The sequence below is a fragment of the Phalacrocorax carbo genome, chromosome 2, assembly GCF_963921805.1.
Source record: "Phalacrocorax carbo chromosome 2, bPhaCar2.1, whole genome shotgun sequence".
In the NCBI taxonomy this organism is placed as follows: Eukaryota; Metazoa; Chordata; class Aves; order Suliformes; family Phalacrocoracidae; genus Phalacrocorax; species Phalacrocorax carbo.
Genome location: NC_087514.1, coordinates 76811841 through 76864289, shown reverse-complemented (window position 1 = coordinate 76864289; position 52449 = coordinate 76811841). Strand labels below are relative to the sequence as shown.

Here is a 52449-nt window from a genome sequence, read left to right as displayed (position 1 = left end):
TGGGCACCCGCACCCTTTGTGCACCCTTTGTGCCCTGCGAGGAGGCAGGGCTAACAAAACGGGCTGCTGCCCCCCCCTCCCCGATCGCGCCTGAGCTGCAAACCAAAGCCCAAGCTGGGCAGCGGGCTCCAGGGGCAGATGCGGCTGCAGGACTGTACAGAACCTTACGGAAGGGTCAGCAACGACCCCGCTTATGGACCGGCGTTATTCAGACTCGTGTTGCCGCGGATGAAACTTCCCGCAGCAGCTCGTGTTTGCAAAGTATTTGTCTGAAGAACACGTTGAGAAGAAGTCGCCGATGGTGCAAAGCAGGGCACTGACGTGACCTGAGCGTGGAGGTGGGACCCCTCACAGCACACCTGGCATGACTAAAATGGGAGAAGCTTGGTTAACAGCAAGACAGACACTAGTCATAGTTTTGTTTCCATTTATTACTGCTGCCAGTTAAAGCCTACGTGTCTCTTTAATGGCCTTTGGAAACAGATTTTAAAGCAATTTGACAGCACACAAATTATAATAAAAGCGCACTGAACGTCTGATTGTTTTTCCATTTAGGTCATAGAGCCTCTACAAATGCTACATAGATATTATTACTGTTATCATCATTATTTAATCTGTCCCCACCACCCTGGGCTTCAGGGTTCTCAAGTTTCATTTCTCATTTGCTCCTGTATTTGAGCGCTTCAAGTTCACGCATGCCTCAAGGTTTAGACTGCTGTTGTAAGGCACCTGCAGTGCGAGTACCACTCCTCAAACATGGTAACGTTACAGGAGACAACAACAACAACAACAGCAACAACAGCAACAGCAACAACAAAACCAACAACCGTGAGCAGAATCTTACATATAAAGGCAAGAGAAAATTAGAAATTTCATAATTATAATGCAGTTGAGCATAATATATTAGCAAGGCTTTCACAAATACATACCCTTTCAATATTCCCCCCCCTCAGTAATAAAATATATTTATCATCTGCCATCATCATTAAGAATGTAGGTATTGTACTAGCACTCGACTAGATTAAAAAAAAAAAAATATGGTTACCGAAAAGTTACTTTCCTCCCTCCTTCTCTAGCGGCCACACCGTCTCCCTTGAGATACGGACATTCTCCTAACGCACAGTTCTGAGATTGTGTAATTACTTTTAGCATCAGACAGCGTCAGTTGGCACAGACTCCATTAGCTTTTGCACACGAGGCACAGTAAATCCAGGGTCACGTAGTAACTATTCATAAATACAGTATTTCTCACTTACAGATAGGTTGCAAAGCTGCAGAACAGAAACAGCAGTCACGTTCTTCTGTCAGAAATGTTCTTTTCAAGTATTTTGTTCTTGAGTTGATTACAAAGCCCAGATTCCTTTTCAGATGACCTAACATTAATACTCTACGTAGGAATTAGGAAGGTATGAGAGACCGAATAGTAAGGCGGCCTTCACCAACTACATATTCAAATCCTCCCAGAACGTCAGGAAAACCAGAACTGTGAATTTCAGATTTCTGTTTTGGGCTGGTCTTGGGGAAGTGTCGTTCCAGGGCTCTTGTCGCTGCCGTTCGTTGGAAGATTTACTTAGGTCTCTTCTTTGCAAACAAGAATGAAGTAACTTTTGCTGCTGTATTTCTAATACTTTAAATTAACCCTTATCCTAAATTCTTTGCCAAAAGGAGTTTTGGTGTCTGGACGACGGCCTCTTCTAAAAGTGACACCCACGTGCTGAAAAACGTTTACCTGGCTGTTAGTTTTGGCAGCACCTTCCCACAAGTGTCCAGAGGGACCCCTGTCTGATTCTGGGCTCTTGGGAATGTTTCACCTCCCCTGGGTTGGACGTGCATCCTGCCCGCGTCCCCGTGCTACAGCAGTTCGAGGCTCACGCTGGCGTGCACCATCCACCTCTGCTCTGGTTTCCATGGGGAGGCGCTCCCCAAAATCCTCTGATGTCAGCCTAGTGTTGCCTGACCGTACGCTTTTCTTTTCCAGTTCTTCTTAGTTAGATTTTTCATTTCAGTTATAGTCAGATAAGCCCAACGCAACTCCATTTCATTTCAGTGCAATTACCCTGGATTTACTCTATGATAGCTTTGATCAGGACCTGATCCATTTTTTTTTTTCCTGGACAGACCTGGTTATATATTTCACATGGAAAATACTGCTCTGTCTCACCAAGAAGGTGGAATTCCTCTCTGGCTCCTAGATTCTACTGTTTCCATAACATAAAAGCTGCAAAACCGTATCGGTGCGGACCCTATTTGCTGGGGATGAACACAGTTTCCCAAGTCATGAACTAACATAGAAATTTACATAGAAATAACTGTCTGGGATTTCTGCTTTCAGAACGGCAGAAGTACTTACTAAAGTCAGGTATTGTTTCGGACTTTCATTTCAGCTCTTTACCTGCCTTGGACAAGGTGACACATCAACGGTTTGTGTCAAGGACACGTCATTTGACTTTCTCTGAAGGCCAATTGTTTTCCAATACTTCCATGTTCTGTGCGTCACTGTTAATGGAAGAGAACCGCCGAGGGGGGCACCACAGCATATTTTGGGGGCTGGTGCTCTTAACTTCTATTTGCATTGTAATTTGCTACCTTGTGTGCTAGCTAATTTGAGAAGCAGAGAGTAACGTTTTAGCCATCCCATTTCTTAGCGCATTTGTCAAAGATTTATTACACCACGCAGTAAGCAGAATGGCAACCATAAAAAGAAATCACAACTCTATTTCACAGAACGTAGCTTACAGATTCTTTTCAAGTAATCGCTGCTTAGAGTAACATGGTTGAAAATATAGAACGCCAGGTAGCACAGGGCTTTTGACAAAACTCTTGGGAAGGAGCTTTTAAGAGGCCTCATTATGAATGATCAGAGTGAAAACCGAGAGCCAGCGCAACCTATTTGCCGAGGTTTGACAAAATGGCTGTTTGAAAAGCAAACCCTTTGGAAGAAAGCAGAGAGCCGCCGTAGGGAGGGTTTGCGTTCGCTCAGTGCTCCCTCCCCCCGGTGTGGCTGTGTAGTGAAGGAAGCCTTGAAGTCCCAACCTCATTTACAAAATTACTGCAGCAAGCGTGTCATGACACAATAGTGCCCCACACCATGACGCCACCACTTGTGCGTGCCTGTTTAGACAGGACGTGGACAGTGTCATGACCAGGTTACTGAACTTCCCCCAGCTTGGACTCTTTCTGAAGGCACGGTAATGCTAAATTGCTTGGTTGTAACACCTCAGTGTTTCATCTGTGAAGAAAGGAGTGGGTGCGCTAGAGGTTAATGGGGGCGACGGAGGGAGCACTAACCCTTCCACTTCCGTTGCCTGGTTCGGTACGTGCTCTTGATTACAGACTGGTAAGAAACGACGGCTCGAGCCGCCACGGCTGCGTGCCATGGCAAGAGGAAGCTACGGTACAGAGAAGGAATGACTAAGGTTACAACACAACTTGCCGGCAAGGGTTTTGCTGCTGCAGACGGGCTATATAACAACAGGTTTTGCACTCTTTTCCTTCATAACTTCACTTTCCCGCCTGCCCCTGAAATAAAACTTGGCAACACAGAGAAAGCCACTTAATTACCTCCTCCCCACTGCTGCTTCACTGCTGTTACTGCTGGTGGTAGTTTTGCTGCCATGTTTTCAGAAGATCGGTTGCCAGCTGTGAGATGTGCTGCCAGGCAAACCTGATGTGGGTGGATTCCACTGTGCGGGCACAAATAGCAAAACGTAGCACAAACTTCTCTCGCAGGTGGCACGGGACCAGATGGATCTTCTTGGCCTCATTTATGCTTTTAAGAAGAGCCTTGTTCAGTTCATTTGAGCCCTGAAATCGTTGTAAATCAACAGATATGGTGATGGATTTCAAAAGCCAGTTTGGAACATGTGAATCCCACCGAGCAGCCGAGCCCAAGTGCCACCAGTAACATGCAGCCGCTTTCTCCCCTCTCGGTCCTTTGCCGTCAAAGGATTACAAACATGACAGCACAAGAGACAGTTTTTCAGCCACAACGGGATTCATGGATTACCTGGGTTTTAGAGGCTGGGGTTTAGAACTGTGTTCACACTGGGCGTTTGTGATAGCTGACTGCTGGTTTTGTGCCCTAAGGTCGTGAGCGATGTAGCTTCAAGTAAAAGCATTCAGCCCCGTGCTGATCTTGAGCACTATAATTTTATTCTTTGGGGAACTATCTTAGCTATCGCACAGCCTTTACTCTTCTGCTACGCTGCTGGTAACCCAGAATTGCCAGAGATGCTAGGAGCTTCTGCGCTATAACCGCAGTGTTCCCTTACTGAACGCTGGCTGCGGTAAAAGAGCCACAAATGGACAAACCCGTCCATTCGGCAGCGGTTTTGTTACTGTAGTGGCATCGGCCTTCTTGACGACATCCAGATCAGCACACACGTTCTCTCAAATCTGCCCAGGTGTGGCTTGCCTGCTTTGCCTTTTCCATATGAAACCAAGGCATGACGGAGAGACAGTTTCCCGTTGGGACTGAGGAGAATTGTATTATTCTCCTGGTTTTGGATCCTAGTGGGGTTAGAGCTGAACCCAAGGCAAAACCTAGTTTGACTGAGGCCAAGTTGCCAGGGAATTTGCATGAGTGCCTGAAATTCATGGCTTAGCCTTAGCCTTGTAGGAGATATTCGGGCAACTTGGGTCAGTCACTGGTGACGACGGTGCCCTGCTTTCTTATCAGAGGTGATCCATCATTAAAATGAGGATCCTTGCCTTTAATACGAAATGCATAGCTAACTAACTCTTAGGCAACACAAGCAGTTATACGATGGTAAGTTAATGCCTTGGCAGGAGTGACGGGGGGGAGGAGAAAGATTTCTGTATCTTTCTTCTGTTCTGCTCTCACAGTTGCCCCGAGGGGCTGCTGTGACACGCGGGTGTCACGTCAAATTGAAGTTAGGAGTGCCTAATGCTCTCCCAGAGCTTAGAGGAGGCAGCGGCCAGCTCTGATTGAGTCTGTCGGCTTTGGTAAGACCATGTTCTCACCTCCTTGGAGAAATGACTAGCTTGACTGGTATTGAATTGCAGACATGACAAGGAGGCCAAAAACTAACCCTTTGGCAGGACACGTTTGATGAAATAGTTGCAACCTGAAAGTCATCGATTATTACTCCATCTGCTCAACAACGTGACAGGCCAAAAATTAAAAGCTGCAGCTAAGCACAAAAATAAAACCAGATTTCTCAAGAACAAAGGAAGAAGAACTATTTCATGCTTTTACAGCTGTGCAGCATTGCAGTTCAAGTCCCCTGTCCCTTCGTCCTACTGTAACTGCAGAGAAGTTGCAAGTATCCGAAGAGGCACTTCAATACCAGTTACAGAAATCACAGGAGGACTTTTGAAAGAGTGACGTAGAAAGCAAATAAAGCTGCAGAAATGCCTATAAAACGCTCTCTCTTCATTTAGAAGCTTCATTTAAAAGCTTTGCTTTCTTTTCTGGGGCAGGGAAGGCAAGCGATGCAAACGCTGCTGTTTCAACATTGGTTTTCAGCAGAATCACGCCTTTATCCAACAACTTGCCCAAAAGTTTCTCAGCTGGATGTCCAATAATTCCATGCTACTGTAAAACTGTCTTTCCCTGTACATCTAATTTCTTCCTCTGCATCATTGCGGGCAGGAGAACAGATGTAGGTGAACCACTGGTCTGATCAAAAGTGACAGCTCCTGTGTTGCTACGCTCTATTTCACCGGGGCTGCTCCTTTACAGTAGAAGTAGAGCCCCGACTAACAGCTGTCTCTGCAAAACTGGTGTTTGCTTGTTCCATGTGAGAGAGCAGACTACAACCAGCATCTTGTTACCGAGCAATAAAAGCCACAGAACCTATTCCTCAACAGCTTTCAGAAGCTGTTGTTAGGAAAGCAATTAGAGTCATGTTTCCACTTACTGGAACATCTCCATCCATATTCTGTATCTGTCTGATCCCCTAGCGACAGATCTCTTTTTTTATTATTTTATTGTAAACAACATAAATTCAGACAAAACCCTTTTGCTCTTCCAGGTGAATTCCCCATCACCTTGTTGTTAAAGATTCGTTAGCTCCCTCAGCCAGTTGCATCAAACGCAGGTAACTGGGGCAACCAACTGGCTGCAAAAAGTCTGTGAAAAGTAGCAGTACCACGCCTACCCAGAAGGAGACAAGATGTGCTTGTGAGGCTTCAGAAAGCCTACAATCTCATTTAGGTGTCCTGTGGACTGGAAAACACCAGTGCTGTGGTTATTATTACTATTGCTCGGTGTTCAGATTCAGGGTCACAAGCCAGCCCTTTACAGAGGCTGCCGTTGCAAGCTCCCCTATTAAATGAGTTCTTTACCTGAAAGAAGACACCGATCTCCCACCTTTAATGTCTGATTAAACAAGTTGAACCCTCCCAGCTACCTCAGCTCTTACGCTCTGAGCGCAGCGTCAGTTTTCTAGTTCCCGTCAGGCAAGGCCTCTGTGTCAGGGAACTTGGCGCTTACAGCGATTTTGGGGACTGAAAGGCCAGGAGGGGCAAAAGGGTCAAGTTCAGCAAAAAAAGGGCAGACCAGGGCCAAGGGTAGTTGGGAAGCTGGCCTCCTATGCAACCTCTTCTTAGTCATATCTTGCTCTAATTTGCCCAGTTGGACTGTTGGATTTCATAAAGGAAAAGGTAGTCTTTAAATAAAACAACAAAAGGGTGTTTACTGCTCTCATCTTCATCCATTATAGTCATTTCACATATACGTGCACACACACACACACATGTATATTAAGTGCACACACGTATAAAAGTGACTTGGAAAGAAATGTCTAATACACACACATACACTCACACGTCATGTACCAATGTCTAGGGAAATGGATTAAAACCATCATCTTCATCAAAGGCCATCAAGCACAGAACACAACAGTCATTTTGTATGACTGTGTAGCCATTTGTTTGCCTTGACTATATCTTCCCATACCCTAATATGCTTGAATTTCTCTTCAGCATTTGATTAATTTTTAAACAAAATTGTCCTAAGCTTCTTTCGTTAATCTGCTTTGATCTACAGGAACTCCCTTTACCTTCCTGAAAAAAAAATAATTAAGTGTATTAGCTACAAAGACTACATTCAATTGCAGGTTATTGTATTGCTATAAAACATGACAGGAGAAACAGGAGGTCTTAGCTGCCTTACCTTCAGCCGAAAGCAGACTAGTCCCAAGACAACCTCAGCGCAGATCTCAAACCTTTCATCCTGAAGGACTAAGTGTTCAAACTGATGCGACAGCCTGACGTGCTGAGGAGAGAAAGACAGTCCCTACATTGTATAAATTTGATTCGTTGGGAGAAAAGATGAGCTAAATTGTTTCCACCCCTACATGCTTTTCTCTGTTCCCTCTTCTGAGATGTGGTAACATTCACATATCGCCATCTGCTTATGTGAACTTACATCCCGTTTCTGGCTTCCAGAGACCGTACCCAGCCGTTACTGTATTCGTAGCTCAGCCTGTCTTAGGCAGTGCTAGCCTGTTCCTTAATGAAACCTTTTGGCACGGTTAACTGTCCTGATAACCTGTTAAGAGTAAATAGTTGTAGCAGCACTTCTTTTGGTTTTCTGCCACTGTCAGTTTTGGCTGGGAATGGCTAAAGGGTCCCAAAGTGATGGTGGAGAAAGGGGGAGATGCACAGACACACACAGAGAAAATGGTGACAGTTCCCGTGCAAAACAAGCTGGAAAGATACGCTTTTAGAATAGTTCACTTAGCATGAGACTCGCTGTGAAAAAGGGGAGAACTTGCTCCCTCTCCTGACCCGGGTGCTCAGGGTCAGCTGAAAAGAAAGGCGATGGCAGTATGATCAAGCAAATGGAGAGCACATCTCAGCCAAGCCGTTTAGAAGCTACTGGGGAAAAAAGAGTGACACTGGACACCAAGCCGGAGCAATTCTTTTGAGGCATAGGAAACCTGTGCGCTTCCAAAGTCAAACAAGTGGGGAAAACACCGGCAGGCGTATTAACAACCAGCTGGGAGGTCTTCACGTCGGTCAGTGACGCTTGCGTACTCATACTCCCAAGGAGAAAATGAATTCAAAAGCCCTTGGAAGAAAAGAACCTATGTCCTCATCGGGTCCCGCAGTACCTTGTCCAGCCCCCCCTCACCGGCTGTCATCACTTTAGGGCTCACGTACCTAAAAAAAAAGGAGTAAGGCAGCAGCAACCGGCTATTAGAACTGCAGTTTGCCTTCGTGCGATAGCCGCTGCACCAAAACTTATCAGCAACATCTAAAATGATGCTTAAAAGTTCCTTCTATTTTATGTGTTTATGATTGCGAGTCATTTTGTAAAAATAAACAACTAACTGCATGTCTTTTCCTTCCTTTGCCCCTTGCTTTTTTTCAAGTTCAGGGGCAGATATCAAACAAAACTGAGGCACCTCACTTTGGGCCAGGGTTAGACGTGGAAGGTTTCATCTCATAGGGACTTTTGCCAAAAGGGCAAGAACAAGGCAAAACAGAAATTGCAGAAAAGAAGAAAAGGAAACGCATTTTGCAATCTTAATCATAGCTTTGTGATGTCTGTGTATCTCTTAAAATAGAAAACCATTGTTTGTTTGCACTGAATCAAAACATGGATTGAAAACCGTCATATTGGGCATACTGGCACCCTCGGCAACCAGCCAGCCTTACCGTTGCTCCCACCTCCTCTCTGCTGCCTGTTACCTCCATTTCTCATCTCCCGCTAAAATGGGACTGAAAGCTCTTTGAGTCAGGAGTCAGATCAATAAAACGCCCAGTCCTTTCCAAGGCTCGTATAGAGGGCAGGAGCTACAGCTGTCAAAATTGACCGGAAGAAGCGTATGTGTACGTACAGATACCTGTAGGCATAAGTGCATGGGAACGTGTTGGAACGAGCTTTTAGTGTCTCCCCCTATCCTCAGGCTGTACAGCCTCAAGCGAGCTGACGTCTTTTACACAGCTCTGCAAAATTTCTCGCTGCGTATACCAGGTCTTGGAAATCAAAGCCATAAACCCCGCCATGTTCAATGAGATGAGAATTTCACAGCTGTTCAGCTGAATGTAATCACCAAGTGAATTTAATCAAAATTTACCTGGGTGAGAACTGAATAAAACCAAAATTTAAGATTTGGCTTACTGCGGGAAGTTTGTACAAGACAACCGCGGAGCCACGCTCTACCTTTTGGAGCAGGTATGTATGTCCGCTTTTTGCACCAGAGAAGTTTTCAGGAATTTGAAAGAAAGAAAAGCAAGGGGAAAGAGAGACTATTGAGCAAGTCCTAACAAGTAGCAATAGTTTGTGAAGCCACCGGGGGGCACCAAGTGTTTTAGATTATAGAGAACTGGCAAGGAGAGGAGGCGGAGGCTTCACTGACGTTTCACCTGTCAGAGCTTTGCTCACGCAGTTAGCCCAGGCCCTGCGCCCTGGAACCACGAGCTGTCATCCTGAAGTGGTTTTACAAAGACGGCTGCGACCAAACGTAATTCAACCCAATGAAGTTCAACATTACTAAGCCTGGAAGTCCAAGCTCTGTAAGACCGACGGGCTTTTAGGTATCACACCTGCCTCTCAGGGCGCCCAAGAGCTGTGCCCGCGCTCTGGATGTGGGCACGGCAGTGACGCACGGGGGGACACGTGCGGCCTTAGTGCTTCACCTTGTCAAGACAGGCAGGTAGACTGTGAAAATCAAATCCTGTTTGGAGAAGCACAGGCACTGAAACTAGGGACAGGAAAGGAGGGGAGGTAAAAACTGACAGGCTGTTCTCGGGTTTCTGCTGACCGTGTACGTACCAAGCCTGACCCTCCAAATGCTTTTGATTTTGACATTCGTGCCACGCTGTGTCCCTAGCGTCATTAACTTTAGGTTGATGTTCAGCTATTATTTAACCTTTGAAAATTATTGTCTTTAACGCTGTTATATAATCTAACAGAAAAAGGGGACACACACAAACCATCCCACGTACTGTTTCTAGCAATGCCGTTGGGACAATCCCTTCATCGTGTGGCTTCCCAAAGTGGAACCACATGGACTGCGTCAGTGGCCGGGGAAGTCTTCGTGCGTGTGAACGGAATGCCAGTCCTTCTCTGCACAGTGAAATTTAGCAGGCTGAAGAAAAGCAGCTTGTAAAGGATTTTTGTGCATCACTATCGACCTCAGGTAAGTAACCATTGCTCTTCTGCAGTGAGAAGGGAAAAAAGGAAGGGATCTGATTCCTTTGGCTATTCAGGATTAAGGGAAATGTCTGACATCATCACTAATGGGAGCAGTAAACTTGTGAGGCCTTAAGATGTGGTCCCTGTTTAAAAACTGTTTTTTTCTAGTTGATGACAGCATCTGTACTGGGATTTGCATGAACTCAGGAAGGAATTGAAACCCTGCGTCCCCAATCTTGCAGTGAGGCCCAGCCCTGCACGCGAAGAGGCGTGCCTTAGCTGCTATTGCATAGCGTGAACAGGAATGACATGCCCTACACGCAGGTACGTCGGCGTATGAAAAGTACATGGTGTACGACTGCACGCTACATCCCAAACGCAGGCATCCCCTTCGACAGGTTCCAGCCCAAGGAGCTCTTTCAAACCTCTGCTCTTCTGCCTGGCTCTGTGTGCCTGGCCCTTTCCTTCCCTGGGGCAACTCCTTATAGCACACGAGAGGGTAGGGGGGCGCGGGGAGAGAGAGAGAGACCTTCTTCCCGCTTCCCCAGCTCCAGCCACTCTGCTCTCCACCTGAAGGCTCTGTGTGCCTGCCTCTGCCGCTGTTCCCAGGTCCCTTCTCATTCTACCTGTGTGCACTCTACGACCCACTGTAATAAAGGCAGCTTCAGAAATAACTCTGGCAACTCCAGGGCTTCACCTAAAACACAGCTACCAGCCCCAAGTACACAAGGTACAGTGCCCGCTCTTCTCTTCAAGGGCTGCCTTTGCCAGCACTGGGAACATAAAAGCTATTATCTGCAAGATGCTACAACACAGTTAAAAGGAAGCAACTGTTCACAGAATCACAGAATCATAGGTTGGAAGGGACCTCAGGGATCATCTAGTCCAACCTTTCTAGGAAGAGCAGAGTCTAATGAAGATGGCCCAGCACCCTGTCCAGACTTTTCAAGGCCAAGCCCTGGGACAAGCGATTAGCTAAAGTGAAGTTAACAAGTGAAGTTAAGTTCCAAATTACTTTTTGTGCTGAAACCTCTCTGTAGGTCTGGAAATACAAACCAGTGTCAGGCTGGTTTGCTACTTCATTGCTACACTAGCAAAAGCAAAGTCATTGCAATAGATCTGGAACCAAGAATAATTCCTGAGAAGAGAGGAAAATGGGGAAGAGATGAAACACATTTGAAAATGCGGTTTTGCAGCTGCTGATACAAGCTGACCAACGTCTGCAAACTCGCAAGAGGTATCTTCAACTACTGCTAGAGGAGGGAGCAAACGAAATGCAGTTATTTCTTGAAATGTAAGTTCGACAGAGAAGTGCTGGAGATAGAATTGCCTTCTTTTCCTAGCTGCTTTGGAACCCACTGAATTTCATCATCACTTGTCTCGTGTTGGCGGGGCGGGGTGGGGTGGGCCGGGGTGGGGGTGAGGAGAAACTAACTTAGTGGTTCCCATCTGACAGATGTATACAGTGACCCAAATTCTGCACTCAATCAGCCCGCTTGCCCTTTCAAAGTTGCAAACATGAGGTTGTAACTTATTTTTCTCTGCACACCAGGCAACATTTTAGTCCTTAATGAAATATGAAACACGCACACTCAGTTCAAGAAGCCCTGCGAAATCTAGCTGTCTGCACCGCCTTTACAAACAAGGGAACGTATTAGAGTTGTACTTTGGAGTCAGTATCTTGAAGAAAAGAGTGATTTGCTTAGCCTTCCTGAACTGTGTGATCACAGAAAGCATAAAAAGGAAAGGTCTTCAGCTATGACTGTAGGAAGACGAGCGCTTTTTGGCTGGACGGTCAGGGAGATGCCTGGGAGTCAGGGAAAGCGGGAACTTGTTGAATGTAAATACTGACCCATGGAAATCAGCCTGATAAGAGGCCATGTAATTAATATGGGGTTTCCATCAGGAGGGCATGATTCAGGTTGCCGCAAGGATGACAGAGCATCAGGATCGCCAGTCTTGTCAAAAGTTTACTTCTGAAAGCCTCAATAAGGATAAAAACACAATTCAGGTATCTGTATAGTGAGTTGAAACTTACAGAGCGATAAAAATGAGAAGCAAAGAGGGTACCCTCCATCCCAGAACCTTTTCACGTCGGAAGAGACTTATTCACGCAGTGGTTTTACAACAGTGGAAAAAGCCTTTCTTAGGAAGTGATCTGTTTAGCACCACAACAGGAAGGCATGTGTGCCTGCCGAGGGTTTGGTTTACTAGCCCATGCTCCTAGCTAATGGATATTCTTGTAAATATTTAGAGCCAAGTCATGGATCTCCCCTCACTAGAAGTTTCCCTAAACTTCATAAAGATGAAAGGTGTGCTTGAGTTTGACTTTACTGCTGCAGAGGAGGTATGTATGTAATTCAGAGTGGTGCCAGGTGTGGTTTTTAGAGTTAAAAAACCCTCTTCTTTTTACACCAAGAGTAAACTTAGTACTTAGTACTTATTCATAACAATGTCAACAAACTGTAAATTGTACATGTCCTTTTTTTGAAAAAAAAAAAAGAAAAGAAAAGAAAAAAGGTGGATTTTAAACAGAAACCAAAGAAACCACAGAGGTAGACATGCCCAGTAGGTAACTGTATCATAAATGCAGCCCAGTGACCTTAATCATAATCTAAACATGCTATCAATGCATGCACATTAATAAAAAAAAAACCCACTCATGAATAAGCATGTATTTGCCCAATAAAACCTCCCACCAATAAACCAGTAAGCCCCCAATAAAAGGGCTCTGGCTTGGCTTAATTTCAGAGGGAACTATGGTCCCACACTGTAGAAATTCCAAATTCCTGGACTCGTCTTCCCTAAAGATTAACACAAAGCAGATGACGGTTTTGATCCTGCCGTGATCTGAAATTGTGATACGACGTGAGGCAAACAAGCAGCACCCCTACTGAGGCCAACTATCCAAAACGTGTTGTCTGTGCAGTCTGCTGTGTGCAGAATCACGGAGGGGCTGGTAAAAAACTGGCTGGATGGGTGAGCCCAGAGCGTGGTGGTGAATGGAGCTAAATTTAGTTAGTGGCCAGTCACGAGCAGCGTTCTCCAGGGCTCAGTGTTGGGGCAAGTCTTGTTTGAACCCTTTACCAATGATCTGGATGAAGGGACTGAGTCTGCAGATGACACCAAGCTGGGTGGGAGTGTCGATCTGCTTGAGGGTAGGAAGGCTCTGCAGAGGGTTCTGGACAGGCTGGATTGATGGACCAAGGCCAACAGTATGAGGTTTAACAAGGCCAAGTGCCGAGTCCTACGCTTGGGTGACAACAACCCCATGCAACTAGTCTTATGACTAGTGGCTGAGGGAACTGGGATTGTTTTATTCCGGAGAAGAGGAGGCTGAGGGGAGACCTTGTCGTTCTCTACAACTACCTGAAAGGAGGCTGTAGCGAGGCGGGGGCTGGTCTCGTTTCCCAAGTAGCAAGGGACAGGGAGAGAGGAAATGGCCTCAAGCTGTGTCAGGGGAGGTTTAGACTGGAGATTAGGAAAATTGTTTTACTGAAGGAGTGGTCAGGCACTGGAACAGGCTGCCCGGAGAGGTGGTGGAGTCACCATCCCAGGAGGTATTCAAGAAACGTGTAGATGTGGCACTTTGGGGCATGGCTTAGGATTCTTGGGCGTGTTGGGTTGACAGTTGGACTTGATGATCCTAGAGGTCTTTCCATCCTTAATGATTCTATCATTCTATGATCTTGAAGCATACACATTGCCCCATCCTACAGGCTGTTGCTAGAGGTGGGTCTAATGGTAACAGAAATGTCTACTTGCGGTTAATGCCCTGGTGTGATTGTTTAATACTCAACATTTTCAAATGAAAATTGGAAAAGGGGATCGGCGTCAGAATGGAAGGGTCACAAGGCAAATCAAATATCCTTTGTGCTTCCTGAATTCTCCCTGAAGGCTTTGGAACAATAAGTATCTTAGAAGCTGACATACACTGGGTTGCTTACAGTTGTGGGGCTAGCACCTACAATGACAGGCCCGTCACCCATTTCAAAACTACAGTGTTTCTATTGGTTCCAGGTTAAAACACAAGTGCATTTCAGAAAATGTATTATTCACTCTGTGAAGGAAAAAGATCTTTAGGACGATCCTTTCTACTGCTTAAACCTTGAGTTATTACACATGCAAGACGATGTCTGCTTTTAAAGGACTTTTTTCAAAAAACCAGAGTGGAAAGTTTCAGCTTGAGGAATGTTAAAGATTTAGCAAGCTGCATCCTTCCTGGCAAGAAACATAAGGTTTTGGGGTTTATGATAGCAAGAGAAAATAAAAGTCCTGGAAATATCAGTGTGTACAAGTTATGGTATTAATTACTACAGGGATGCTGTACTTACCCGGTAATCTGTTACGAGGCCTGGAAGTTAAAGAAAAAACGTTCACATTGCTTCATCACAACAGCCAAAACCTACAATCACACAAACGCTATTGGAAAAGCTCTGTCTTAGCTGTCCTTCCTGTTTGCTACAAACTTCAGCATCATCAGTGTCACAGGACCACTGAATACCTAGTAGGATACTTGGCAGCATGCTAAATGAAGGTGCTTGTAGTAAGCTTCATTCCTTGGCTAGTCCAAATATACCACTAACAAATTAAAGAGTTTTCAGGAGGAGAAACACAGTTTTCCTTTCTGCTGTACTTCAGATCCTGTGGAGATGATGGACTAAATACTGTGTTCATTGTCCTCTTGTAAGGAAAAGAAGGGGTTGATAACATGGCAGTCATTAATTTTGTTGAAACAGTGTGCAGAATCCCCAAGCTCACTTCATCCCTCATTCTCCGCTTCTAACAACCTTTTATACTCATTCATATATTTGTTGCTAAACCTTCAGCATGTCTGACAAGTAACTTGAAAACTCGATTCGGAGTTGACCTCTTCCTGCTTGGAGAATCGTGTTCTGCGGTTTTTTGTGGCTTTTCGTTTGATGTAGCGAAAGCCCCTGACTAAGCCAGACTGACCCAGCCACAAAGCAAGCAGTCCAGGGAGGCAAGCAGAGGGCGTTTTTAGTTACCTTTTAGGTGAGCACGCAGAGGCAAGATGCACCTCCCTTTTCTTTGAATGAGGTAATTACACTGATTTCACAGTACAGGAAATGGCAACATCAGGCTGGATTGCTTGCAGTAAGCCAGTGACAGAAAATAAACTGACCTAAAGTCTAAAGCACTTCTTTAGGAAGAGGCGGAAGAGGCTCATGCGTGGAGCATGAGCTTCACAGGAAGGTGTGTACTTGACTGGCAAGGGAAAGTGCTGCCTAAGTGCTCCTGGAATTCGGATCCGCAAGGTAGAACCGTAGCTTCTGGACTTGACCGCTTTACGTCACTTAGGTAATTCTCAGCCTTTGTATTTTCTGGGGGTGAAAAGGCTGTATTTCCTGTGTTACAAGCTCTGTTTCATTGTTCTCTCATCTATGCAGCCAAAAGATAAGAAAAACCATGGTCCTTCCTCCCTACAACATATAGCCCCTTGGCCCTTTAAGCTGTTACTCGGTTATTCTCCAGATGAACCCCCTGCCACAACAACCAACAATCATTAACCTGTTCCTGGGCTTCAGGAAACAAACGTGGCTGTCTCAGCTCGGTAACGAGGCAATTTGATAACATTCATACTCTTCTGCATTGTAGCAGCCATTTCTGTTTGAGAGCTGCAAGGCTGGTAGCAAAGACAGTAAAGCAACTGGTGCTAGATAAATAATCCCACGCTCCTGTAAGGGGCTACGCCTAATGATCCACAACAACGCCTTTCACAAGCTGTGAAGCAGAATGCGATCAATGACGAGTCCTTGCTTACAAGCCTTAGCCTTACATCTGTATTTAACCAGGAGGAACTGCATTGTGGGAGCATATGTGGCATTCACAATAGAGTGTAAAGCTGCCTTCTTCTAACACTGCCCTTAGGATTTGACCTATATCCTGGGCTGCCAGGCAAGCTAGTGTAATCTTCCTGGTGTAATGATGCAAATCACATAAAATTATAATTAATGACAAAATAAAGACTTTCCCCTTGGGGGCACACGTAATTGCCGTATGGGTATTAAGAGTAATTGCTCAGATAGATACATTTTTCTGCTCACTTAAATTCCTGAATGAGAGATGAGCAAATGCTACTTCATTTGCCTCGTAAACCGTGAGGGGAATTCTCAGACCTGAGTCGTACTCAGAAAATAGAGCCCTCTGTTAGGCAAGGCCTGTTCCAGGAGTGCTGACATCCCATAAATCACACAGGGGTCAACAGGGACTGTGACAGCCTCACACCTTTGCAAATTTAACTATTTGTATTGAAGGCATAAGTCTGGACTGGGATTAACAGTTTAACTGGAGACATTTGCATTTGACAAGCGTTGCCCAGCTCTTGGAAAACTGATATCAAATGGCAATAGAACACAGAAAAATTTAGCCTCGCTAGACTGCTAGTAACCAGCTGATCTCTTTGGAATCCTTATGTCCAGACCACATAACATACCATCACAGCTTCTCAAGGCAAGAGAAAGGCTGCACAACCTACTCTCCAGCTGCGGAGATAAGGCTTTCAGGTCAGCTAGGTGGCCTCACTGAAATCCCAGTACAAAAAGGTTGATACAATGCTTTACAAACGGCTTTCTGTCAACTGCTTTTTATGCTAACTAAAATCTCACTTGGTATCTGTTTGCACTTTAATGAGCTTAACTCCCTGGGGCACTTTGAACATGGAAATAGGCTCCTAAACAACTCTAGGTAGCTTTACGAATTTCAGTTCTAATCTTAAATCCTTCTTTCCTTTAAATATCAGTGTGCACGTAAAGTAGTAATAATAAGAATACTAACAATATCAATTAATTATAAAATTACCAGAATCCTGATGGTGATGCTGCAAGTAAAGGGGTTCTACTTTAAAGGCCTCTATTACATCTGATCTTTTTTTCACCCTGCATAAAAACAGAAAGAAATCCAGTTGAGAAATTTAAGAATTAAGATTTAAGGGATTAGATTTCCACCAGAAGTGAAGACAAATTGCATGTGTTTAAACAGGCGTATTTCCTGAGCAGAGCCTGTGCCATTTTGGGTGCTTTTTCACAGCCGTATCAGTACTGTGCTTACAAGCAGGGAAGTGTAAGGCTCAGCGGGAACGGGCAGCATGACTGCACGACTGCATATTTAACAACAGACAAGAAACAGACACGGGGATCTTTTTATGGTGACAGACACTCACACCAGAAAGCGAGACTAGCTAAAGCAACGTTAATGTTTGCAGTCAACAGAAGTTGCCTTGAAATTAATGCAGTACAAAGCGGTGTGGGAAGAGCTGTGGCTTCCTAGACACTGAGCACAGCCGCGCTGAGGCTCGGTGGATGCTGGCCACTGTCTGTCCGTGCTGCGGTGGTGGCAGCGGCAGCCACGGGGAGGGCCAAGCTCCCCGGCCCAGACGCAGGCTTCCCTCTTGTACCGGCCTGCCCTTGCCTGGATCCAGCGTACAATTACGGACAGAGCTACTGCAGCACAATACAACAGTGCGAAGCATACTTTGCTGTCGCCAGAGTGGGTGGCGTAACTGGACGGAGCTTCAAAAGCCAATGTGTCCCTTTAGAAAGAGGCAGCTGCATTTTGCCAGTGGGTAATAAAGAGATTTTGCTGGTTTTTGTTTCACTCGGTGGGTAAGATTGACTCACCTTTACAAATGACAGAGTTTATAGAGACAGAAATGGAAGAGACCAGAAATCAAAAAGGGAGAGACTGCTACCTAATTCTATTAGGCCTATAGATATTTCACACAGTAAGCAATAGTTACGTCAACATGGGGACACTCAAAATGACAAAAGTCCAAACATCTACGATTTTCTGTGCATCCATTTTCAAATGCTTTAAATATTTTAATGTAAACTCGAAAGTAGAAGTCTGACCTCCAATATTTTAGTGCGTATGTATAAATGCACAGGCCAGTACCTACTCCCAGTCTCATCCACATCTGGACTATGCTCATAAAACATCTTATTCAAACAAACAAGAAGCCTTCCCCTCACTTCAAAGGTCAGGAGAGTACCAAGGTTAACAAAGTACTTGCCTGCAGGTATGGAAAGTACATAGCTGAAGATAAGCAAGCTTATGCACGTGAAAAAGAGTGAAAGACATTTGGAATACTCTCAGTAAAAACAATAACTACTCTATCTGTGAGCTGAAAATACCTGGTGGACAGAAGGAAGGAGGTTTACTTAGGGTAGATATTGTGAACAAACCCTAAGTTGTTGTGCCATAGTCTATTTGATATATTTCATTATTTTGATACATTCATGCTTCAGTAGCTCAGTCCATATGCTGCCAACCCAAGCGGCAAGCAACATCATCAATTGTCTTGTGAGAGTTTCATTCCTTCTCTTAGAAGCTGTAGGAATGCCGTCCTCTTGCACTTCCTTGGTGATGTGACTGCTTTTTTCAAAGATGGTGCCTGTTCCATCTGGGGACTTCACAGGCCTTAATCTGGCAGCCATGAAAAACTATCTAAAAGGATTACTCAAATAAATCCAAAGCCTGGACGTCAATGTATATGAACCAGCTGAGCTGCACCTTTATACCCCATGCCTAGATTTCACCCCACGTATTTAAACTTCTTTGCAGGAGGTGCTTGTGTGGCCTGGTATCGGATAGAAGTGGTGGGGTTAACTTTCTTTGCAGATACCCCTGGTGGACTGAGGGCTCCTGAATATATATTTCAAAACTGTCATGGAGAAACTAGAATTTTTTTAAGGCTTCATGTCATGCTAGTAGACCAAGTAAGACCTAGCTCGAGTGGCACAGGTCCACGTATTAAGTCCTCGTAATACAAAATGCACAATAAAAGTCCTGGTGAATGAAGCAATGAAAACTTGTGAAAAGCGACTTCCTTGGATTGCACATCTGCAGCTTTTAACAGCCTCCCTCTATTCTGCCCATTTTAACTGACAGATACAATAACCAAAAGGGTGACTCTGTATTATAAACCAACTGGAAAATTTCACTTCTGTCTACAGATAGCCACTCCCCATAAGCACCTTCCTTTCAAAGACTAAAACAACCTTCCCAACCACAAGTTAATGCTTAAACCCTGAAAAGAGTCACAGAAAAGCAAAAATACCAAGAGTTTGCAAGGTGATTAGTTTCACTCGCTCTGAAAGAAGACACTTCTTCCTATGTTGTCATGTTGCAGAGCACCAGTTCAACAAGTCAGGCAAAACCGACTGGTAGTTTCAAGGCAGAGTCTCTAAAGGACACCAGCGTTTGAATACGGAAAATATACCCCTCTCGCAGTGGCTATATTAAATTCCTTTTTATGGGAAGCTGACTGCTCTCTTCTGTACATCGAGAAGTCTGAGAACATTTTACAAAAGGTTTATACCGAACTTGCCTCCAAATCCCAAAAGGCATCGATGCTGTGCTACACATCGCACTGGGCTGTTAAGAGAAAAATTTCGTTATGGCTTGGAATATTTGAAGCGCCTACATTGGGAAAACTCTTACAATTCAAAAGCGTCCTCTATTCTCTGGATCATACCCATAGTTGTGCAAAAGGCAACGCTGCAGAGAAGAGCTGAAGGTTAACCAAAGGCAGCTGAGTGATCACTGTCTCACGTTTATTCTTCTTTTAATTAAGGTGACCTGTTTCGGGATGATGTTTTAGAGTCTTCTTTTTATCATTCTGTTTTTTGTCTGTTTCCATTTTTGCCAGTTTTGTTCTATCATAACTGAAACTAATGTTTTCCTTTACCTTGGTAAATGGTCTGCATTTACTGAAGAGCTGTTTTGCTAAGAAGTGTCATCAGCCGTGATGCTGGAAGACACTAGCTTCTGGAGATTCCAGTTTGGGATGCAACAGGACCATCTATTATGAGATGTTATTATGACCGCTGCTATTACTACTACGATACTTTGCTCTGCTTCGAAGTATGTCTACTGGTTTCTACGTTGGCATGTTTTTATATCAAAATGTCGTCTCTGCTGCCATCTGGGGAAACTGAAAATCAGTACAAAATTGCATAAATAGTCCTTTTTGAAAGCAATCGCTTGTCATCAGCCAAATCCCAAGCATTTTTGGAAAGGCTTTTGAAAGACTCAAGGCTCAAACAAAAATACATTTGATGGAAAAGGAGAAAAAGCCCTGCTGAGCTTGCTGCTCACTGCATTAACTTCCTTCGATGAAGTTTTTTTCATTTATGTTTTCAACGGTCCCAAAACAGAGCAAGTATGAATCCGCAGACTTCTCAGGATTTCTCTCTCTCTGGAACATAACTCAGAGCTCAGGCCTATTTCTAAATTTTACTTCTAGAATCTTGGATCAAATGAGTGAATTTTGTAAATAATTTGCAAAGAGTTAAATCCATCCAGAACTCCTCATTTCAACAGAGAAATGTAAATAAGAGCCTACTGCTAGAAAGGCAGACTAATTTCACCTGTGATTTTTGCCTCTTGTAATGTTTTCTTTTATTGCAATACTTACCACATAGCAGAGCAGTCAAAATTCACTAGGAGCCATTTGTGAGGATTAAAGTTAAATGAGTCTGCAAACTGAGAATGGATAAAGAAAAAACAGAGTTATGAAGGAGAAAAGGGTCCACGTGCTGATGACACAACTTTGTCAAATTGTCTGAGTGCACCTTGACTACGAACGAATTCCTGAACTGGGGCTTTATAGATAATGTTCGTGCTGGCGTCACCTTACTTAACTACTGCTGAAGTCCAGTCTTCACTTATCTGGGAGGTGGGATTCAGGTTAGGCGGGCAGCTGGGCTATTGGCGTTACCAACATTCTGAGCAATTGCTAGCAATTGTACTTTTTAGGTAGGCGTGTTATGGAAAAGCAGATCTCTCAGTGTAAACAAAAAAACCACCTGCACACTCAGGGACATCCACTGTGGTTCCTATCCCAGTTTCAAAAACAATTCACTAAGCTTTCTACTTCCAAGCATATTAAACATACACACACAAAATCGATACATAGAGACAAATGCTATGTTTAGTTTAGCATCTGCACATCACGTTCATCCATAAAATTACAACTGACCGGGAAATTACTTTTTTTTTACTGCCAGAGTACTTTATTTTTACGTTTTTTTTCATCTAAGTCAGAAGGAAAACCAATGCAGAATAAGCATTTACAGCCTCCGTAATGTAATAGAGTACAGAGGGATTTGTAGTGTAAACTGCAGTGCAGCGGACTCAGAGATTCTAGAAGCGCCATTACTGCTGGATGCATAAGAAACACACAGATTCGATGGCAGAGCAAGGTTTTAGCAGGCTGCTACAGAAGAAACGCTTGATTCACCTCTACACCGTTTAAAAGGTGCCTGAATTCAGGGCAGATGAATGCACTCCCAGCATAGGCTGCATCAATATGCATCCAGATATTTTCCTTATTACCTAAAAATAAAAAGTAATTGAAGGGGAAAAAAATTAAACAGCAGATTAAAAAGCCCTATTAATTTGCATGATGCCAAGTGCCTGAGAGGTTTTTCTTTGATGTTGTTGTTTTCCCAATTCAAAATTAAATTAAGGGATTAAATGTTGCTTCCATCTGGCTTTCCGTTAATGCGTAAAGATGTCTGCACAACACACTCTTCTTCCTCCCCACCTCTACTGGAACAGAGTCCTTACGTGTCTAGCTTTATCCTACCAATATTAAGCAGCATAAAATATGAAATTATTTTCATTTAAGAACCATTATAAAATACACTCTAAAAAGATGTATCTAGAGAGGTAGTTATCATTTCTATGGTCATAAAACTATTTACGTGAGCAAGAGGGGCTAGGGTTTCAGCTGTGCTCCCCACTGCCAACTCACAAATCACAAACACACCGTTCCTAACAGTATTTTTTACAGATTGATATATGTGCACGCGCATGCTCTTGAACTATGGGCGGCAAACTATTTATTTCAAGGACGGAGACACTTATGCAAAGGCGAGCACTGAAAGGTTAAGAAAGTGCTGGGTTTGAGTAGTCACTGGATGGTTTCTGCAGAAATATGTAGCGTATGAGCCTCTCGTGTAATCTCTGTGATTTCGTATTCACACCCTGCTGTAGATCACCTGTATTAATGCACAGTGTTGGTAACAATTCTGGCCTGTGAGTTGATGACTGAAGCCCACATAACATCTTTACTCTGGTCACCAAATAACTCGGGTGGGTACTTCCACCTACAGAGGTATATCCGTTCAGATCGGCAACTGGGCGCCAAGTTCACGCTGGAATTTGCATTCTTGTGAGCTACGCTTTCTTTTTGCACAGATGTCTGGAAAAAGCTAATAAAATATTATTCATAGCAGCCATGACTTGGGCTTATTTGGAAGCATGTTCAGAGTTCAACTGATTAGGTATGCTTGGTTTGAGACACTGCCTTTATTTCGTGGGACTACTGCTCACGTGTGTCAAGAAGAAAATTCACCTGCACGCAGAAAAGCCGGCACGAGACTTATGATTTGAGTAGTGCACAGTCCTTCTGCTGGTCTCTGCTGCACAAGCAGGAGATCATTGAGAGCAACTGGTGAAACACACGATTAGTTGCTACACCTACAAGTGCTGGTGTCACCAGTTTACTAGGTCAGGTTGTCGGAATAACCTGAGCAGCAAAATAATCTCCTGCTGCTAAGCAGACTACTAGAAACATTTTTAGAAAGGAGGATTGGGAGAATCTGAGTCTCTGGGGCTTGTGTGGAAGGACACCACACAACAGGCCACAGGACACCTCACAGAGCAAGCCACCACCTTACAAACCCCAAATGTTTTAGGCTCCCCCGAACACGTTAACAGAACATCAAACCTAGCAGTTTTTCTATGAGGCTGCTTCCAGTTGCTGCCCAACGCCCTGGAAACGCCTCAGCACGATTTAAACTGTTTTCTGCAATTTTAGAAAGGAGCAGAAAAGACTTACATATAGGACCCAGCTCTAAGAGTTTGTCAAAGGAGCAGCAAGGTGTGGTTCCAAGTGTTGCACAGAACTGCGGAGCCAAAAACACAAAGGCAAAAAAATTAGGTATTACAGCAAAGAAAATTATCAAATGAAAGAACTGTCTGCAAAGGCCACAGCAATCAGAGCAAGTAGATGATATAGGGCAAAATGAATTGATTTTAGCCAATGCCTATCCTGCAGTGGAACTTTTGAGAATCTACTTTTTTTAATGCTCCCATAAGTGTCCCTTGAGACAGATGCAATCAAATGCTAATCAAATGTTAATATAAAACTGACTGATAAGTAATGTAATATAGTCACAGTATTCTATTAAAGCTAAGTTTTATATATTGTCTGTGTGTTCCACATGCTTATCATATGGCCCCATACTAACCTCACATTGCAATTATCATCAGAATCATTTCCAGTTTATGGTACGTAAGCAGGCTCTGAACTTGAGCAACTTAAAGGTACTGGAGTTCCTGTTGACAGAATGGATCATCAAACGTGGCTGCCTGGATTAAAGGGCCACAGCTCGGTAAGAGGGACTTGTACATCGCCCTAGACATTCGTACATGTCTCAAGAAGGCTTCTTCCAAATGGGAATCTGTGGTCAGGAGCTAAGCGTTACTTTCTACTGAAAAGGTGGCTCCTCTGTCAGCCTAATTCTGATTTATTGTTTCCCAAGTGAGTCTGGATACAAAGAGCCTGCTTCTTAATATCCTGCAGATCATCCTTCAGAAGAGCCATTTCAGCTAGAATCCAAGAGGCTTCGCGCTGGGCCTTTGTTCAGCTGCCAGGCGATCGTGTTAGAGCGGCTTTATGCTGGATGAGGTTGTTGAAGTGTATTGTGCTATATACATGCCAGCTCCAATGTATCAGTGTTGATTTATGAAAGGCAGCACAGAGCTCACAGGCCACTTGCACACGTTCAAGTGAACTAGGCTGGGATGCAGCAGGCCCTACGTCTGAATTCAGCAGTGCTGAACTAAGTGGTCTCCACATTTGAGCATCCTGGTCAACACTGATTCAAGGTAGAGGCCTGTCTCGAGCTGGAAGCACAGGGCCCAACTGAGAAAGGCATTTACACGCACGCTTAACCACCGGCTTAGTGTTTATAGTTCAGGAAATGGACATGATTTCGGCACATGCTTTAAAGCTGCCCCTTCACTGGTGGCCAGATGAAGGGGTGCATATCGCCCACACTTGGAAATTGTTCCTCTCTAAATCGTGGCAACTTTACTGCCAGAACACCTGAGACGGGCAAGTGCTTTGTGTGTGCAGTCTGCTTGCTTTGCTCTATGAAACTGTCTCTGTTTCAACTTCTGCAAAAGTATTTTGAAAGAGGCAAATTAACACACGTCTGCGCTCAGAAATAAGAAAAGGAAAGAGGCGTAGAGGTCTGGGCGCACTAGCTGGCAATAGCCTTCACTGAACAAAATGATATACACATTGCTAGTGCTAAAAGGTATTGATGGTGGATAGGAATTCAAAGACTTGTTTTAAAGACAATGCCCCTCCCAAAACAGGCAGACTGCGACATCCTATGTATGTGAAAAGCAAACCTATAATTACCAGATTGCTGTAATGAGAGAACCTGCTTCGCATCAAGTAACACGCCCCTGACTCTCCACTCCCCTCTACAATCAAAGCACTTCTGTCAAGTCCGGTAAAATGATTCCTCATTTATTCATTAAATCATGGCTATAAGGCACTGTATTTTGCTTGTAGTTTTAGTCCCCTACAAAACTTCTTTTTTGCTGATAAGGGAGACTGCATCAGCTTGGATGTAACCAAGATCCCTTCATTAGGAACAATCCCTCTGCTGTCACACATCTCTTCAGGCAGAATTTCTTCCGTTAAACTTTTTGCTTTGATGTTGAATCGCTCCCATTTGTGAAGGATCAGCGAATACAGGGAGACAAGGAATAAAGTGGCATAAGGTGTCTCCTTGGCACTGTGCTTATCTGTGTCACCACAGCAAAATACAATAGCACCAAATTACTCAAGAACAGAAGAAACAGACAGGCTTTTGAAACCTGCAAGCCAGAAAGGGAGCACTGAAAGACAGTGCATGGACTGCTGCTCCACGTGATAGAGTTAATAGACATTTAAGTCATATTAGCCCTCTTCAAAATGTTACCACATGAAAGAAAGGAAAAAGTCATTGTCAGGCGTGACTTTTCTGAAAAATAGCAACATATTATGACTCTCTTACAAAATCCCATTTCTGAAGTCCTTGGTTTCTAAAATAGGGTTTTTTTCCATCAAAATTTTCGTGAGTGGAGGCCAGTACAAACATATTATTGGTAGCATATCATACCCCTTTAGAGATCTATACAAGTCATGGTCTGTATCAAGTTTTGTAAAGGCATAATGGCTGGAAATGAGCCAAAGATGTTGTTGATGATGTGCTTTTGCTGGACTGCTGCGGAAGCAGGAATCTCTGGACAGGAAAATGGGCGGGTTACAAGAAATGATGACACCTTAGAACTTCCACAGCCAGATTAGCTCACCTGTTAGAGATAAGTCACATGCTCACAAATACCCGCCTGGCAATGTCTGACCTTCCTGCTATTTGGGGTATGTGATGGAGGTAGATTTCTTTGCTAAAGTAGTGCAGAGGAGAAACTATTTTTTCTTGAAAATACTCAAGTTTGAGATACCATCCTTTAATTTATTGCCTTTAACTTGAACTTGGTTTATGTGCAAGTAAGTTAGAACCTGAAAAACCTCTGTCAAAGAGGCGGTTCAGGTGTTAGGCGATTATAACCTTGCAGGATTCCATGCAACTCCAAAATTCACTGCATTTATTCAACTGTCTAATATAACTTTAAGTCCTTTGAAAACATCAGGTTTTGCTGAGAATTGCAACCAGCTGCTCAAATGGGTTGCTCATACTGCACAGAAAGGTGTGTGAAGAACACTCATGGAGCCTGTCCTCATATTCTAGCTAGGCTGCCTATCGATCCCTCTCTTAGGGATGAGGTCACCTCTCATGACAGAAACAGCTTATCAGAAGCAACAAATCCACTGTTTACTTAAAATCCAGTACTCACAAAGAATGGGATAAGACCGGAAGCTTTGTCTTCATCCAGAACTTTCTTTAGGGCTGAACCACAAACACTAAATGTTTCATCTGAAGGAACACTTTTGATCTTCACACCACCAATTAATGCAGCCCTTTCCACTGATGAATGAGCCTACAAGGAAACGGGCAGGGTTAGGGTTTAAGACAGATACCTTTTACTGGAATGTAAGAACTTCATTTGAATTTGAAAACAAAAAGTCATTTCTTTCAAGTAAAGCAAGACTTGAGGTTGTGGGATTGTTGCTGGTACACAACAGATACGTACCTCTCCCGCTTTCATACAGATAGGCAGACGGACACACATACATACACACACACACATACACAGAATACTCTAATAGAAACCCTGAAGTATTCTTGAAACCATTGCCATGGCGTCATTCAGACAAGAATTCAATTAACCCCAGCGAGAGCTTTAATTAACATGCCCACAACTAGGTAGGATCCATGAAGAGCTTTGGGATTTGGCTCCAAATCAACCAAAAGACATGCAGATGATCAGCTTGCCTGATAATGAGTCAGTTGCTCACCGGCATATCTTTATGGCATACAGCTTTGCTGAACCCTAAAAACATACACATCACGGTATGCTATAGACTGAGGTATTTCCTTACATTACCATTTCTTTTTAGATTACCTACTGAACAAATGTGGTTCAATTGGCATTCATTTGGTAGGCAATTAAGGATCATTCCCAATATATTATTTCATTTATAAGCCATTGTATTTGAATTCCCCTTAAATAATATTTTTAGAACATAAAGTACATCTCAGTAAATGAAAACAAAGATATCACTAAGAAATTGTTACAAAATTCTGAAGTAGAATCCTGTAATAACTCTATTAAGAGTAAAAGGTATGTTTAGACACAAAATACTCTCCTTCTGAGTATGACTAAACAAAAAAAAAGTTCTTTTACCTTCCACCTTCTACAACTTCATTAATCGTCATTAATTTCAAAGAGAAAAATTTCTCACCTTTTTGTACCGTGACTATTCTCATTCATAGTCTCCATCCTACCCTTGTTGCTTCTTGCTAGTGCCTATGTCGTGGTTCAACCCCGGCCGGCAACTAAGCACCACACAGCCGCTCGCTCACGCCCCCCCGCAGCGGAATCGGGGAGAGAATCAGAAGAGTAAAGGTGAGAAAACTCATGGGTTGAGATAAAGACAGTTTAATAGGTAAAGGAAAAGCTGCGCATGCAAGCAAAGTAAAACAAGGAATTCATTCACTCCTTCCCATGGGCAGGCAGGTGCTCAGCCATCCCCAGGAAAGAAAGGCTCCATCACGCGTAACGGTTACTTGGGAAGTCAAACGCCATCACTCTGAACATGCTCCACTTCCTTCTTCCCCCAGCTCCACATGCTGAGCATGACGTCATCTGGTGTGGGATATCCCTTGGGTCAGTTGGGGTCAGCTGTCCCAGCTGTGTCCCCTCCCAGCTTCTTGTGCACCCCAGCCTGCTCACTGGTGGGGTGGGGTGAGGAGCAGAAAGGGCCTTGACTCTGTGCGAGCCCTGCTCAGTGGTAACTAAAACACCACCCTGAACTATCAACACTGTTTTCAGCACAAATCCAAACACAGCCCCATACCTGTTACTGTGAAGAAAATGAACTCTATCCCAGCCAAAACCAGCACGGCCTACAAAAGCATTTACTAATTGTATTCTAACCACATGTAACCATGGAGAAGATTAAGCCAAAGCATAGGCTGAACAAGACCAGGTGAAGCTAAAGGTCTGCCTTGCACCTTCACATATCCCTGGAATGATGCATTTTCATGGCAGATTGACTATTAACTTGTATTTCAGCTGCGCCTCTTCTTAAAGTGCCTTGGCAAACTAATTAGGCACCAGGTTGAGAAAACTTAGAAGACTAGACCTGAAATAGAACTAACTGCTTTTGAAGTGAAAAACCACGTGTGTGCCATCGCAATGCCGTGCTTCATTCAAGGGTACAGTGGAAGGAGGTATTGCGGAACTCATTTACACAAGAATTGTAAATAAGCAAACTGTAATAATACACTGAGGCTGTTAGCCTGACAGAGCCTCACAAGTCCTTCCTCAAGTCTCCAAAACTGTAGTAAGGCTCTCTGATAACTACAGCCACTCACAATCTTAAGCTTAAAATGTTACAACAAATCTTTAGTGACTTGCTGCTCCATGGCATTCCTAGTCCTCAGCAAAGGACTCAGGAATCTCCCGCCATCCTTGAGGAGAGCAACACAGCCAAATAAAGATGGGAAAAAAAAAAAGATTGGTGAAGAAAATGACCTGAGAAAACTTGAGATTATCAAAAAACTGCCCTGACTTCTGTCCTGGTCCCAAACAGTCAGGTGTCTGCTATCAGGGGCAGCTGGATGCTCCTCTCAGCTCCCAGGTCTCACGTTCTCACTGAGGCAAGAGGAGCCTCAGCCAGGATAGCCCAGGCACTAAAACACTCAGGGATCCTCTTCCGGTGTCTCCAAACCCCCAAGTCGCTGTTGGGGAAAGCTTTGTTGCCAGTCCCGCTCTGTACTCATTAACACAAAGCAAAATGATTTCAGTGGGATAAAGATTTTCCCAAAATGCTGCACAGCTGAAATGGTCTCCCAAGAAGTGTGAGATCTGAGTTCAGCTTTCTGCTCTGGGTCTCCTTACCGGCCAACTCTCCACCTCCCTCCTAATGCTTTCTTGCAGTGTTGTGCTCTGTCAGCGCACGGTTTTCTCTCCCGCAGAGCGGCTTAGGCTTACTTTCTTTTGTGGATTATTGCCCAAGAGTCACACGGGTCTGTTCTTAATGCAGAAGGACCGGTGAGCTCTGCAACAATCTGCTTTGAAAGGTCGGCAATATCCCAAGGCAAATCCTTCTGTAAACGTAAGATCCTCTGACCTTCAGCAGGCAGGAGAGCCTGTCAGTCCTCATTTCAGGTCAGCCATTTACGCGGGACAAAAATGAAAACAAGTAGAAGGTTTTGTGCATCACAGGGTCAGAGTCTGAGCTCTGGGACTGGCGGCCTGCACCACACAGACCTTTGGGTCACAGGCAGAAGAAGGACTAATACCCTTTGTGCCTTCTGAACACAGTTATCTCTCCTCATATTTTCTTGTGCTGGAGGTCTTCTCACCCTACAGGTGCAGTCCCTCTTCCCACCAGCAAAGAGCCAGTGTACTTGCAACTTGTTCTCTGGTGCTTTTTAACATGCACTTAGTAGTAAATCAAGGTAAGCCTGAAACTGGCCATGTTATTCTGCAGCATCAGATATTACTTTAAACTAAACATCAAGTACTAAGGAAGCTCCTTCCATCTCGCTGACATTTAGATAAGAAAATGTCACCGCTATTGAGAGAAGCAACATTGCTTGGCCCTTCAGTAGGCTTAGCGTGTCAGAAAGGTCAGAGCAGCAGAGCTCACACGACTCAAATCTGCTTTCATTAACAGTAGAAGCCTCTCATGGTCCTGGCCTGCTGAGAATTCAGCCTAACTCCGTCTCCTAAATACCACTCACAGCCAGAAATCAAGGACTAAGTTTTCTGTTTCCTTAGAAGATTTCTTAGCTGTATTGATACATGGAGATTTTAGGAGTTTTTTCTTTTACAAAAATAATAATGTTTTCAGCTCCTTCAAGTACTGTGAGCAATTCGCTTCATATTCACGCACCAGGTTTGTCTGTGTGCATGCACCTGCACCCATGCCTGCATACAGGGGAGGATGAACGTGTGTTTGTTTGCGCATGCGTAGGTAGGAGGAAAAGAATGTGCGTGCACACGGACACTCAAGCCTGGAGGTAACAAAAACTGGTCTAGACTTAGGCAACACAACTGAAATTAACAACCCGTCTCAAGTACCTTGGTGTACTTCAAGTGAGTTCTTTCCGTAAAACAGCAATACTGTGCAACACTGACCTCTGGATATTTTTCTGTGTATTATGGCGGCACAGGCGAGATGCCAGCCCGCTTACGATGTACAATAAGATTTCAACAAGCAAAACCAGCTAGTCACCAATCCAAAGAGTTTACACTGAATTCAGCTGCCTGTTGAGATGGCTGAAACTGTTTAGGTAGAGACCCCACGTTTCCATGGTGTTGAGAGGTACCCACCTGATCGGAAGCATAGGCCACCAGCCTGCCCATGATGTCTGCTTCTGTTAGCTCAGGCTTTTCTGACTGCACCCGCCTGATAGATTTTGTTCTTGCAGCAAGCAGTGAAATCAGGGTGGCCTCGCTTGCACTTCCCTGTGGGACAAAGTGAAGGGAGGTTCAAAAGGGAGACAGTCCAGAAGAAGGAAAGCAGCATTTTCTTCTGGATGAATCTGCAAAGCTGTTACCAGACGCTGCATATGGGAAACGGCGCAACCTCTTGCTTTTTAAGAATATGTGTGACAGCAAGGCAGGAATCTCTACTGGGCCTTGGTCTCCTCCTTCCGGATGCCTCTGCCTGCTCTCTTTAATCCCCGTGCTCGTTCAGCTTAGGCACCGGCCTTGTAATCAGTGCTAGAAAGCTGGACTCACAGACGTAAATGCATGTGAAAAGGCTCTCGAACCAGGCACCAACCGCTTGCGAACCAGCAACAACGGCAGAGTAACTGTTGATTGCTGTTACTCTGGATTTCCACCCATTTAGCTTCCATCAGAATCTGCCTGTCAACTCTCATTCCTGTCAAGCAACAGGCACAATCATGACGCTTACTTAATTTTTAGAGTTACCCTGGGCAAATCAGTTATTGTGGCTACGAGAGGAAGAACACTGAGAGAGCAAAAAGCTATGATTCGATACAGCTAACTGCATTACAAAGTATGAGTTATGTACGTTTTCTTCATCAGAAACAGGCAGAGGAAAGGAACAGTCACACACTGTTTCTAAATTGCCCTTTGACTCACAAAACATGAGTTTAAACGGTGCCTTGGATACTCCGTGACAACAAAGAGGGGAATTTTTTGCATCAATTGATCTGTAAATATCACAAGAGAGTACAAGCTCCCACAAATTCTTTAGATGGTTTCCCTCTAGAACAGGCAGATGAAGCATGCTCCAAACTGCTCCTGTAAACTATATGTAACACTCTGTAAAGACATGTTTGTAAATTCCAATGGTTTTGGGGGTCCATACGCAAGACAGAGTTTTTAGGTACTTTCAAAGTTGAGCAATTGTCACATGAATCTTCCTCTGCCGAAGCACTCATCGCTGCAAGGAGTACAGCTGCTTGTATTCGTAAGTATGTCTCGGAAATATCCCCAGTGTCAACAAGCTAATTTTGGAGTGCTGCTTCTTCTCCTGTGCCAAAAGTCTGTCCTCCCTCTGTGGAAGACCTGTGCATACTTACTAATTACAAGAAATGTTGAAGTGTTTGGGAAGTCTTCTTTCTGCCCTGGAGGTGGGCCTGATCCTACAGGCTTCATACACATGAATGATCCCCGTGAACTCAGACTTTCTCCTAATACTGAAGTTAGCTGAGCTATTTATGAGAGACAAAGCTGCCTTCTACACATGTCAACATCTCAACAGCGAGGGAATCCAGCAGCCTCATGAATGGAATAAGCAGGGAAAAGGACAGTCCCTAAACATTTACTAAAGGTATTGCCATGGCAAATGTAGTTTATCTGCCTCCCCGGTGGTGTGGGGTTTGAGGAACGTAGACCCCAGGGTCTGCATCAGAGCACAGGGACGAGCTGGAGACAGTTTTGTGCATTTCTTATAGCTGCTGCTGCTGCTGCATGCAGCGTTATGGCAACTGAGGGACATATTACGGACACAGAATGGTGTAGGAAAACAAATATCCCTCTTGGGTCAAGTAAAGCGGAACTTCCATGTGGAGGCTAGGGCCGAAGGAAATTCTGTCTGCTAATTACAGAGAACATAACTTGGCCACCTCCCCATTTACTCTTATTCTGCATATGGTCTGTAGCCAGATACTCAGAATGCTCATCGGAGTATCTGAACACGGAGAAATCATGCCTGTCTGTAGTTCCCAAAAGTCACGATGCAAGAGGGTGTGCACACAGTTATCTTCAACTTACACACAAAGAACTTTCCAGATCTGATTCATCTTACTTTATCGGTCTACAAAGTTAAATATATGAGACGAAATAGTTGTTTAGGTCCCCTAGTATTCAGTGGGGAGAGGGAAGCATATCCAGAAAGCAGTAATTCCATCTACTGTAGGCAAATATTCTGGACTGAGATAAATGGTTCCTCCAAAGGTACCTTCCTGGAGGTCCAGCTTTATCCGTTGATGAATCTCACACAGTGTAAGCAGTATATCATCTTCTAAAGAACCCTGCGTAATCAGAAGACCCGCATAATGGGCATATACTGTCAGACAGTGTTGCCTGAAATACCCTTTCCTGCCATTCACCAGATGAGGGTGCTTTTCATTTGTGCAAACCACTGCAGCTTATTGTGATGTCCGTGCAGTATTTCAGGGAAGTTGTGTGTCCTCATAACAAAGCTGGGCAACAAAAAGCCTGTGTGCAAGGCCTAATTCCATCTCGCATCGGGCAAGCCACTGAAAACAACCTTCCTAAGCCTGGGTTCTTCAAAGCAAAGTTAGCTCTAGCACCCTTGCATTTAATAGGTGGCAAAAAATACTAAATACTACTTTCATTAAAATATATATTTAATGGGATACGTGAAAATCTTTCAAATATATGGGATGAAAATGGCGCTTTTTTTTTTTTTCCCCTATGATAAGTCCCTGTAAAATTGTTAGCGTCTATCCAGGACATGTAACAAATATGCATATTGAAAAAATGCACACAAATATATCTGAAAGAAAATGGTTGTAGGAAATGTCAAAGGTTAAGGCATTAATCTGAGATCTGGACATTTAAGCCCCCACTATTCTGGAGACTGCCTGGCTGGGTGGGCAAACAAATGACTTAGGCTCAGGAATAGCCTCAGCCTTCTGAGGAGTGCCACAGACGTCCTGGCATCCCGGCTGTTCATCCAGGCTGGTGCGTGGTCGGTGTATGCAACAGTTCTTGTACGGATTTCCTTACACAGAAACAGGGATCAACAGCTGAATCTTGCCTCCTGATGTACAGCCAGGCCATAGCCTAAAGGCACCTGAATCCAGCTACCTGGAAATGCTTTTGGATGTCTCACGGTAGACACAGGCTGCATTTGCAGAAAGACCATGCGCTAGTGGAGCCATGGCTGACAAACAATGCAGCTTTATTATGCATGCAAGTTTGCCCATTGATGATATATTCATTATCGTACAGATACTCTGTCCAGACACTGTAGGCTTTCATTAAGCAGTCACCATCCAAGTCTGGGTGTTTTGTTCTGTTTTGGATACTGCAGTATAGTCTGACAGTTATACTATCTACCGATAGAAGCGTTCAGGTTCACATTTTAAGCAGCTCTTCATTTTATTTTAATATTACAGTACTTCATTTTTTTACATAAGGAAAGTTTCTTAAAATAATTTCAACTTCTTTGACAAATACTGATAGGATTTCTACTACCTTCTGTTATTTCTACTTATAGAAGATGCTCTCCTGTGTTCTTATCCATTGCTTTTCTCCTCTGAGAAAAGGAATACTGTTTTGGAAACGGACTGAAGCAAACAAGAGAACAGGTCTGAGAGGGACTTCCTGGAAGCCTTTGTAACCACTTGCCATGATGCTGTGCTCAAATCCTCAGATACATTTCTATTTGAGAAGATTTTTCCTATTTTCAGCCATGAAACACTGCTGCACACTGTCGGTAAGCATGAGCTCACTTCACTTGATCAACAAATTAAAGTTTCCACCCTACATGATTTTTCAGCATTATGATTTGGATTTTAAGCCCAAATTGTGCCGTTACGTCGAACTACTAACAATTCCTCACGGGCAAGAGTGTTTCAGAATCCAGCTGCTCTGACAACAAAACCATTACTTTCGTGAACGATCCTACCCACCTGTGGACATTCTCAGAGAGCATCAGCCTTTCTGAAAGTCTGAAAGGAACACATGTGGCAGAAAAAAAGATACCTTTCCTTTATTAGTGTTTTGGGATGATATGAAGGTTTGACAAAATCATAAAGTCCACAAACTCATCCCATATTCTTTTTCATGTGTCCTCTCTTACCTGAATGACTCCTCCGCCCTGGCCATCCTTCCCAGCTAAAAAATCTTCAGGCAAATGAATCATCTTCCCTAGCCAATCCAGCATGACAGTCTCCAGCTCCGTGCAAGCTGGACTTGCAGCCTGTGTTGAAAGAGAACAGAGGGAATAACCTCACTAGACCATGAAGAGAAATAGGATCTACCAGAGCAAGAAAACTCTTTCTCTCTCTCCCTTTCTTTCTCTGTCCTTGGACTATAGAGGAGGAGACTAGCTGATTAACTTCACCAGCTAAATTTGGGACCTGAAGACCATTTTGTGCATGTGGTTTCTAACAGTTACTGAAAAAATGTCAAACCGGGCCTCTCATAGAACCAGGACTCTCAAATGTTAAAGCTAGGATTTGCATCTTGCATTTTTTTTTCAGCATCAAGTACAAATCTGTCTGAGAAGAGGACATCTCAGATGAATGTGGGGCTTTTTTTAACAAAATTTCCCATTCATGCAGATGATAAGAGAAAAAACAACACTGGGTGATAGGCAGCAGTCATACTACTCAATGAATTACCAGTAAGTTTGCACTGCTACCGCTAATTCCAAAGGCTGGTGATTTTTCAAGGGCAAAACTACTGAAAGGAAGTAGCCTTTGCTTCCTGGAGTCATTCAGGGTGTCAGTATTAATTAGGCAAGGGAATTTACCTAGAAAAATAGTCCTGTGCCTTCGCTGCTATTAATAATTTCACTGAAGAGTGCTACTGCTGTGCTTACAATCTTGGCAAGGTGAAGCACCGTTACCACCTAGCAGTACATACCCCAGTCAACTTACCCAAGAGAAGCCCACACATCCAATTCCACCACACAGCATGTCTGCAAGAAGGGCTGGAAAGGAAGAGGCTGTAGGGAAGTAGGCAAAGAAGTACGGACTGTGCCAGTGAGTCACCTGTATTAAGGGAAAAACAGTCATTTTTAACTAATGCAGGAAGCAGAAACAAGTTGCCACAAAATCAGAAGAGATTAGAGGCTGGGACCAGTCAACAGTTCTCAACTACCTGGCTGTAACACAGGATCCCATTTTTCAGAAAATCCTACCTTGTTTTTCTCATTTTTAAATCTATATTTTTTCTGACATTCTAAATGAATTAGTTCTGGCCCCCACCTCCCAATAGCTCCAAAATCAGGGTTCTCCATTTGTTTGCCTAGAAGACAAGGGTTTCATGGGCAGTGGCAGCCTGAGCTTCTGTGCAGGGCACTGTTCTGGAGCCTCTGCTTTTGGAGAGTCTCCAGTATTTTGTTCTCTCATCTCTGTCATGCGACTGACTTAGCAAGAGTGTCTTCAGTGCAGCAGAGGTCCACAGAACTCTCTTGCCCACACTCTGGAGTTTTTTGCTAATATTCAAGCACTGACTCTGGCCAAATAGCTCTCCCACAAAATGAAACAATCCATTCCAGTATCCAGTATCTTCTGTAGAAAATCAGACTATCACCTCCCTATTATAAGTTGTGATTTATGTACAATTCCACATTGTATGTACCAATATGAGAGAACAACACAATAACTGCACAAATTGTAGTCAGTTGTCTTGCAGCAGCGATATTTAGAGTTATCTTATGCAATGAAGGAAACAACATGAAGGAAACAAGAATCCCTTATGGGCCACTGATAGCTTATGGGCCATGCAAGGTTTTATGACCTCTGTCACATTACATATTCTCTCTGAGGAAGGCCAGTTCCTCATTTATAAAATGGAGATTAGGCATTCCCTGGTGAAACACCTGAAAAGCACTATAGCTGAAAAACACTAGATGTACTTATAAATGTTAGTGTTGTCAGGAAAAAGACGGGAAGAAGATATTAGGGAAAATATAACGGGGGTAGACTGTTCCTACAGCTAATTTCAAAATTCCCTAAAACCACTTTTGAATAGTTTTAAAGGTCTCCAAGCCAAATGTCAACAAGTCTTCCTTCTTCGGGAAGAAGTACGTGAGTAGAGCATTCAGACAGCTGGAGGGAAGCTCATGTTCACACGTCTTAGTCCTCACGGGTGACTCTAACCAGGCTAATGTCTGCTGGACAGAAAACACAGCAGGGCACAACCAGTCCAGGAGGTTTCTGGAGTGCCTTGATGATCATTTCCTAACACAGATGATGGAGGAACTGATGAGGAGAGACACTGTGGGACCAGATACTTACCAACAAGAAAGAACTGGTCAGATATGTGAAAGTCAGGGGCAGCCTTGGCTGCAGTGACCATGAGATGGTGGAGTTCAGGACCACGAGAGCAGGAAGAAAGGCACAAAGCCAGATTGTAACCCTGGGCTTCGGGAGAAAAGATTTTGGCCTGTTATGGGACCTGCTTGGAAGAATCCAATGGGAGACAGACATGGAGAGAAGAGTGGTCCAGGAGAGCTGTTTGATTTTCAAGGATAACCTCTTCCAATTTAAAAAATGGTCCACCTCACATGCAGGAAGTCAAGCGAGAGAGTCAGGAGGCCTTCATAGTTGAACATGCAGTTTAATATCTTCATAAGTGATCTGGATGATGGGATCAAGTGTACCCTGATGAAGTTTGCTGATGATACGAAACTGAGCAGATAATTTGGAAGGGAGAGCCACCAGATGTGCTGGAAGAGTAGGCTAACAGGAACCTTATCAGATTCAACATGGACAAGTGTATGGTCTTGCACCTGGGATAACATCATCCTGGAGTGCAGCTGGGACCTACCTGTCTGGGGAGCAGCTCTGTGGAAAGGGACCTGGGGGTCCTGGTGGACAATAAGCTCAATATGAGCCAACAGTGGGCTGCTGTGGCTAAGGCGGCCAACAGGATGCTGGGTTGCAGTGACAACAGCATCACAAGCAAATATAAATAAGTCGTTATCCCACTATACTCAGCGCTTGTCAGGCCACACCTGGAATACCGTGCTCAGTTTTGGTCCCTGCTATACAAAAAATTGTGGACAGGCTGGAAAGTGTCCAGAGGAGGGCCACAAAGATGATAAAAGGACTGGGAAGCCTACTGTATGAGGAATGACCTGGATGACGGGATGGAGTGTAACTTCAGAAACTTTGCTGATGGTACCAAGCTGGGAGGAGTGGCTGATATACCAGAAGGCCGTGCTGCCATCCAGCGAGACCTGGACAGGCTGGAGAGCTGGGCTGAGGGGAACCTCATGAAATTCAACAAGAGCAAGTGCAAGGTCCTGCACCTGGGGAGGAACAACCCCATGCACCGGTACAGGCTGGGGGCTGACCTACTGGAAAGCAGCTCCACTGAGAAGGACCTGGGAGTGCTGGTGGACAGTAGGTTGACCCTGAGCCAGCACTGAGCCCTTGTGGCCAAGAAGGCCAACGGTATCATGTGCTGCATTAAAAGGAGTGTGGCCAGCAGATTGAGAGAGGTTATCCTCCCCCTCTGCTCTGCCCTAGTGAGAACACATTTGGAGTACTGTGTCTGGTTTTGGGCCCCCCAGTTTAAGAAGGACAGGGAACTGCTTGAGCAAGTCCAGCAGAGAGCTACCAAGATGATCAGGGGACTGGAACATCTCCCTTATGAAGAAAGGCTGAGAGACCCAGGTTTGTTCAGCTTGTACAAGAGAAGACTGAGGGGGGATTTCATCAATACCTACAAATATCTAAATGGAGAGTGTCAGAACTATGGGTCTAGAGTCTTCTCAATACTGCCCAATGACAGGACAATGGGCAATGGGCACAAGTTGGAACACAGGAGGTCCCACCTAAACATGAGAAAAAAACTTCTTTCCTGTGAGGGTGCCAGAGCAGGGGCACAGGCTGCCCAGGGAGGCTGTGGAGTCTCCTTCCCTGGAGACATTCAAAACCCACCTGGATGTATTCCTGTGCCCCCTGCTCTGGGTGTGCCTGCTCAAGCAAGTCGGTTGGACAAAATGATCTCCAGAGGTCCCTTCCAGAGTCCCAGGGTAAGGTGCAGCTGGCTCTCAGTTGTTTTCTACCACAGATCAGCTTGGGGGTGTGAAGGCTTACGGCCTGGACAAATTGGGACCCCATAAGAAAAGAAGAGCTTTGGAGATCCCTCCCATTTTTTTCTTTCTCCCTGAATTCAGCTGAAAAGGCTGAAAATTAAATATATGTTGTAAGCGTATAAGAGGTGCAGAAACTGAAGATGTCTCTATCAAACATAAAGATAACTCACACCTCACTTCAAAGTTTCATCCAAATTGCTTGCAAAAGGTAAATAACTTTCAGAGAAAACTGAAAGTAAAATGAGGTTCAGAGTATTAAAATGCTGGTTTAATCAATCCGAGTGTTGAAATACCAACCTAAAGTCATCTGATGTGTTTTTACCTTTCTGCTGTACCTGTTAACTTAAGACAAAAGTTGCTGTGTCCAGGCAATAATTGCATTTTCTCTTAAAATCATATTTATTTTATTTCTCAGGAGGAAGAAGGAAATAACGGGTGAGAGATACAATGGGCAAGAGGGAAAAAAGGAACTGCATGCCCTTCGAGAAAGCATACCCCATGTCCCTCTATAATCCTAACAGTTCTTGTGGCTCCTACTACTTCTCATAATCCTCCTCATCAACTGTTGGCAACAGACAAATCTGTGCTTAACAGAATGTTTCTGGGGTCAACAACAGCAAGATCATTAAGTTTTCTGTAACAGGTGCTGGCTAAGTCAGACCTGCTGACGGGATTGAGAGCAGCCCTGCAGAGAAGGACTGGGGGTACTGGTGGATGAGAAGCTGGGCATGAGCCAACAATGTGCACTTGCAGCCCAGAAAGTACCCTGGGCTGCATCAAAAGCAGCGTGGCCAGCAGGTCAAGGGACGTGATTCTGCCCCTCTACTCTGCTCTGGTGGGACCGCACCTGGAGTGCTGCGTCCAGCTCTGGGGTCTGCAGCACAAGAAAGGAACTGGTTACAACATGAACCCTGACACAGGCTCAAACACACAGCTTCAGAGGAGCTAACGTACCACTTGCTGGCTGGAGGCAGCCTAAGCACTTCTCTCTTATGGCAGCAAGCCCACAGAAAGGAGAGAGGTTGCCATGAACTGGAAAAGTGTCAATAGGAAAACTGACAGGCTGTGAAGTCACAGAGACAGTGAGAGCAGGTTGCAACCACAGTCGGCAGGCTCTTTGCATACAGAGATAGGAATAGCTTCTGCTGTGAGCTGAGAAGATGTGCTTACCCAGGGGTGTAGGCACTGCTGGGGCACTCGTCCAGCTCACAGAAAGAATTTCTCAAGCATTGTCCACTGTGCCCCTCGCGGAAGCTGTGGCTCAGCGATTAAATGCTGTCAGGGCTTAAATGTGCTGTTAAGACCTCTTGTCAGAAAAGCAAATGATAGCAGTTAGCTTATGAACGGAATAGTCCACTGTGCGGGTGAAAGGACGGGCTCAGGTGAGGCATGAGGAACAAGTTGGCCTGAGATACGGAGGGAACATAATGCAGTGCTTATCCTTTTGTGATTTGTTTTGATCACTGTTTACAAAGCTATCAAAGATCATACATCGCTTGTTCCAGAAGACATTTTGTCACTGGCTGTGATGAATGCACTGTCATGAGGACCGTGCACTACCATGCGCTGCTTGCAATAAGCTTGGAAGAACATTTGCCACCAATATGGGCCTCGACTCGTTCTTGGTGGGGTGAGAACACCACTGGATCTTCTCATAAAGAGCATGTTGGTGCTCAGTTGTCTGTGATTACAGCAAGTGCTATGGCAAGGGATCATACTGGTGTTTCTTGCCCTTCCTCCTTGGCAGCTCTGTTGCAAAGGTGTCTTTGACTCCCCTTCAGTCCTGTGCTAACATGGGCAACTCTCTAGAAAAGACCAATGCCAATCTTCTGGAGAATTTATGCTTGATGTAACATACCAGTTACCAAGTACATGGACCTCCTCCACGAAAGAGAAATTACTTTGCACATATCACAGACCCAGCGCCCTGGAGAACTGAGTGGGAACTGCATCTTCCACATCCACAGGCCTCACTGGTCACAGACACACATTCACAGCTGAAGCCATAAGTAAGGTAGTGTTTGCTGCCTTCTGCTGTGGGCTACTGCCTCCGTCTCGGAGGTGGCAGTGATATATGCGCTCGACTCATCTGCTTGACAGCAATGTCTGACTTTGGCTTAGGAGGATGCATTTACAGTACGATGAGAAGCTTTCCACTGGAGCCATGTGACTGTCATGCCCTGCTCCTGTCTCCTGGTAATATGGGTAGCATAACCAACGCCATTTCCAAAGGCAAACGGCCCTAATATGGAAGCGTGCTGGTCACGTACTGCCCCCGTCTCTCTTCCCCTTTACAGCACTGTGGTTGTCACCAAGAGGTGATAACCCCTGTTACAGAACAGCCAGTCCCACTGTCAGCATTGTGACAAGACTGTTTGCCCACCGAGCGCTGCTGCCAGGCTGTGGTGACACCCGCTATGGAACAGGGAAGTGTAGCAGCGCATGAGATATTGCCTGTAAAATCAAGCAGCTGCAAGTCCTGCTGCTGGACAGCAAAAGCCGTGAGCCCCCAGTGGCCTGGGATGCGTCCACCGCTGCTTTCTTCCTCCGAAGACTGAGTGAGTGACTCCTGTTATTTTGGGCAAAGTCTGAGTCCAGAGTATGATCGCTGTATCATGCACTGATGCACTCAGTAAGTACTGAGAGTACTTACTCATCTGTAATACAGGTCTTGATTTTGTAAGATTAATAACACTGGCTTCCCTATACCATGCTGTGATTTTTAATGCCTAACTCCTTCTACCTGCTATGAAATTCCGCCCAAATTTCTGTGTCCTCTAAAACAGCTGCTCATAAAGAGGTATTATGTCAAAAAAAGTTGATCACAAAGCGCACAATGTATTTTTAAGAAATATATATTCAAAAGGATAGGGAATCTGCCCTTGAAAAATGAGAAGAATGTTTCCCAAAGGAACATCTCAAAATAAAGAAAAAGTTGAAGCAACAGAGCCTGAGAGTTTTTCTTCTTTCCATAGCCGTCTTCCTTTTTTCCATTGTCTTTTTTCTTCCTTCTTCTCTCTTTTTCTGTTTCTCTCTTCCTTTTTTTTAAAAAAAAAAAATTCCTTTTTTCCTCTTTAAACCTTGGAAGGAGACGTGAGGAAGTCACAGTAGTAGCAAACAGGTACTTCAGCACTCAATCTAAAAGTCACTTAAGGACTAGTACGGAGTTAAGTAATGACTGGGCTGAACAGAACAACATTCATCTCAGTAACAAATTACTGTAATGGTCAAAAAAGTGTTTTAAAAAGGAAGATTAAATGAGCAAACAATAGGTTTGTAGTTCAGATTCTTGGATAGCGCTAGAAAGGAAATCACCCACAGCCAGGAGCATACTCCTTAGGAGGTACAATAGAAATATGCATCAATAACCTTGACAGGGAGCCGGTATAGGTAGGCGTAAGAACAACCCAGGGCATGGATTCACACAATTATTGTGTGCCACGGGCAGATGTCCTTGAGATCAGCCTTATAACTAGCTAAGCTGCTGATGCAGCTACAGAGAATCCTTACACTTGCGTACAATCACAAGAATGTATTCTATTTTCTGGGTGTGCCTTATTCTTCATTAGCACAAAGCACATTTGTTAGGCTCTGGGGTTTATTTTGTGAGTTTAAACTTTGCATCGTAACAAACGTTCTTTTCAGTGGCCTGGCACAATAAGGCACCTCTCCCAGCACTTGTGGCAGGCACCAGGACCGTGCTACTTACTCAGGAATCAACACCTGTGTACCTGGTCTCCAGGTATCTAAGGACAATGGCACAGCACAGGCCCATTTAAAAGCTGGCAAGGCAGGCACATGAGGGGACGAGTCGTTCCTGTCCCTGTCAGCAGTGCCAAAAAAATTTCTGGCACGTGCCAGGCAACAGAAAACAGGAGAGAGAGCATGAGGCACCTGTCATGTTAGCAACCAGCAAATAATGAACTTCTGAGAGCCTGGAAAGATCCTGGAGCAGGAGCTTTAGCATATATAAGCATGTGTTTATGTACCCACCTGTAAAGGCTGTCCAGTCGTATGTCGTTATCCTCAACAAACATGACAAGGATGGTATCACTAAATAATTAAAGAAAGTCTAGGACACGATGAAAAGAATCCTTCTAGGGACAGATGCCAACACTAAATATAAATTTCCTTGGAGGAAAAAGAACACTCAAGAAACTAAAGATGATGCTGGAAGAAAAATGATCAAAATGCTAAAAAAAAAAAACTGAAAGAGAGGAAAAACATGGGAGTACGTGTAACGTGTGCACCCACTTAGAGCTGGCTGTTCTCTTCTTTCTGCTGGCTCAGGCCACGTGGGCAGTGGGGAAACACTCAGGACGGCGCCAGGGCCCTGCTGCTCGCTGCTGACTGCCCAGGGATGCCTGGACTTGCACTCTAGTTGGGCTGTGAAATGTTTTCTGTTTGAGTATGCTCATTCAATAGCGATGAAATCGATAGCCCGGCTCAAGTGGATCTACACCAACGCATGCAGCATGGGCAACAAGCAGGAGGAGCTGGAAGCCATTGTGCAGCGGGACAGCTATGACTTAGTCTCCATCACAGAAACAGGGTGGGATGACCCTCATGACTGGAGTGTTGCAATGGATGGCTACAAGCTCTTCAGAAGGGATAGGCAAGGACGCAGAGGTGGTGGGGTGGCTCTGTGTGTTAGGGAGTGTTGCCATTGTATGGAGCTCAACCAGCAGTGTGCCCAGGTGGCCAAGAAGGCCAACAGCATCCTCGCTTGTATCAGGAAAAGTGTGGCAAGCAGGGTCAGGGAGGTGACAGTGCCCCTGTACTCGGCACTGGTGAGGCCGCCCTGCCCTGTGAATACTGTGTTCAGTTTTGGGCCCCTCAGTACAAGAAGGACATCGAGGTGCTGGAGCGTGTCCAGAGGAGAGCAACAAAGCTGGTGAAGCGTCTGGAGAGCAGGTCTGATGAGGACCGGTTGAGGGAACTGGGATTGTTTAGTCTGGAGAAGAGGAGGCTGAGGGGAGACCTTATCGTTCTCTACAACTACCTGAAAAGAGGTTGTAGCGAGGTGTGGGTTGGTCTCTTCTCCCAGGTAAAAAGTTATAGGATGAGAGGAAATGGCCTTGAGTTGTTTCAGGGGAGGTTTAGACTGGAGATTAGGAAAAATGTCTTTACTGAAAGAGTGGTCATGCATTGGAACAGGCTGCCAAGGAAGTGGTGAAGTCACCATCCCTTGGGGTATATAAAAAAATGTTTAGTCGTTGTACTTCAGGGCATGTTTTGGGAGGCGTCGTAGTGTTGGGTTTGATGATCTTAGAGGTCTTGAAATGGATGGTAAGGTTCACCACAACTCTCTGGGCTCAGCCACCCAGCCAGTGTTTTTCTTCAGCAAAGAGTACACCTCTCCAAGCCACGAGCCACCAGCTTCTCCATGAGGCTGCTGTGGGATACTGTCAAAGGCTTTGCTATAGTCCAGGTAGACAAAATCCACAGCCTTTCTCTCATCCAGTAGGAGGGTCACCTTGTCATTGAAGAAGATCAGGTTGGTCATGCAGGACCTGCCTTTCATGAATCCATGCTGGCTGGGCCTGGTGAGCCTGCAGGTGAGGCCTGCACATGCCTGCACATGCCTGGTGAGCACACTCAAGATAATCCTCTCAGTTAGCTTCCCTGGTACCGAGGTCAGGCTGAGTGGCCTGTAGTTCCACAGATGCTCCTTCCAACCCTTCTTGTAGGTATGTGTCACATCGGCAAGCCTCCAGTCATCTGGGACCTCCCCTGTTAACCAGGACTGCTGACAAATGATGGAGAGTGCCTTGGCGAGCTCCTCCACCAACCCCTTCAGTACTCTTTGGTGGATCCCATCCAGCCCCATAGACTTGTGAGTGTCCAGCTGGCACAGCAGGTCATAGACTGCTTTATGATGGGAGTAGCCTGAGTCTGAGAGTGCACACACTGGGCCAGGAAGAAGTCACAAGTCCCAGGGTCAACTGTCTCCCCCTGCTCCTTAAAACATCTACCTGTAACATTGATAGAATTCCTAGCTAGCTTGTACTTCGTGTTCCCACCAACATAACATGCCCTTGCCCAGTGGCTAGACAGAGCTGCCCCTGAACAGAAAACAAATTAAAAGCTTTCCAATGGAGTCATTTTGTTAGTGTGGCAGGGCTGGCTGCAGTGGTGTCCCTGCTTTATCTTCAGTTTTTCTAAAGCATTTTTCTTCCTACTGGGGAAAACGCAGAGCTTAGAAGCTAGCCGTCCTTAGAATTCCTGAAAAATGTATAAACATTGTTTAGCTGGCATTAGCAAGGAAGTGGTGGTTTTCAAAAACATGTAGATGTGGCACTTCGGGACATGGTTTAGGAGGCATAAGTTCTCAATGTCTCAGTGTAGTAGTATTTTAAGCTCAATTGTATTGGATAACCTCCAATCCCTAAATTATTCTAATTTAGAATAGTTAGAATAACTTAGTCCCTATGTTATTCTATTTTTGTCTAAGTGATAGGGAGACAACTGCTGCTGTTGTCACTGTCACTTGTCACAGAGAACAAGTTCTGTGCGTTACTTCTATACCCAAGTGGCTTACAGGCAACGTTAACAAAGACTTTTCATCAGACATTTGACAACTCTAAAGAATACTTGCTAATGGAAATGTCCCTGTTAATTTCATCAGTAATTAGAAGAAGTCTTTTCAGATGTTCGCAAAGCTTTAGGATTTAGATTTTTTTAAATGTAATTGGCATCAAAAATTATCTACTTACTGGCATGATTTGAAAATGCTTTATTTTCTGATGATGGCAGAGTTTAAGTACAGATGCCTTTGGATTGCTTTGGCTGTCCCGGAGAAGAAATAGTCTAGGAGAGAACATTGTTCAGTACACACTGAATGCCACAATCCATTTTTTCATAAGTAATCACACCTACTAAGTCACTTTATGCTATTGCCTAACTCATCTTCAGTTGCATTAACAGGTGGTGCCGTAACGGGCAATTTGCTTGCAGTTTTTATACCATGGCAATGGAACACAACTAGATGAAGAAAGAAGTAGTGAAAGATACATGACGGGAGTTCTTCCCCTATGGATGGAGGCGTGAGGCTTTTCTTGAGGGCCTCCCTACCTCAGCTTGCCATTACTGATAAATACTCTCCTGAAGAAAATGCTCTCATTTAACTCCAAAGCAAATCTGGATTTCTGTAGATGGGAAAGTAATACATGAGAATCTATTCCCACTCTCCAGTATCTTGCATGAGTTTACAGAAACCCAGTGTTAGCAAAATTATGTTGACGGCAAATGGCTGCAATTGCACAGAAACAGCTCAATACTTTCTTAAAATGACTTACCAGTTAACTAGCACACTTGTTATCAAGATGGGGAAAACACACACTGATTTTTTTCCCCTGAAACAGTCACAGTATTTTTCCCTCAGCATCACTGGAAAAGAAAGTACGCAGTATCCTCTTGAGAAACAACTGCTCTTATTGTTTCATCCAAAGGCTGTGCAAATCTGTGTAGTCTTCGGACCTGTACACTGGGTATCAAGCACAAAAGCCTGTTAATAACTAAAACTCCATCCCAGGTGCTGGAATACAGGATGGCGTCACAAGCACTTACTGGAAGATGGAACCATTCCTTGATGGCTGTTCGAATTGCCAAGTCAAGGTTTTCTAGGTACGTAGCTTTCACATTGGCTTGGTCTGCCAAGTAGATCAATTGCAGGACGACGTATCCTTCCAAGATGTCAATCTTCTGAAATGGCTTTAATGTAGCCTTCCCAACCTGTTGTAACCATCCCCTAGCTTTCTCCAGTAGTTCTGTTTTGATATTCCTGTGCATGGGTCAATACATAAGCCCAGGTACTTTTCAGAACTACCACATTCAATCGTAATGAGGGGGGTGCCATTAATAGTCATGGATGCTATATAAATCTTTCATCAGCTGTATATAAAATGTTTGGCACTTCTCCCCTTGCATCTTGAGGCTAGTTAGATTGCAGAAGACCTCCAATATTCCAATGTTTTTCTGCATTCCCTCCCATGATCTGCTTAACAGTACCAAGTTGTCTGCGAAATCCAGTTGTTATACTCTTTGAACAGTTAGAAACCTCTTCCTTCCTCTCCCAACATGAACAGCAGGGAGTCGGCAGATAAGTTAAATAATACTGGGGACATTGGATCACTCTGCTTTACACCTATTAGAATCCCAGTGGGTCCCCACTGTTCATTCTTCAGGACAATACAAGTACTGATGTTATGATACAAGTTTGTAATCAGGGCCATAATGTGATTGTCCATGCCCTTCTGTTTAAGAGCTGAAATGATACAATGGCTCACAGCATCAAAGGCTTTTGCTAAATCAGTGAAGGCTACCCCCAGGGGCTGGTGTTCCTTTTTGCATTACGAATCAAAAGCTGTAATAATTTCAGATTTTCAGCACATCCTGATGACTTTATAAATCCCCTTTGTCAGGGATTATTGGGACATGCCTTAGTCAACCTTGCGGTTAAGATCTTTGAGAACAACCTTAAAATGGTTGATCTTTTATTAATTGGCCACCAATTATTTATTGATGTCATTCTGGCACTCTGGTAAAGCAGATTTTGATATTAACACAGTCGACATTCTCTCACTATGCCTACTATAGTTCCAGATACCAACTGTGCGTTGAAAATTTCCATTAATTGATCATAGTGAGGAGCGACCTTAATGAAATCTCTCAAACTAAGCCCATCCAGTCCTGGTGCTGCATTCTTACTCATCTCCTTGACATTTTTAGAGATATCTTTCACCATGATCACGGCTTTGAATGCTGAGTTGTCCATGTGGCCAAGTGTCCTGAAAGTACCTAGGCCCTTGAATGTTCCTGGAGATTCCCATCCTGACTTGAACATCTTGTGTACCTCATCCTAAACTTTTCTGAAAAGGAATTTTCACTTGTTTCAAAAAACAGGGAAAGAAAAAAACAGCCTAAGAGTTTAATTTCAAAATGTTTTGGCTTCAGAAGACTGTCCAAAGTTATCCTTCAACGGCACAGAAAACATGTCTCTTTTTTCCCCCTTCCAAAAGATTCGCAGGCACAAAAATAGATGGCTTTTCTTTCTAGGCCGTAGGGGAGGGAGAGGATTCAAAGGCGGAGAATAAAATCTGTATTGCTCAAGTTGCCCACTTGCCCTGTTACTACACTCCAGTCGTTTCAGGGCCAGTTGGGATCCAAATATAGGATCTTCACTTCTAGATAGCTAACAGTCAGCTCTTGGCCCGACGTAGTTGAAGAGATTTACGTCTTAGTTTTGCCAGACCTAAGCTGGCTTCTGCAGAGACGGCCAGATGTCTCTGTACCGTACATCGCAAAGTGCCTGGCATATCCAAGATTTTTCAGTCATGTGGATCATGTAAGCCTAAGATAATGGAGAGCCAACCATGGAAACTGTACTCAAGCGAAACGTGAACTTTACATTGACTTGCTACACAACGCTGCACTGACACTCCTTAGCGTAAAATTTTCCATTTTTAAAATGCAAAAGCAAACGGATCTTTCCCAACATCCTACATGAATGAGGTAAAGTTCATTACTTACTACTGGAGTGGAGAAGTGCGGAAGCATGGCTTTTCTCTGCTGGGGAATTCTGTAATTCTGATACAGTAGCATTCCGTACTGCCAACAGAAACACAAGGCATTAGTACTCAAAGATATACCCTAGGGAAAAAAATACTGCAGTGGCTCCACTCACACTGGAGCAAGGTGCCACCAGTGTGTTAGTTTCATGATCAGAAGCTGTCCCAAAGCAATGTGCATTAAGTAATAGTGATTGGCAGGTGACAACCGGGCAGTAAATGTCACGACAAGTTTTATTTGAAAGACAGCACTTTTACAAGCCTGAGCAAAATACACAGGTAATTTCTGCCACTCTCAGCTATCACCACGTTTGCCTTGCAGAATACAAGCTTTCGCCTGAGGTCAGAACACACATATTCACCCCCCCGTCTTTTTACCGTCTCGTAATATGAACTTCAAGAAAATTCTGCGTAAGAAGTTCTGTACAAGATAATATAGAGATGGGTTTTCATAACAATATAAAATATGAACCTTTTCATTCACTAGCTCTTTCAATAAATATCTGCAGGAAATAACACGCTTGGTTCGTTTCTCATCCCTGCAAAAATAAGGTGATTGAATTCTACTCATGCTCCCAGTTGAACATGATAAATTTTCACAGCACTAGTAGCTAGGAGGGTAGGAAAACACCTACTCAGTGCCCGCCCTAGAGGCACAGTGCTGAAGTATAGCAACACTGCTTACTGAATGTTCGAACTGAAATGCTATACCTAATTTTGTCAACGGGGTAATAAATGACTATGGAAAGCTAAATCAGTAAGTCGATAAAAAGGGGGGTCACAGCCACAGCTGTGGGGCGCAGCCTTAATTTTCCCTGACTACACACCTTCAACCATCTTTCAGTATTCCTTAAAAATAACCCCCTTTTTTCTCCCCGCGTGTTAACTGCCTATGGGTGAACGTTACATGCCAGTGTAGAGAAATTACTGCCATATGGTACCGCTGCTGCCACAGGTCGCGCTGCAAAGAAAGATTCCTCTGAACCCTCACAGCAAGACGCACGTCTACATGTCTGGTAAGAACAGCTAATGCTGTACACTGCAAAGGTTTTTCTGTGCCATTCAGGAGCATCAGTGCCTCGACCAGTGTAACTAATTTCTTCAGAACAAGTGGTATCTTCAAGGCACGATTCACTACAGTTATCTGATCCTCTGTTTGAGCACTTTCCCCACAATGCAAAATTCTGCGTAAAGAGGGAAAGTAAAGGACAGCTGAGAAGCAGCACTGGAATTGCCTGGGGACTAAAACTCTTACCATAATTGTTAGTGTGTATTAAACACGAGTCGAGTCAAGTCAAGTCAAGTCAAGTATCTGGAGAGCGCGTTATGGCAGCCAGCAGAGGCATCAGCTCCACAGAAATCAAGTAGGCATCTTGTAACTCGGACTGCTTCTTGCATCCTGGCCCCTCCTAAGCTAGGGCACCTGCTTTTGAAACAACTTACAGCAGGAACTTCTGTACTGCAACACAGAATCTCCTACAGGCAACAAATGAGACAGTATTTGGGGAGCATTCCAAGTGGTGGGCTCGGCTTTGGAAGGTGACCACTTAATGTGGATGGAGAACAGGCACTGGGTCTTCATACCCACAGGCCTAGGACTCTGATTTGCTTTCCCTACACTTGCAGGGTTTTGCAAGATGGACAGTCTGCATGGGGAGAGGAGCAGGTAATGTAGCAAACATTTGCCAAGTTCTCTGCTTCGAAGAGCACAAAATAGTCAGCTTTCTCCTCACTTCCTTCTGTGCCGATTTTGTTTCAAAACCACTGTGAAGCCTCCTAGCATATTATCAAGAAATCTCCTTGTTTGCTCCCAGATATGAATAACTTTCAGCCAGAGACACGCTTGCTTATTTTTGTTCCTTTTTAAAAATAGAACCTTCAGAAAACTGCAAAAAAATGGCAAAGGCTCTAGACAGCGCTCTGTTCTAGTTAAGATAACCACTTGCCATTATCAAAACATTTTCTTTAGCTTCATGATAACTTGCAAATACCTTGTGAGGCAGTTTTCTGGCTCATCCACATATCATAAATTTGGCTCCAGAACTGAAAATACACTTGATTCATATGTGGAAGCGACTGAGTTCAGTTCTGTGCCTAAAAGCTTAGGAGAGACAGGTCTACCTGGCATTTTGCTCAGCTGTATCGACTGCAGGAAGTTTACCTTCAACAAATTACAGACATCATTGAAATGATGAAAAATGCTGGTGCATTTTTTAAAAGGAAAGGTGTATTTAATAGAAATGCTTTAAGGAAGATTGCCTTTTATGGATGAGCAACAAGCGAAAGACAATGAACCCATCCTCTTTCCCTCACCGTCTCATGCTGTTAATGCCTGTGAATTATGCTTCTCCAGAACTGTACCTAACTGAGCTATATATATAATATACATGTAAATATTGTAAATATATAAATATTAAATAAAAAATATATAAATATTATAACTAATATAAAAATATTATGAGCCAAAGGAAAAGAAAACTATGATGGCTTTAGTTAGCAGGCTACTTTGCAACAGAAAACAGAAGGCTCACTGGAAACTTTGCACAAATACCAACGTGCAAAATAGAAACTTCAGATAAGCTGTGGAAAGAGGGTGGGATTTCCAGAAAATAGGGAAGGACTTGTTACACCCTCCTTGTCAAATTTTGCAGGATCACCACAGCTTCTCTGGAGAAACAGTCGATGCGGAGGGGGAAAGCTAAGAGCTTTCCTTTTGGTTCTGCTTCTCCTAAATAAACTGCTTGCCTAATTTCCTTTGCAATTAGAGAAATATTCAACTCAGAAACCCATCCTTTCCACATCTTACTCTGCTGCGTACATTTGCCACTGAGCCTCTGGCCACTTCTATAATTCTAAGTCATGAATATGATAATTATACCCCTACCTTCCTTTGGCTCAACCCCTAGGCTGCACTGATTGTAAGCGAGGTAAAGTCGCCGGGGCAGTGAGAGAGGGAGGTCGCTGCCATCCAGCAGCTCTGAGCAGAGCCTCTCCAAAAGGCGCGCAGGGACAGAGCGACAAGTCCCTGCGCTGTTTCACGCCTCACCAACACGGGTAGCTACACAGCCCGCCTTTCTCAGTGTTTTCTGAGGTCATCCTTGGAGCTTTTTCTGAAGAAGAGCAGAATAAATGTTTTGTCATAGGTGGGCTGGCAGGGTCTTGCTTTCTGAGCTCTCCCATGGCCACTGCCTCCGGACACCACGTCGCTCAGAGCCCTTCCCCAGCGTTCAGGCGCCCAGCATCTGCAGCCTGTGCTGTGCCCTGTGAAGCCCACCAGCTCCTCGAGTGTCCGAGCTGCCGCAGGGGCACGGGCTAAGCAGGAGGGAAGCAGGCAGCGCCCCAGCCCTGTCCCTTAGCCATCAGACAGCCACCTCAGGGGCGTTCTTCTGCCTCCAGTCTGAACCAGGCACCTCGAGACACCCCATTTCCTCACGAGGGACGTAGGGAGCCCCACAGCACACCTTGGCACGTTTGCTGGCCTGTAGGGAGAAAGGAAATACCCAGAAGAAACAGACGCACAGGAGGTTCGGTGGCAGTGGAAAGGGGGAAGTAAATTTACACAAGACAAAACGATATTTGGGGGCCAGTAAAATACAAAAAATAATGTCCTCAGAAAATGGCACTTTGCTCGTTCTTGGCTTCTTTAAACTAAGCCTGCCTCTGCATCAGGAAAACACTGGGAGGAATGAAGATAGACGTAAAAAACACTGGCTTTTGCAGTTAGCTTTCTAGAAAGATTAACTGCAGTTATACGAAAACCAAAAGACAGGAATAGTGCAAATGCCAGGGACAAAAAGTGGGCCTGGAAACAGCTCCTGCAAAGATGCATATTTCAGAGATGGTATTTCTATTTTTTTTCAGGTAGCCTCATATTAGTTTCAATTTTAACTACGTATCAGGAAAAAATAAAATAGGGATTTTGGAGAGACTTATGGAAGTCTTGGAAAACCACATGACAAATTCCTGGACCCCACAGCGTACCTTAGCCTGCTTCAGGCACAAAAATTAAGTGCAGGACCCAAGGGTGCACCCCTCTCCATTCACTAGGCAGGACAGCTGCGGTACATGGCATCACCCCAGATGCCAACAGGAGACTTCCCCAGCGGCCACCCCTAGCAAGAACCCAGTAGCAGCATGTTTAGACCCATCAGACAGAACACGCGAGAGATGTTATCGCCGTTTCCGCTCTCTTTCCTCAGACAAATGGACTTTACAGTGAATGCTCCCTTTGAAAATGGGAATTGCGGCAGCATACGGCTTTGCTGCCGCTCTGTGCCGTTGCCTTTCCAGGGATTTGCTGAGCGGCGCTGCCGTCTTGGGGACCGAATCTATAGTCTGGTCACCTTCTGGTTCAACAAAAGGCATGGCTGAAACAAGCTGCCTGACTCAAAGAGCGTACGCTTCCTGTTGTTGGCAGAAAGCGAGACTTCGTGCTGTTCCCCCTTGCTTCCTTTAAAAACAGTGCCAGGAATTGGTGTAAATTGCCCACAAAGCAGGGAAGTGAGAAACTGTAGGACTTGGGAAGATAGAGCAGCATCAGCCACCTATACCTAAACAAATACTATATCTATAGCTAAATACTCTTTTCTAATGTTATCCATAATATCTACTATTTCTACACTAGATACACTACATCTATTATTACTTATATCTAAATACTATAAATATTACCTCTATATCTGAAGGCCATATCTAAATCAAAAGTAGTGTTTTTAATGAAATCAATCAACGATCACAGATGGCAGCAGCGATTTTCACTTGAA

At 44.4% G+C, this 52449-nt stretch overlaps 1 protein-coding gene across 1 annotated transcript; it reads right to left on the bottom strand.

Annotated features, from left to right (window-relative positions):
• Positions 1-413: 413 nt before the first annotated feature.
• On the bottom strand, positions 414-45908 carry LOC135311780 (aromatic-L-amino-acid decarboxylase-like). Its single transcript, XM_064441785.1, has 12 exons — positions 45687-45908; positions 34945-35058; positions 34143-34262; positions 30167-30301; positions 26057-26200; positions 22980-23046; positions 21375-21469; positions 20550-20617; positions 16934-17010; positions 14446-14465; positions 7139-7261; positions 414-3804 (listed from the first exon to the last, which is right to left on the bottom strand). The coding sequence occupies exons 1-12, from the start codon at positions 45906-45908 to the stop codon at positions 3589-3591; spliced, it is 1401 nt and encodes a 466-aa protein (XP_064297855.1). The 3' UTR covers positions 414-3588.
• Between the last annotated feature and the right edge of the window lie 6541 nt (positions 45909-52449).

Bases quoted from the DNA above. Each gene is read 5' to 3' on its own strand.
- LOC135311780 (XM_064441785.1), bottom strand. From the start codon at position 45,908: ATGCACAGGAATATCAAAACAGAACTACTGGAGAAAGCTAGGGGATGG. The intron at 35,059-45,686 runs GTAAGTGCTTGT...CCCTTAATACAG, and splicing joins AGGAATGGTTCCATCTTCCA to GTGACTCACTGGCACAGTCC. The intron at 30,302-34,142 runs GTAAGAGAGGAC...TTTGTCCCACAG, and splicing joins AGGGCGGAGGAGTCATTCAG to GGAAGTGCAAGCGAGGCCAC.